At 32.0% G+C, this 72,089-nt stretch overlaps 4 protein-coding genes and 1 long non-coding RNA gene across 5 annotated transcripts; 2 read left to right on the top strand and 3 right to left on the bottom strand.

Moving 5' to 3' along the window:
- Positions 1-3,277: 3,277 nt before the first annotated feature.
- On the top strand, positions 3,278-10,290 carry LOC139494983 (chelonianin-like). The gene is made up of 5 exons (XM_071283102.1): positions 3,278-3,405; positions 4,407-4,434; positions 5,309-5,476; positions 8,022-8,132; positions 10,094-10,290. The coding sequence occupies exons 1-5, from the start codon at positions 3,343-3,345 to the stop codon at positions 10,273-10,275; spliced, it is 552 nt and encodes a 183-aa protein (XP_071139203.1). The 5' UTR covers positions 3,278-3,342; the 3' UTR covers positions 10,276-10,290.
- Positions 10,291-26,180: 15,890 nt separating this feature from the next.
- Positions 26,181-27,158, bottom strand: LOC139494596 (complement C1q tumor necrosis factor-related protein 3-like). Its single transcript, XM_071282756.1, has 2 exons — positions 27,053-27,158; positions 26,181-26,581 (listed from the first exon to the last, which is right to left on the bottom strand). Exons 1-2 carry the CDS (start codon positions 27,156-27,158, stop codon positions 26,181-26,183), a joined length of 507 nt encoding a protein of 168 aa, XP_071138857.1.
- A 15,654-nt stretch (positions 27,159-42,812) lies between these two features.
- Positions 42,813-53,794, bottom strand: LOC139496293 (uncharacterized). Its single transcript, XR_011657592.1, has 3 exons — positions 53,032-53,794; positions 50,623-50,852; positions 42,813-43,228 (listed from the first exon to the last, which is right to left on the bottom strand). It is a non-coding gene; the product is annotated as an uncharacterized lncRNA (long non-coding RNA).
- A 4,911-nt stretch (positions 53,795-58,705) lies between these two features.
- On the bottom strand, positions 58,706-63,135 carry LOC139496292 (heavy metal-binding protein HIP-like). The gene is made up of 2 exons (XM_071284796.1): positions 62,634-63,135; positions 58,706-59,181 (listed from the first exon to the last, which is right to left on the bottom strand). The coding sequence occupies exons 1-2, from the start codon at positions 63,097-63,099 to the stop codon at positions 58,775-58,777; spliced, it is 873 nt and encodes a 290-aa protein (XP_071140897.1). The 5' UTR covers positions 63,100-63,135; the 3' UTR covers positions 58,706-58,774.
- A 2,195-nt stretch (positions 63,136-65,330) lies between these two features.
- Positions 65,331-67,067, top strand: LOC139494595 (uncharacterized). The gene has a single exon (XM_071282755.1). The coding sequence runs from the start codon at positions 65,331-65,333 to the stop codon at positions 67,065-67,067; it is 1,737 nt and encodes a 578-aa protein (XP_071138856.1).
- Positions 67,068-72,089: the final 5,022 nt, after the last annotated feature.

Here is a 72,089-nt window from a genome sequence, read left to right as displayed (position 1 = left end):
AGTAAAGTGTTAATCCAGTTAAGTTCAAGCGAAACTATCTACGTCAATATACGTATATATTAATGTATTTTCAAGAAATTTTTTCTCTGAAACAACTAAGCCACTGTTACTTTGAATAAGGGTATACATTTTATAATTTTTGTCCGCCGTTTCAACCGACCAACAAACGTGGCTAATGTTAATTATGATAGGACATTAAAAAAAACGGGACATACATTCAGTGACCATGACTGTGTGAACATTGTATATGTTTTTCTTCGTTCGTATTGACTTGAAGTACAGCTATATTCTATACATCATGTTGTAAGTTGTTAAACTGGTCTTGCTCTATACTGTTATAGATGGTTTTTACGTACAGATACAGACATCTGTATTTCTATATGTATCATTTGTCATCTACCTTCAATCTTATGATTATTTGATTTGATTTTAAATTTCAGACCCTGAATACATTAATTTCAGTTTTGAAATGAAAAATATTATAGAGTTATTCCTCTTTAAATATCTGACTGGTTTATCTTTTATGTTATTTACATGTGTGAATGACTTGATTTATTGATTGATTGTTGGTTGCTTAGTGTCCAGTGGCAAATATTCAAGGCATGTTCAGGACGAGAACAAATAACAATATAAAAAACAATAGTTGTGTGTGAATGAATGAATGAAAGTACATGTAGTTATATTGTATATATATAATAGAAGATTTGGTATATAGTTATCAAAGGTACCAGGATTATAATTTAGTACGCCAGACGCGCGTTTCGTCTACACAAGACTCATCAGTGACGCTCATATCAAAATATATTGGTATGAGTGCCAATGTGACAACTCTCCATCCAAGTCACAATTTGTTAAAGTTAACTGTTATAGGTAAAAGTACAGCCTTCAACACAGTGCCTTGGCTCACACCTATAACAGCAAGCTATTAAAGGGCCCTAACAGTGACTAGCGTAAAAAAAACATTCAAACATGAAAGCCAATGATATAATCTATATAAAAACGAGAAACATTTATGACCATTAGGTTCTTGACTTAGGACAGGTGGAATCAAATACAACGTAAGAAGATGTGATATAGTTGCCAATAGAACCACTTAAACCAGTTAAAATAAACAATTATAGATGTAGGTTGCCGCACGGCTTTTAACAATGAGGAGAGCACATACCGTACAGAGTGAGACGGCTACAAAAGACCCGTAAATCAAATCAATTCAGAAAACTTATGTCAAAACTTAGATCATGACCTTAACATTTATCCTTGGCCTAATTTTTCTTTAAGTGGACCAAGGATATCTCAAATCAAAACATCGTAGATTGCTGTCAATTATGGTTCACAAGTTACAAATACATATCACTTATTACATACATAAGGGGAAACAACTCTCATATATCTAGTCTTTATAACGTTTTGGTCTAAATGAAACCTAACATTCTGAGGATATAACCAGCAATTTGAACAAAAAAAGTCGCTTTCTTTTATGGTTGGAAAGGAGATATCATAACAAGAAAGACAGTGTTTGGGAGAGGTAACTCTTACAACGAAAAGTGTTCGGCCAAACAGGGTCAGTTTCAAAACCGTGTACACTGTAGCTACATCTTTTGAAACAAAAATATACCGGAGGAAAACACTCAGGCGGAAAAAAAATAATCAGAACAAAACAAATATGTCTTTCCACGGAAAAATTGAAAGACCTAATTAGGTAGACTCGAATGTATATCGTACTTTCTTTGCTGTATTTAAATACAATATATATTAAGATGTATCCACAATACATATCCAGTATCGAGTCATTCAAGCGTATATTGTATTGTGTGTGCAGGATGTACTTGTTTCCACTCACATAATCGTAAAATGAAGATCGTTTTGTGGCTGCTCTTTAATTTGTTATAATAATAGATGCAGAAAGTAAAGCTATTGTCCTAATGCTTGTAGTATAAAGGTTTGGTTGGTCGCTTGTTTTTTTTTTTTTGTATAAATGTTTGCACAATTTTAAGTGAAAATGCAACGCATACATGTACAGTAGAAATAAATCTTCTTACAGTGAAAATGCAAATCTAGCATCATTATTCGACAGTTTACATGAATCTTAATACTAAAACAGTTTTGTGGAACTTGATTCAATATATATAAGCTGTCTTAAGTTATACAACATTAGTATTTATGTTAAAACGTACATTTTCTGCAAATGAAACTCAACTGCTATTTTTTAATCTTTTACACGCTTTGTCGGGAACTATACTTCTTAATATTTATCTATTTGTGTATCAATTTTCGCCTTGATAGCTGTAGACGCGTTGAAAAACTCGTCTACATCTCATACCTACATGTATATCATGAATTTATAAAAACAGTACACATAATATAATATTTCTTTTTTTATTCAAAAATCATGAAATTGTCTTCTGTTTATTTATCATCCTACATCAGAACGGATACAGTAACAATTACATTTCAGGATTCGCACACTGCATATACAAACACTGCTAAACGATGATCCATATTAATTTTTTTTAAATAATAAGTTGATTTATAAAAACAATATATACCTTGCAGTTCATAGAAAATACAAGGGGAACATCTGCAAATGCATTTTTTATTTCTTCGAAAATGTAAAGTTGTCAATATGATACTAAATTATGATCGATATAAGAAAAAAAAAGTAACAAATAGTAAGATAAATAATACAAAAAATTATACTTTATAGTTCAAAGTAAATACAAAAGGAACATCTTAAAATGTATTTTTATTCATTTGAAGTTAAAGTTCAGGTTGTTCAAATTCATAAAAACTAAAATGATAAGAACTAAATGTTTTGTTTATATGAGAGCCATAAAATAATGCCTTAAAAATATTAACCTTCGAAAGATAAATGTACAAAAGTAAATGAGATATGTAAGAAGAACTAGTCATATGAAAGGCCAAAAATGCACAATTATATAACAAAACATAAAACGATTCCAACGACACCAAAAGGCTCTGAAGAGCCTGAATCGCTCACCTGAAACTTTTTGCATGTTGTTGCTCAATTTGACTTATTTTACTACCGATCTCCCTTTTCACAGTTATTTCTTTTGCAACTACTCAAACACCATCCTTATATATGTTAATTAGTAATTAATCATGTACGTTTAACTTTATTTTTGTTTTCTAAATAATTGGTTTCTTTTTCAGGGGAAATATAAAACAAAATTCCCTTTTTTTTTGGAAGATGACCAAAACCATGCATACGTCATATAATCATTTTTCATCCCATATTTATGATATATATTTATACAAAAAAAAATACAACCTATATAAACCTAGCGACAAAATACACCAGGTAAAGTTACTACACCTATCAACATGTTACAATACTTTGTTTATTTCATTCTTCAGATTGTTGTTCTACAAATACACGATATAGAGGTATGTAAACACACATATTAAAACGGAGAAAAGGGGTACGCACAATTCGCAATGTACTTGAATAGCAATTTTTAAATTTTGTAGTTTCTAATGAATAAGTACTTCCATATTGTTTTTTGTTTTCTCTCAAGACATAATATATGAATAAGTATTAAATCAAAGCAATTAGATTATACGAGTTAATAACCTAAATAAACCAGTATGTATCATTTACTTATTATAACAAAAACAAAATTTTCATTGGACTTTTTTTCTTCAATATATGTAGCATTTATCAACATTGACTTCGGCAGAAATTAATAGAGCTATAATTCATAACAAAACTGTCAATTTGAATTCATAACAAAAATATCATTTTACATTCATAACAACAAAAAAGCTGGTAAAAATATTGAAGTATATAATTACTTTGCCTCGTATTCCAAAGTTTTATCAATTTTTCGGATTATTTAGTCATGAGAAAAAAGGGATAGTCATTTAATCTGATGGGAAATTTCTTTCCTCTCGTATGAAGAAGTGAGAAAAAAACACCATACAAAGATATTTAATTTGAATTATTCCTTTTATTACCAAAATTGTTCAATTTGGACATTAACCGCACACAAATATGTATATTGGAAAATTAATGGAGATCAATTACTTATTTTGTTTATTTACATTGATTCTCTAATGTTAATAATGTAAAATTGTTAAGCTGTAAAATATTCAGGTGCGGTTACACGATTCTGAAAGGGGTTGGGTGGGGTGGGGGGGGGGGGGGGAGGTTACTGGGAGGTAAACGTTTGGAGTGAATATTCAGAATGTATATGCATTTATAATATAGAAGATGGGTTGGTTTGTAAATAAAACTATTGTATACGTGATTTCATTTAAACGCAAAAAACAAATTCAAACAAAACAAAAAGTTCGTTTTGCCTGATTGTTTCATACACAAGCAAATCAATTTAATCCACCATTTATAATCTAAAACAGTATAACTTATTATCCTATTTTTACTTCAGGGTCGATCTGAACCTACGCCTGTTTCAGGTAAGTGTATTTGCTTTGTTTACCACCAAACTTTCAAGTTTTTTTTATCCTTTGCAATAATTTTTATTCTTCAAAGCTGCAAACTGTGTCAATTATATTGAAATAAAAACTTACAGACACAGTTAATATTTAGATATATATAACGATGAATCCTACGTCTTCAGTGAAACAACCGGGGGTGGGGGAGGGTGTTACATGTTATATTTTGATCTCTTACATTGGAAATGGAAATTGGGAATATGTCAAAGAGACAACAACTGGACCAAAGTGCAGATAACAGACAAAGGCCACAAATGGGTCTTTTTATATCTCTTAATATAGTTTACATTGGCACTAATATTGATTTTGTCATTAGCAAATTAAAACATAACTTAATTGTATCTTCATTTGAGGCGGGATGCAAAGAGACACACACACGTTAATTTGTATCTCTAAAGAAGTCGCTCCTCACTATCCTACTACATGTAGATACATTATTTTATTTTTGGCATTTCACAAGTCATGTCTTCTCTGAGTGTTCATGACGTTAAAATACTAAATCCCTGGAAAGTTCTTAAGTTGATTTTAATCTCTGATGCATGATTTTTTATTATTAACTGTTTGTGGCTTTTAACTAGCTGTCAGTAACTGCGAGTTCTCTCAAATCGTACCTACTTGTTAATTTGACCTGTTGATACTATTTGTAATGCTTTTTTGTTATTTTATATTAATATGGATCTTGTCTATACATGCTATATACCAGCTTTGGTTATTTGGAATATCTACTATTTTTCACTTCTTTGTACTAAATTTGTATGAACTTCAAGATTATTCTTCTTAAACATGTTAAATCTGTAGAGGGAAGTAGTTCATTATTTACAAAATCTAATTTCAGATCCTTGTTATCTTCCTAAAAAGACTGGGTTCTGTAGGGCAGCTTTTCGACGATATTTTTATAATGCTAATACAGGAAATTGTGAAAGCTTTATCTATGGCGGATGTCGTGGGAATGGAAATAATTTCAAAACAATTAGAGAATGTAAGAGGACCTGCCAAAACAAAGGTATTTATATAGTTTCCATTATTTTTATTTCCTTTAAAGTTGTAAATATGAAACATAGAAAATTATTTCATTAATGTGTTTGCAATTTTCTCATTTTTTGATCGGTGTGAGAAAAAATCTGTTGTCTGCAAATTATTGGTCGAAGTTTGATTGGGACGTTACATTTTCTTGCTTTTTTTTTATTTTCCTATTGTGACTTCATTAGAAAAGGCGACCATGCTCGATGACGTCACTTAAAAAGTACTCAACTTTCTAAAAAACTTTAAAAAAGAAGGGTAAAAATCACTAGAGAAACAGATCCCAGCACTATAACTGGTGTATTACGATATTTCTCCACTCTCAACAGTTAAATTTCATTTTTTTAAAAGCTCGACAATCCTTGCGCTTTAAATATCAAAATTTAACTGTCTCGAGTGGAGAAATATCGTAACACATTTGTTGCAGTTGTGGAACCTATATGTTTCTGTAAATGAGACAACACATCGTATTTAGTATAAGTAATACATTTGATATGAAAATAACAGCTTAAGACAGATAGCAAATGACATAGAGGTCATTACATATCACATTACAATAAATAATCCGAAAATAAACACTATGTGTAAATAAGGAAAATGATACATTAATTTAGCGCATGTCAGTAATAAAGTTGAAGGTCACTTCCTTACTTTCCTAAATGAAAGATAAAAAACATAAAAATTTGGACTACACGGTCAATCCTATATGTTGCAGAAAACAATGAACGAATAAAAATGCAAACAAAACTGCTCACATTTGTTTTTTGTAAGAAATTAAATAAGATATGAGAATAAAACCTAAGGGCAACACTCATGCAACACTAAATATAGAGACAACAATAATAGGACTTGCGTATTTGAATAACTACATGTATATGTTAATTTATCGCCACTTGAACACAAGAATAAGACAGCATATATAGACGATCCAAATTCAAATTGACTTTACAAACGACTGTTTCTGACTCCACAAAGCCAAAACATGATGTCGATAAAAAACAACAGATTGGTATGGATTTAATAACTAATAAAACAAATGTTTCCCCGACATATTTCGTCAGAATTTTAAAGATTTCTTATCACATAAACACGTTAAAAAGGCTGTAAATACACGGACATTATTGAATACAGCATGTGTATTGATTGTAATGAATTCAATATACATGAACCTGTAACATCTGCTGTAATGGTTATCTTTCAAAAATATATAAATCATATTTCCTGGAATTCTAACAAATACGTGACTTTATGTACATTTCGTATCTTGTTCATCGATCTCTATAGTTTTATCTTAACATATATTTTTTTTTATTCAAATTTTTTCCTATGTACATTTCAAAATGTCCTTTATATATATACATTTACAAGAAATGAATAAAATAATACATAACTGTTTGCAAGCAACCTTACACATTGGATGAACTTGTTATTGTAAAATCACATTCATTTATTCTCATATGGTAAATTTTATCTTTTGAATGTTTACAAAACTTTGAATTGTTTGAAATACTTAACGATTTTGCTATCACAGAAATACTTTTCCTTATTTACGTATATACACGTTCGGGATTTTTGGCCCTCAATGGTATTTAACTTCGTACTGTATTTGACCCTTTCACTTCGTTACAATATTCTAGCGAACAAATGATTCGTTTTGTATACGAAACGCGCATCTGGCATACAATATTATAAGGGGTGACCATTGTATGTTCAAGGCAGGGGGGTTTCAAAATGAATATTTTTTTCCAAAACAAGATGGAAATGAATATTTTGCAGCACAAAATGCAGGAAATGTACAACTTGAAAATTTATTTTAACGGATTTATATCAGACAACATAATGTCCCTATGTAGAATACTTTTTAAGCAATTAAATGGGGAAAAGAATAATATCATCAACACAAAATTGAAAGCCGCTGAAAAATTAGCACGCACAGCAACAGATGAAAATATATGAAAATATAATAAAATAACTAAAAAAAAAAAAAAACCAGTAAGCCTGTCTATATTCATTTGTCCTGAATTAGGTCCGTATTTCAACATTCATGGTTTTAACTGTAATATTGTTATCAATAAAATTAACGGTACCAATTTTCTTGCACCAGATGCGCATTTCGACAATACATGTCTCTTCAGTGATGCTCGTGGCCAAAATATTTGAAATCCAAAGCTTAAATAAAAGATGAAGAGCTATAATCCAAAAGGTCCAAAAAGTATAGCCAAATCTGTGAAAGGAATCAGAGCTTTGCATGAGGGAGATACATTCCTTAATTTATAATAATTTCTATTATTTTGTAACAGTAAATTTTAATAACACAAAAAATCCGTATTTTCATGCCAGTACCGAAGTACTGGCTACTGGGGTGGTGATACCCTCGGGGACTAATAGTCCACCAGCAGAGGCATCGACCCAGTGGTAGTAATAAAATTAACGGTACCAATTTTCTTGCACCAGATGCGCATTTCACCTTACACAAAAGCACAATACCTTAACAAATTTAGAAATATTTGTGTTATCTATAATTACAGATATTATTATAGACCCGATTCGTCCTATTACCTGTGGACCAGTTTGTAAGATATTCTGTGAAAATGGGAACGTTATGGACAAACGTGGATGTCCAACATGCAAATGTAGATGTAAGTTTTACATGTAAAAGTATAGTTATAAGGGATATATCATTTAGGTTTGTTTTTTTGGGGGGGAGGGGGAAGGCAGGACAGGAATTTTGAGTAAAACAGGGCAAAATGAGCATCTTTGCAACCAAAAAAGAAAGAAAGAATGACAACGTATGTGGAAAGTAAACAAGCAGCATAAACTCATAAAAAAGGCAAAGCCGAAAACAGTGAAAAATTAAATGGCATGACAGAGATTACAATTTAAAAAAAAAAAGGTAGATCACAATTTTCATCTTCTATCCTGCCCCCTTAATTTCAAATGGGAGCCCTCTAACTTAATACGATACTAAAACTACTTTAATGCAAACATGTTTCATCCTAAGTGTTCATAAATCATACAAGTTACCATAAATCAGGAAATATTGTAATTTAATGACTAAAGGGGCACGCAATACAGCTTAGAAACATCTTCAAATGGGTATGACTAGATCTGTTCTCAGTTTTGTTATATGATTTCAACATGATATTAGCAAACATGTGGAGCATGCAGCGCGGAATATCTTGACCCTGTCAAGATTAATTTAATTGTGTCACTTTCCTCGTTATGTAATATGGTTTTACATCTTTCTGATGAGTTCAGCTTTTTCAACTGATTTTCAGTTTGCTGTTACATCACCTTTCAAGGAGAGGGGGAGAACAGGCGCTCAAAAACATGATGAAACCGGACACATTTAATTTTCCAAGTATGGATCCTGTAGTTCTGTAGTTGTCCGTGGTTCATGTCTGCCTTTTTTTCGTTAGTTGTTTTACAATCAATAAAGCCAGTAGTTTTTCTCAAATGAACTGTTTTATATTGTTCATGTCTGGTCCTTTTATAGTCGACTAACGTAAATATTTACCTCATTGTTAAGCCATACGGTTGCATATAATTGCAAACATCTACATCATTTGTGTTTTTAGTTTTAGTTTTAGTGTTTCATTTGTTCTCATTATGGTAACCGTTATATGATTGAGACTGGGATTCGTTCTTAGCAAATTTGTGGTGAAATCAACGCGGAATATGTTGACCCTGTTGCGAAACATAATCTCGATATGCTTTGACCTAAACAGTAATTCTAGTCTATTTGAAAAGGAAAAAAAAACGGATGTATTACGATACAAATAAAAAAAGAAGATGTGGTATGCTTGCCCATGAGACAACTCTCCAGAAGTTGACACAAAAGTTAACAACTATAGGTCAACGTACGGCCTCCAACATTGAGCAAATCCCATACCGCAAAGTCAGCTTTAAAAGGCCCTGAAATAACAAATTAAATGTATAACAATTCAAACGAAAAAACAAACAGTCTAATTTATATTCAGAAAATTACAAAAAAACAAATATGTAACACTACAACAAACGACAACCACTGAATTACAGGCTCCTGACTTTAGTCAGGCACATACATACATAATGTAGCGGAGTTGAACGTGTTAGCAGGATACCAACCCTCACCTAAACTTGGGCAGTGGTGTAACAGAACAACATAAGAACGAACTAAAGACAACAGTTGAAAAAGGCGGAACTCATCAGATCTACACAAATAGAAATACCACACAGAGTGAACGTGGCCGAGGTATTTGTATAATTTTAACAACAATCAAAGACGAAGTACAGTTATGAGAATACTCGCAGTTACTGACAGCTATTTCCAAGCATATTACAACTAATAAAAACATCATGCCTCTAAAACAACATTACAAATTAGTACACATTCAGCATCCAATGAATTCAGTGTAAAGACGTCATAAACAGTAGATCCATGAATGTGTTAATGTATATAACAAAAATATTTAGTTTTCTTATTGAATTATTGATTTTGTAATCAATATCAATACCAATAAAACAATGTTGTCTACAATTTCTTCGAGTTCCTCTTTTAGGTGTACGTAATAACGAGTGTTCAATCATGTATATTATGTAATGTTTTTTTTATTTATAGCGTCACCACCTGTCATAGGGAGATGTCCAAGAAATTCGAGGTCAAACATAACATGTCCTAAAATAAAGAATCCAGAATGTAACAGGGACCGTGACTGTCCGAGAAGAGGAAGATGCTGTGCCTTTGGATGTAGTAAACGGTGTATCAATTCTAGTTATAAACCACCAATCAGGCTTCATTAAAACATTATTTAAAAATCTTTGTTTGTTTTTGTGTAAAAGTATATGTTAGCATCACAGTTAACAATTCAAACTATTGGTAACAGTAAGTCAAGAGTGCTCAGTCCAAATTATGACCTAGTATCATCGCTGAGCGTTCTGGTGAATGGTCAACAGTTGGTTGATATTTTTCTATTTTTACAAGTCATACTGATAACTGGAAACTCTATAACACACCTCACTATATGTTGACGGGTACTCTCAATGAAACAGAGCGAGGGACCTTCACATTTAGTATTTGTTTTGGTTCGTGTTGTTGCATCCTATTTTCTTCTGTTTATTGCATGGTTTAGGGTTGATTTTTATTGTGTTATCTTTGTTGGTTATTAGCATTGGTATAGTTTATTTCTTCTTCGTTTAAGAAATCAATATCGAGATCGCGCACTGTCGGTTTCAGCTGAAATGTAAAGCTGCTAGAGATTTTTTATGTCTGCTGCACTCCTTGATACTATTTATAAATGTCGCATATGAAATATTTCTCCAGTTAGGTTCCATTATAACCATAGGCAGTAACATATCAGTATATAGAATTGTTGTTCAGACTTCAAAACTTTCTAAAGATATTCTGAATTTTAACAACAAAGAATATGTGCTGTTTAAGTTAACGATATAATAAGGTAACGACTAAATAACGTAACGACTAACAAAAACCAAAAATAAAGGAATATCATGTTACAGTGTATTTATGCATGAGACAATTTATTTACTCTCAATGAGTTTTGTTTGATATGTTAATTTAACTATATGTAAAGGGCTAGCTGGACTACTTACTTTTTCCTAGCGTAAACAAAATCTATATTATTGATTGTATTAACAAAACAATACTAAACATGCGTTTCCCAAATGTCATTGATACGTTAAAATGTCACATATATTTGTAATATGAAAGAAACACGGAATGGTTATAAAAAGAAATGTGTTGGGTTTTGTTTTTACATAATGTTACATGTATGATTGTGTTCAATAAAGAATTAAACATTCCGAACAAATATTTGTCATTGCATCACATCTGGTGTCATGACGATTGAGTCTTAATCTAATATCGATTTTATAAAATAAAATGAATTTTCTATGAAACACATAATTTCATAACATGATTTCAGGGACATTTATATAACTGACTCTGCAGCAGAGCTATTCTCATTGATGAAGATCATACGGGATCTATAATAGTGGTTAATTTCTGTGTCACTCAGTCTATTGTGGAAAGTTGTCTCATTGGCACTCAAACTTCATCTTCTTTTTATATCAACAGATATAAGACATAAGGAACGCGTTATTTCTCATGACCTGGAAATCATTTAACTTGGGATAAAAACGAGATAAAAACGAGATGCGTCCCCCACCGTTAAAAGAGGGACGGAAGATACCAGAGGGACAGACAAACTCATGAATCGAAAATAAACTGACAACGTCTGGCTAAAATGAAAGAAGACAAACAGACAAACAATACAACACATGACACACCATAGAAAACTAAAGAATAAGCAACAAAAACCCGACAGAAAACAAGGGATGATCTCAGGTGCTCCGGAAGGGTAAGCACTGTCATTTGTTGACCGTTGACATTAACATAAGTTGTCTCCTTCAACACTCCTCCATGTTAACTCTGTAAGACCATCTCACGGCTGCAAAAAATAGATATAAACTGAACACTGATTGGAAATTTATTTTTAGGCATGATTTTCACACATTAAGAAACATGAAATCTTGACATTTCATTGTTGAAAGCACTTTCGTATACACATACGATCTGTACCGATGCAAATGCATCGGCTTTGTCAGTCGGTGAATTATAATGTAACTACAGAAGACAAGCCATCACTTCAAATCGTAACAATGAGAATCTTGTAGAACTATAATTCAGAGAGATTACATTGTCTTTATATATCTTTGAGAGACTTGGTTTAAGAGAACAGATAAACAATTCGTTTTAGTGTATAGAAACAACATATTTCAAACAAAAGTAAAAAACTCAAAAATGTACTTGACATTATGTTGACTAGTGGACGTAAAGCTTTAAATAAGCGATTTTTTTTTCTCAGAACAGTGTTACAAACTCATGAATCGAAAATAAACTGACAACGTCTGGCTAAAATGAAAGAAGACAAACAGACAAACAATACAACACATGACACACCATAGAAAACTAAAGAATAAGCAACAAAAACCCGACAGAAAACAAGGGATGATCTCAGGTGCTCCGGAAGGGTAAGCACTGTCATTTGTTGACCGTTGACATTAACATAAGTTGTCTCCTTCAACACTCCTCCATGTTAACTCTGTAAGACCATCTCACGGCTGCAAAAAATAGATATAAACTGAACACTGATTGGAAATTTATTTTTAGGCATGATTTTCACACATTAAGAAACATGAAATCTTGACATTTCATTGTTGAAAGCACTTTCGTATACACATACGATCTGTACCGATGCAAATGCATCGGCTTTGTCAGTCGGTGAATTATAATGTAACTACAGAAGACAAGCCATCACTTCAAATTGTAACAATGAGAATCTTGTAGAACTATAATTCAGAGAGATTACATTGTCTTTATATATCTTTGAGAGACTTGGTTTAAGTGAACAGATAAACAATTCGTTTTAGTGTATAGAAACAACATATTTCAAACAAAAAGTAAAAAACTCAAAAATGTACTTGACATTATGTTGACTAGTGGACGTAAAGCTTTAAATAAGCGATTTTTTTTTCTCAGAACAGCGTTAAAGGTACGGGTTTTTGCTCCTTGTTGAAAGCCGTACGGTGATATATAGTTTTCAAAGGCTTTCAACAATAAGCAAAAATCCGTACCGCATAGTCGGATATAAACTACCCCGAAATGATAAGTGTAAAATTCTTTTTTTAATTACCTGTTTTATGTAAAAAGCTAGGAACGAAATTTTAATATAATAAACAACAAGAATCATAATTATCGATAATTAAAACATTATATTTTAGTACGCCAGACGCGCGTTTCGTCTACATAAGACTCATCAGTGACGCTCATATCAAAATATTTATAAAGCCAAAACAAAGTACAAAGTTGAAGAGCATTGGGATCCAAAATTCAAAAAATTGTATCAAATACGGCAAAGGTAATATATGCCTGGAATAAGAAAATCCATAGATGTTTAAAAAGTCTATGTCATTTGGTCTCTGGTGAGAGTGTCATTCGCAAGTATACCACATCTTCTTATTTTTTCTATTAACTCATCAGACTGATGCAAAAACAACATTCCACAAAATCTTACCGGGACGTGACAGGGTTCTCCTTCATCCCTTACAACAACAGAAACACAAAGTACAGATATAATAGTACCCGCAGTTATTGACAGCTAAATCAACACCTAAACAGCTAATAAAATACCATTTATCTAAGACTAAAAAAGCAATCGGTGTTATTTTTGTCATTTGAACTCTTAAAGATAGTTGTCTCATCGGCAATCTTACTACATCTCAGTTTTTAATACTCAGTTTACAAAATCAGATTACATGTAGCTTCTTACAAATATTCAATACTAGAAACTTACAATGTGAAAACTAATTTTAAATAGCAGTTTGAAAAACGTAGTCTTTATAACCATATGTTATGTTATGCTGTGTTTTTTTTTATAGCAGGGGTATCATTATTTAGGTTCTAAGATTTGATTGTATTCATTTTATAGGATCGTTTGTACTTTTCTGTATTGTAGTGATTGATTTTATCCTTTTTATGTATAATTCAATGTCAGAGACAAATAACCTTTTTTAACTGTTGTGTTTATTTATATTATGCATTGAAGTGACGTAAATTTCAAAAAAATCGATATGTTTTTGCAAAAAAACTTGCTATTAGAGGGAATTGAAATATCCAATAAGCTCTCCATTTGTCATTCTCTCAAATGTTTTCTTTATTCTGTTTTAAAAATGTTTGATTATTTGACCGTTTCAGAGGGAACACTACTATAATTATAACTATTTTGACCTAAGCGTTCATGGTGAGTCTAATTAAAACGAAACGTGCGTCTGGTGTATTGAATTATAAGCCTTGTACCTTTGATAACTATTCAAACCACTAGGTCGCCAGAGTTGTTGGACAATTCGTTCACGGGGGTATCACCAGCCCAGTAGTAAGCACTTCGGTGTTGACTTGGAAATCAATTATATGGTCAGGATTTATAAATTTCCTGTTTACAAAATTATGATTTTTTCGAAAAACTAAGGATGTTCTTTTCCCAGGTATAGATACCCTTATCCGTAGTTGGCATCTTTTTTTTTTAATTTTGGATCCTCAATGCTCTTCAACTATGTACTTGTTTGGCTTTATAACTTTTTTGATCTGAGCGTCACTGATGAATCTTATGTAGACGAAAAGCGCGTCTGGCGTATTAAATTATAAGCCTGGTACCTTATATAACTATTAGGTCATCACTTAAATCAGAACTAGCTTTAGGAGACATATTCAGTATCAGAAATATAAAATCTATTTTGATCTGAGCGTCAATAATGAATCTTATGCGTCTGGCGTATTAAATTATAAGCCTGGTACCTTTGATAACTATATAAACACATATGTCGATTCTTAATCTATTAAAAATGCAAAAACGATTTATGTTAAAGCTTTTAATAATGAAATATTAGAGAAGGTAACCCGTAAAATAGCTCCAATCGCCATGTATAGTTTGCGATCCATAGCCCGGGTAATGCCGCACTTTGACCACATCTCCCTTTTTCATATATATTACAGCGTTCATCGATCCTGCCACTCCTGCACCACTTGCTGCATGCCCTCTTGATATTTCGCTGCTGTTATTAACCATTTGAAGATGGACAGTTGTACCTCCTGTCTGTAGAAATGTACATGCGAACACATATATTCCGTTGAAGGGTGCTGTGAAATGACCCGTGTGTTGGTTATATGCTTTACCAATATTTGTTATCACGTGATCAAAAATAACAGTTTGTGCCGAACCAAGGGTTACAGATGGTTTCAATCTGGCATGAAAGGCAACTTTATTGGAAGGAATCGCTGAACCTGCTATTTAACAAAAAATAGTTGATGGTTGTATCCAATTCTGATGCATATATTTCTTATTCACATTAAGACGAAATTAAAAAATAAAAGATGCATCATTGTAAATGTATTACAATGTAAGTCTCCTTTTATGAATTTAAAAAAATATAAAAATAATGGATTAACGATTTTATTCATTTCTGATGCATACATTTCTTATTCACATCAAGTCTAAATTAAAAAAAGGTGCATACTTGTAAATGTACTTGGATGTAAGTCTTCTTTTTTTTTTTTTTTTTTATATATTTAAGTATCATTGAAACGTATCCTATATCTTAATTTATATTTGGTAATTTAAACAATAGATTATTTTGTTAAACATTATTTAACATGTTTAAAAAAAATCATAATTTAGAAATTTTATTGTAAAAACTTAAACTTGATCAATCTCTCAATAATCACATTCACAACGTGGTTTAGTGACTGAAAACCGTATGCATGTCTATTTTTTTTTAATGTATAACTTACTCTCTCCAAGCAGTCTTTGTTCTCTGCAGAGTATCAATTGCTTCTAATAATGCTGCCTTTGCTTTACCTACAAATTATACAATAAACTCACAATAGATACCAGGAATTATATTTTGAATTTGCGCCAGACACGCGTTTCGTCTACAAAAAAACTCATCATTGCCATTGGTATCAACAAGTCAGAAAGGTCAAATAAAGTATAAAGTTAAAGGGCATTAAGGACCAAAAGTTGCTACAAATTTTGCCAAATTCAACTAAGGTAAGATAGGGAATATATGAAAGGAATTTTTTATCTGTAGTATTTATAATTGAGATCTATTCGAGCAAATTACAATGTTTCAGAGTTATGGCTATTGTAGCAGTATGGAATTCCAATCGAACAGGTTGGTTTAACAAAGTGAAAAATCATTATGTTCAAACAGTAAGTAAATAATTAATCTTTGACGTGACAAAAATATTGCAAAACACATAATTATATAATATGGAAGACTTTCAGATTTATAATTTATAAGTAATAAGTTATGTCCATTGTCGTCATATGGACATGGTAAACCTGTATATCGTTGTATGTAGGGACCTGCCGCTTGAACTACTTACCAATTTTTCGGCTACAGTTCTCTCCAGCGTAAACAGATGCAAAAATTATGCATGTTATGAATAACATACTAATAAATATGTACTTCATTTTTGCTCTCACAGTATTTCCGTATTAACAAACTGGTCGGTATAACATGAATCTTTAACACTTTGGTACTGTGTTATTTCATTACCTTACATATTAACATGAAATTATTAGATACCATAATGATAATATTGCGTGCTAACAAATGAAAATACACATAATACAAAACAAGAGTGCACGCTAGTTTTTTAGATTGCAACATTTGTTGAACAGATTTTGTATGCTGTACATGTCCGATGGTCAAAAGTAAAATCACAAAAATACTGAACTTCGAGGAAAATTCATTAGTTAGTATTACTGGGTTATTATCCAGCGACACAACTAACAATCGTTTGGTGCCCTATATCTGCCATGGAGATAAATCTGCGTTGACAAAATTAATCTTGATAAATCAACAAAAATCAGATATTTTGCAGACTTATCAGGATTCTATCTCCTCAAGTCATGATTTTTTTTCACATTTTATCTAGATAATTTGTAATGATAATCAGTTATCGTATACTTTGATATGCTAAATAAAGAATAGTCGTGAAAAAAAGTTTATTGTATTCCTTGGCTGATATACATCAGGTCGTTTCGATTTCAAATACTTTTTCAATTGCATCTTCATTAAAAGCAGGTGTACCTCAAGGGTCAGTTTTAGGTCCTATATTATTCTTAATATTTATCAATGATGTGCCTTTAAGCAACTCTAATCATAAAACAGATCTTTTTGCTGATGATAGCACTAAGTGGAAAAGCCAAAAGGTATATAAGTCAGACACTCAATGTGGTGTCAGAAAATATTTGTCATTGGGTTGATAGAAACAAAATGTTAGTTAATTTTTTAAAACTAAGACAATATGAATATGTTCAGAACAAAAACTTTCTGTCATGTGCAATGACACATTAAATACATCCATTAATAGCCAACAAATTAATGAAAGTCACTATGAAAAAGGTCTTTGGTATTTTTGTTGATACCACTCTTTTTGGTATGATCAAATTAATCATATAATCAAAAAAGTTAATTCTTCATTATTTAAAAAAAAAAGAATCAAGAAATACTAGTACTTGAATAAGAACGTACGAATTTTATTTTACAATGCGTATATTCTTCCACATGTGGATTACTGTTGTTCAGTATGGGAACAATGTAACAAGATTATAGTTGACAGCTTACTAAATGTGTAAAAAAAGGGCAGCTATAATTATTTAAAACGAATACGATATTCGTAAACCATCTATTGAAATATTTAAGGATTCTAGAACTATTTCCGTTACTAAGAGAATACTTTACCAAAAGTCATTATTAATGTATAAATCAAAACATAAACTGGCACAAACATATTTATCCAATCTGATTGTGCCTACAAATAGTGAACAATCGTACAAAACTCGACTTTCTTCATCGGATAATTTTATTGTCCCTAAATCAAATACAGAAGTATTCAAATCAAGGTTTTTATACACCCGTCTTTTAAACGGGACGTATTATGGTATACCGTTGTCCGTCCGTCCGTCCGTCCGTCGTTCACACTTCGGACAATAACTCAAAAACACTTTCACCAATTTCCATGAAACTTTAGTGAATTGTTTATATCTATTGACGTAAGCTCCCTTTCGTTTTTTTTAATTTCAGTTTTTAAGTTTTGGATGTATGGGGCTTTATTCATAAAAAAGGGGGGATATTCAACACTTCGGACAATAACTCAGAAAGGCGTTCACCAATGTCCATGAAACTTTGGTGAATTGTTTATATCTATTGATATACGCTCCCTTTCAATTTTCATAAATTTCAGATTTTAAGTTTTGGATTTATGGGACTTTATTCATAAAAAAGGGGGATTTTCAACACTTTGGACAATAACTCAAAAAGGCTTTCACCAATGTCCATGAAACTTTGGTGAATTGTTTATATCTATTGATGTAAGCTCCCTTTCAATTTCTATAAATTTCAGATTTTAAGTTTTGGATTTATGGGGCGTTATTCATAAAAAACGGGGATTTTTAACACTTCGGACAATAACTCAAAAAGGATTTCACCAATGTCAATGAAACTTTGGTGAATTGTTTATATCTATTGATGTAACAAATAATACTTAATAAAATCTGATGAAAACATAAAATTTGTAAAATCTTTAGTTCAATTTAAAACATTAAATTTCTTGTAAAAAATAGGTTCCATGAATGTCATACGTTTGTACTATTATTGAATGGTTGCAAGGATGAAAGCACATTAGCAGTACCTGAGATACTAACTGTTCCCTGAGGCATATATCATTTTATGATAACATTTTTACTATTTAAGCTATGTATAAAAATCAAATACTGTTTTTGCATATAGGATGCTTTACTCTTGTTAAAATTGGTTGCAATTGAAATCACAAATGACACCTTAGCATTGCAGCTTTTTTATAGAGTTCGGTTTCGGTGGAAGGGTTGAGCGCAATAAAAAATGTTATAAAACATAACTAGTTTACAATAGCACATAATAAGTGAACAAGTGACAACATGAAAATCCTAACATGTGACTAAATATTCCTTAAATGTTAAAGGGTGTCATTTTATGAAAAAAATAAGGAAATCAAGTCTCCTAAACATTTATCAGTATGATCATCTTGTGAATATTCTATAATCATTATCCACCATATTAAGCACCATATGAACAACTTTTGCATACATCTTTGTATAATTTAGTATGGATTCCTTACTGTGTTCAACAGAATCTAACTATGACCAATATACCCCAAGAAAATTACCTCCTTTCAAACTACTATAAAATTTGGAAATCAGCCATAGAATTACTAAAACCCATAATCATATATCACTTTCCTTATATTGCATTGCAGACTTCTATGGTATATGCCAATGTTAATGATATTTGTTTTTTATGCTAAATATTGAAAAGCTGAACTAGGTTTAATCATCAGTGTCTTATTTACTGACCTCATCATCAGAAACATTCTCATTTTCATTCTCAGAAGAGGCCTCCTCGTCATCAATGAAATCCTCACCTCCATCATCAATGAAATCTTTATCTTCATCATCAATGAAATCCTTACTTTCATCACCTACTTCCTCATTTAGATCATAACTTTCAGTAGAGTCACTTTCACCTTCTTCACTTTCCCTGTTATCTTCTTGCTGCTCCTCATTGTCATTGTAGTCTTTTTTGCCATTTTTATACGCCCGTCGTCTTTCAAACAACGGGCGTATCATGCGCTAAAGCGCAGCCCTTTATTCTTTTAGTGGTCCAAAAGTGTAGAATTCACTATCCAGTGAAATTAAAGAATCAAAAAGTAAATCTGCATTCAAATATTCTTACAAATCAATTAAAAGTGTGAAATTTATAAGTTAAGCCACTATGTATACTATAGGTGTTTTTAGTTGCTGTTATGTTTTGTTTATATACATCTATTCTTTACATGTGTGTAATAGTAGATTAATTATGTTGTATTCATATGGTTGATATTGTATGTAGAGAGTCTTATAGAAAATTGGTTTAATCCAAATTTGTTTTCTTATTATTAATATTATTAGAATTATTAAAGCGATACGGTTATTTCGAGAAATAGGATAACATATCATGAGTTGTTGAGATTTATCTCGAGTTTTTTCTCGAAAATTGAATTCAAGGTCGTTCTGTTTGTTTAAAAACATGAAACTTCAATCATGACTATTATTTCTGACGAAAAAACACGATAATTCGATTGTTATCTTGACCAGTTAGAAATCATTTCTAGAACAATTTTGAAAATAGTCCTGACTTGTAGAGATAAAACAACAGAAGTTGTCAAAATACCAATCCTGTGTTAACCCATCGAGATAAATTATGTTAGCCAAATATTATCTCGATGGCAGAAATTGACTTCCATAACAATCATATTGTGGCTTTGAAAAAACATTGAATCACGCAGCACTCCTCAATCGTGTGTATTTTCGCATGTTAGCCCAAACACATTGTGTAATATAAAATGTACTGTGCAGTAAATTCATGTTGGATAGCTAAAAATGTATATAGCCTTGAAAATGGGTTTAAATGAATATCCTTATTGTTCAACATATGTATTATGGGCTGTTTCTGTATTGCAGTCTGCTTTTTCATATCCATACAAGACATTGATGGCCGTACGGTAACCTAACCATGTTAACTTCCATGTCATGTGGTTCCTGATAGATAGTTGGCTAATTGGCAATTACAAATCATCTTCTGTTTTTATATTGATATTACATGATATGGTTTCGTATTGACTTATTACAGTTTTGTCATTACTTGAAATATTAGGAAATAACTAAACCACATCATGTAATGAAACAACTACATTACATTATGTCACAAACACTTCAAGCAATGTTTGAACCACATCATGCACATTGCCTAATGACATAACCACATTTAATAATGGTGAAACCACATCGAGTAATGGCAGAACCATATTAAGTAATGACACAATTATATCAAGTCAATACGAAACCATATCATGTAATATCATGTAATATCGAAATATCATTATGTAATGACTATTCCATGTTGAGTTATATCAAAATATCAATTCGCAAAGTCAAAATCATATTATGTAAAGACAAACTATCATCAAGTAATAATAGAGCAACATAACATCAGAGTTCCACATAAGACAGCTGTGGCGTTCCATACACGTGTTTGTCCAACATGCCGATGAAGATGTAAGTTATATATGTTAGTAAAAAAAGGTTTCTCTTACAAATCACGATGTATTGATTAATGTGTGCATGTCATGCTTTTTTAAGGGCCTTTGATTTGAATAGTAAATCTAAAATTGCAACATTTTTGCACTAGTATGGCATTCACCCTCAGCAAATATGCGGTGCATGCAGAGCAGACATATTTTGCCCCCGTTTAGGTTGCATTTCTGTAAATATTGTCAATGCAATTTCCCATAGGACCTCCTTTAACGGCTAAAACTGTACCACTTTTACTATGAAGTTTTGAAAAAAATCTTATCCTAGAATTGAAAGTTCATATGCACCACAATTGTTTTCAAAGGTCAAAATAAAGGGCTGTGCGGCATATTTTCAACGTTTATATGCCCTGAACTTCTCAGAGTTTAAACTTACATTAATTTTCTTAACTACCCCTACCTCGAATGAAAGGTTACCACAGATTTCAATGTAAACAATATGCACGTGTTTATTTACTGGTAACATTCCCAAGTTCTGTCTCTGCGATATGGAACACAGAGAGCATAACTGGGAACCAGTATGTAAACAAAATTAATTTTCTATGAATATTCAATTACTCCCCAAAAGAGGTGTGTTTTGAGAAACAGCTGTATTTGCAAAGTGCAACCTATAACCATTAGTTTTCTCAATTGTATCGTTTTATACATGTTTTTTCTCATGTCAGGGCCTTTTATAACCAATTAAAGGTATGCGTTTTCCCAATGGTTGAAAGCAGTATGGTGATCGTACATTTGTACATCTGCTTCATTAGAGCTATAGTGGGCAGTCGTCTCATTGCCAATCATACCACATCTTCTTATTTTTATATTGAAACATGTATTTTTAGAATGTCATTTGTTATTACTATTACTATGGTTGCATGTATATGCGTGAGATTCGCCTCAATATTTTTTGGTAATTGGTGAAAATGGGTATGTTAAAAGTATAATTCGCCTCATCATTTATTGTGATATGGTTGAAATGTATATTTCATAGAGTGTCTTTCGCCTCAATATATGTTGAAAATCATTATATGTTTGTTTTAGCGTAATATGTTTTTCTTATTATGACAATATATCATGAATGTGGTTATAACGTGTAAGTTTATACGTACGTCATTTTTCTCATTATGTAACTAATATGGTCGGAACGTGTATGTCAAAGTGTGTCATTCGCCTTATTAGTTATGATAATATGGTTTGAAACGTGCATACCATACTGTTTCATTCGCCTCATTATTGTAGTTTGGTCCAGACGTGTATGTTTTAGTGTGTCATTTGTTCTCATTATTGTTATATGGGTGATCGTAAGTGTATAAATGTGGCATTTATTCTTAGCAAACATGTGGTGAATGAAGCTGCACTGAATATCTTTGCCCTTTCAAGAAACATGATCTCAATATAATTTCACCTAATTTGTATTACTATTGGATTGAAATATGAAAAACCCGCATGCATAACGATGCAATAAATACAGATTGACATGACCATATCTTCTTAGAGCCCCTCTATCAGGTGTACGCAATTGCGAATATTCCTCCGTTGTGTAAGCTTATATTCTTCAATGTTTTTTTTTATTATTAACAGCGCCTCCACTTGGAGTACGGAGATGTCCAAGACATTTGAGGTCAAACATAGGATGTCCTATAATGAAAAATCCAGAATGTGATAGGGATCGTGACTGTTCGAGAACAGAACGATGTTGTACTGTTGGGTGTAGTAAATGGTGTATCAATTATAATTGTAAACCACCAATCAGGCTTCATTTAAAAAAGACATAATTTCAAAATCTTTTTTGTTTTTATTGTAAAGTAAATGTTAGCATCAATGTTAAAAATTTAAACTATAGAGAATGGTTGTAAGTCAAGGGTGTTCAGTCTTTATTTAAATATCACCACTGAACATTTCATGTGCATGATGTAGTGTGTCAGTTTCTTGTCGACTTTTGATTATTAGCCTTGGAATATTTTATTTCTTCTCCTTTTGTTTAAGAAACTGATATCGAGATCAGAATGTCGGTGTCAGCTGGAATGTGAAGCTGCTAAAGGTTACCTAACGATAGTTTCTATGTGTGCAGCACTCCTTGATACTATCGATTATTGTCGCATATGAAATATCTCTCTGAATCAGCACCATTATTATATAAACATCGGTACATTTTAAAAACATATTTGCATATCTGTGATCAAACTTCACAAATGTCAATAGATTTTTTGAATATTAACAAACAAAAAAGGAAATATGCTGTTCAGTTACCGATATAACAACGTAACGACAAATAAATTCCACACACCTAAATTTGTCGTAACCTATTGTTTGATTCCCATTTTTGGACGCTGCTTTTCCTCATAGTACTTTTTGCGGTCTAGCTTGTTTGAGGTAAGGTTTCCATAGAAGAAAAACATTTAGGCAAACTTTTAATAAATTCTTTTAAACGGACACAAGCAGTCATATTTATGTTCACCGATTTGACTTAAATTATAAAATTTGTTTTACTAAAATGTATAATATTTTTCAAAATTATAAAAAGTATAAAACAAACAATGTACAGGGCATGACCCGGATAATAAGTAGGTTCCTTTCGTGTGTATAAAAAGTAAAATCACAAAAATACTGAACTCCAAGGAAAATTCCAAAAGGAAAGTCCCCAATCAAATGGCAAAATCAAAAGTTCAAACACATCAAACGAAAGGATAACAACTGTTATATTCCTGACTTGGTACAGGCATTTTCTTGTGTAGAACATGGTGGATTGAACCTGGTTTTAGTATTTTAGTATCTGTATAAGAATATTTTTGAGGACTGAACTAGCATGTTTCAATTGCAATGTTGACATTCCTTTCCTTTAAATAACTATACACTCAAAATTCATGCGTTATCAATCTCAAGCTAGGGGTAACTCAAAGTGCACATGAATACGGATTTAATGAGGTTGAGTTTTTCACTTGCAAGTGAATAAAACATTAACAATGTTTCTATAAGTAAACTGGCTGCTAAAAGCGATAATTACTTCACTATTTCATTTTTATTATTGATTGAACTTAAAAAAAATCATAGTTTATATATTTTTAATTATCTCGTAGCTAGTGACCCTTAAAAGATACACATATTTGATAAGTTTTTAGTTTTACTGTAGAATTCCTATCGAAAACAGGATATCACATTATAAATGTTACAGTGATGTGGTCCAAACTTGAAATTGAGATACCATCAATGTAAATAAAGGTAACAGTAGTGTACCCCTGTTCGAAACTCATAAATCGACAGAAAATAACAAATCCGTGTTACAAACTAAACTAAAACTGAGGGGAACGCATTAAAGTTCGTTGATCTTTTAAATAAACTTATTGTTAAAGTAAAGTAATAACACCGTAGTAAAAATGTGTGATTTTTTTTAATCATTTCAAACACTTATTTCGCTTTTGATAGATTAAAACATAACGGAACATATATTACTTTATATGTTCATTTATTGATAATTATCATTTGACACCATGCCAAAACTGTTTACGTGTATTTTGACATTTTATAACTTCATGTGTCTCTCAGTATGTTTTGATACTAAATCCGAAAGATGTGTACTGATTGATTCTATAATCTTAATTGGATGGTATACATTAGATCGTTTGTTTTTCTCGTTTGAATTATTTCACATTTTTTTGTTGAATTACGTTATAGCTGACGTAACGGTATGTTGTTGTTTTTTGTATATTGATGAACTATATATGAAACAATGTAGTAAGGAGATGAGATATGATTGCAAACAAGATAACTATCTACAAAAGGTATAATAAAGTGAATGCAAGCAATCAAAGGCAACCCTAAAGCCTTCAGCAATCGAAAAAAAAACGCATACCGTACACATGGTATACTCGGCAAGAAAAGGCCCCGTTATGAAAATTTGAAACAATTCTATTGGAAAAAACAAACGGTCTCATTTATAACAAAACAATTCACGGAAAACAAATATGCCAGCAAAAATCCGCATACATGATGTGCAGTTAAACATATTTGAAGCGCTATTTCTCACGAAAACTGCCAAAGTGTGATAACAATTAAACATAAGAACAAACTATCAAAATCAGTTTAAAATGGCTTAAATCATCAGATCGATGCAAAGTGGGGAAAAATACAAAAACTACCCATGCATTGCTGTTCGGTGTGAGACTTGGCTCTGTGTTGAAGATATATTTTTTTTTACCTGCACTTGTTATTTTTGTTTAACACATTTTGACTTAGATGGAGAGTTGTCTCGTTGGCATTATTCTACAGACCAGACATGGTAGGGTATTTAAACATCCCTCCAAACAACAAAAACACTTATAACATATCTGATAGCACTCGCAGATACGGACCGCTAGTTCAAGGCAAATGACAACTAAAAAAAATGATTTATCTACATGTAAGACTAACACATCCAACATGATTCTTTATTTGTTTGTCTTTTTAAATTATTTTTAAAGGATAGTTGTCTTATCAGCAAGTCTACCTCTTCTCATATTTTGAATACCCGATTAACAGTCAACAAAATCATATTAGTGTCTTAAAATTACTCGATAACTGAAATAAACAATGTAAAAACAAATCTTAAACCACAGTTTAAAAAAAAGTCTTTATAACAATGTGTTTTCTATAACTGATGTATCATGATTTAGTTTCTAAGATATGATTTCATTAGTTTCATATTGAGGTTCTTAATTTTACCTTTTTTATGTTTCATTCAACATGTTCAAAGTCAATCAGTTCTTGTATTCAACCGTCGTGTTTATAGATATGCTTTCTAATGAGGTACGTATACAGTTTTTAAAAACGATATGATCTCGCCAGAAAACTTTGTGTTTCGAGGAAATGAAAAGATTCATCAAGCTGTGAAGCTCTCAAATGTTTTTATTTTCAAGGAGTGTTTCTAAGAATTCTTTGGATTCTATTTATATAAAATACGCAAAAAATATTTTAAATACAAACTTTTAATAATAAAATATTAGAGAAGATAACCCGTAAAGAAACTCCAATCGCCATGTATAGTTTGCGATCCTCTGCCTGGGTAATGACGCACTTTGACAACATCTCCCTTGTGCAGATATATTACGGCATTCATCGATCCTGCAATTCCTCCACCGCTTGGTGCATGCCCTTTCGATATTTCGCTGCTGTTTTGTACAATTTGAAGATGTAAAGACTTACTTCCACTTTGTAGAAATGTACAGGCAAAGACGTATACTCCATTTAAGGGTGCAGTGAAATGACCAGTATGCTTGTTATATGCTTTACCAATATTGGTTATAACGTGGTCAAAAATAACAGTCTGTGTCGATCCAAGGTTTACATATGCTGTTGATTTTGCGTGGAACGCAATTTTACTGGAAGGGATCGGAGAGCCTGCTGTTAAAAAAAACCAGTCAATAAACAATTGTATTTACCTCTATTGAATAACTTACTTATTTGGATCAAGTTTTAATCAGGTAAGGTATATCATTTGTCATAAAATGAGCAACACGACGAGTGTTACATCTGCTAAAATTCTGTAGCAGCCTTTTTTTCTGGTTGGGTTCTTGCTGCTCAATATAAAGTGGTCTTTGTTGTGTTTTGTATATACTATTATTTGTTATATCCACATTTTCCTTTTTGTATACCATGTTTTCACATATTTCTATTTAATTGCTATCCTATATTTCCAATAACGTTAGCTAAATTAAACAATAAATTCTGTTGAAAAAACATATGAATAAAATTCTACTGAGAAATATTATTTGAAAAACTGTAAGTCTCTCAAAGACAAATCTTTATATTGGTTAATCACTTTAAACAGTGTGTACATTTATTTCTTTAAAAAATCTTCATGTTACAACTTACTGTCGCCAAGAAGTTTGTTGGTATTCTGCAGAATATCAATCGCTTCTAGTAATGCCGCCTTAGCTTTACCTAAAATATGGTTATTGTGAGTCTTAAAATGTCGCATTTAAAATTTAGACACACTACAAGAAAATATACAATGTTTCAGAGCTAGCAAAGACAAGTGCTGTAGCAGTTATAAATGCAATCATACAAATCATCGCAGTAGAAAAGCACGATGTCCAAACATTAAGTAAAACAAAACAAAACAAAAACAACATTTGACGTGATGAATTACTTGCATAACCAGTAATATTATAAAAAAAAGCTTTGTTTTTGTACAAGAACACGTACGTGTGGAACATATAAAATATCGTGCGAATCGACATTACAAACACGCATAACGTTATACTGTGTAGTGACGGGAACCATATAAACAACTTACCGATTTTTTGGCAGCAGTCATTTCCACCGTGAACAAATGGAATAGTAATGAACAATATGCTGATAAATACATTTTTCATTTTACCCTTTCAAAGTATTTCTGTATAATCAAAGTTAAAGCTTAAACAAAATATGCAATGTGTTTATTTTTGTACCTTATAATATACACAATACCAGGAAGTCATTTGATATCGTAATGATCATATTGCGTGCTTAAAAAAGCACTAAATAAAATACAAATACAAAAGTGTACACCAGTTTGATCGTTTATCAATCCATAAAAAAAGATTTCGCATTTCAGATTGAAGGACTAACATTATTTATTCCAGCGGCAAACATAACACTTATATATTTTTAATGAGAAACTATGAATGTCATTTGAATAATTCACTCCAAAGTTAGGTTATGCCTTTAATGCCCTATGATTTTTTTTCAAATATAAAAACTGTAAAATCACAAAAATAATGAACTCCAAGGAAAATGCAAAACGGAAAGTCCCTAACAAATTATAAAATCAAAAGCGCAAACACATCATAAGAATAGATAACAACTATCATATTCCTGACTTGGTACATGCATTTTCATATGTAGAAAATGGTGGATTGAACCTGTTTTATAGCTAGCTAAACCTCTCACTTCTTTTTGTGCATTACAACGTTTTTGGATAGCTGAAGATAACATAGACTTCAACTTTGCTATATAAAATCATCAATACTGTGGAATGTGTTTATTTTTTATTTTTATTCTGAACAAACGTTCGCATTTTCTTATCCATATATGACAGTGGTCCAGAAATAATGTGGTCTATCTTTTACTCGCATAAACTATGAATTAATTTTATAAAAAAAATGAGACAAAAGCCACCCAATTTATATATGACCATTTGATAGTTAAATCTTATTTACATTATCACTACAATGATTAAACGCTACCTTTTGTAAATAGTTTGGGGAATATGTGACATGTTATGCCCCTCCTTGCAATTAAAAATTGCAGAACGTTGCCATGTATACACAATAATGAAATAATACTTCACCATTTAAACTACTTAACATTTAATATATGGAAGATAGTGATTACACATTCATGTATATAATCATGTATGAAATACACAGCTAGCATGATTAAAATACCAGGAACAGCAGACGATTAAACATTTTGTACTCAAATTAAATGGTGACTTTTTAAAACTTTGTAGAGCTTTTTGACTGTTGCCGTGATTAATAGTTCTTTCATTGTTTTTATTTGAGTGTTCCTGTGGAATCTTTATTTGTTTTACAGATTGTGCTAGACGAAATATTGACATAGCTAGGTAATATAATTAATTATCTAATTACTAACACAATTCAAACAACATAAGTACAAACCTTATCTTGAATTATTTCAATTTGTTTTAAATTAACATGTGACGTCACTTTTGCTGCGTTGATCAAGTCGTGTGACAGACAGTGTGGGGTTCTGTTGTGATGTTTTTGCAAGCTGTCTGTCTTAGGTTTTTATTCTGTGGTTAGCATGTTGAAATGTACTAATGTACGAAACTATTGTATCGTTTATTTGTGTATTTATCTGTCCTGAAAGTTTTTGCATTTATTTAGACTGTATTCATGTCATGTAATTTTGTCATTTAAGTGTTATATGGGTCATTTTCAAAAAATGTGGATATTTCAGTTGTGAAATAACAATACAAAAAAATATTCAATTTTCAACTTTAATATATGAAATTGAATAGTTTAACAACAATACAACCTGAAATAAAAATATGCAATCTTAAATGTTACTACAAAAATATTTTAAAAAATAACATAGAAACAAGTATGGGACATATGTCAACTACATAACGGATTTAGTTTCGGTTCCTAATTTTTTTTTAATAATATTTACATTTTGCTTGATATATATTTCCATACAAATCATCACACTTTTTTCAAAACAGTTAACATGGTTAAATTAACACTTTTTAGAAACATATTTTAAAGTGAATTTAATTCAGCATTGTCAACTACATAACGCTTTTTGTCAACTACATAACGATTCACTGCGTTATGTAGTTGACCGTTATGTAGTTGACCTATTTGTGGTTTTTGGATGTTTTTCTTGACCCTAATACTACCAGATAAATGGTTTTTATTGAATTAGAGTCAGTATTATAGACTTTGAATGATTTATGTAAAAAAAAATATTTATGCCAAAATTTATCTATGTTTTTGCCGTTACAAAGTTGACATAGAATAAAATTACGGAGTAATTTGTACTCACCAAAACTAATCTATAATGAAATGAGTCAATGATGTCATCCTGTAACTTTAAGCACGTCATCAGAGGATGAAGAGTAAGTAGAGAACACTTCCTTAGTTACAAGGGATATAATCAGTTGTTTATTGGCAACATTATTTCATTTGTGTTATGTAGTTGACATTTTTTTAAGTACGAAATGAAAAGTAAAAAAAAATGCTAATAAAATCTAATAATTCCCTGTATTTGTGTATACATACCTTCAGTGATACCTATATATTTATAATAACAAAGAGAAAAATATTAATTTCCGCTGGGTATTAAAACCAGCATTTAAAAAAGACTAGTTTTTCAATTTCGTACAAGCACTTTTGGGGTTTTTGGACCCTTTGAAACCCACTGGAAGCAATTTCTGTAGCTAAATTTCATATTGAATTTGCTGGAACTTGTTACACACACCAAAAACTAAATGGTGTATCTAAAAATTGGATAAAAATATTTACACTTTTTTAGAAATATTGATTGTACAAGAAAATCCACATTTTTTGAAAAAGGCCCGTATATAACATTGCCATTACAATGCGAGGTTTGGCTCGTCACAAAAGCTGATTCAACCCACAATTTGTTTTCTTAAACTTTCCTGTACCAAGTCAGGAAAATGGCAGTTGTTATCTTATAGTTCGTTTCTGTGTGTGTAGCATTGTCGTTTGTTTTTTGTAACATTTCAGTGTTTCCGGATTCTTCGTTGTTTTCCTATCGAAAAAAAGTAAAATCACAAAAATACTGAACTCAGAGGAAAATCTAATCGAAAATAAATAATCACATGGCAAAATCAAATGACAGAACACATAAAAAACGAATGGACAAGAACTGTCATATTTCTGACTTGGTACAGGCATTTTCAAATGTAGAAAATGGTGGATTAAACCTGGTTTTATAGCGTTAAACCTCTCACTTTGTTGACAGTCTCATTCATCAAATTCCGTTACAATGATCGACCCATCCTTTGAAATATTTGCTCAATACATGTACCAAATATGCCTTGTCTTAGATTGTTATTAAATGTCCATGTCGTCTGGTCTGCTAAGTACCGAACGTGCCCTATGTTAATGTGTATTGCTATACAATAACTAAACGGAAACACATATTGTACAAAAAAGACTAAAGATTGAATGACACACATCAACAGCAGCACTGGAAGACTACAACATGTTTTGGCTTTTTACACATGACATATCCAAAGTTGGTATAGATTTAATGGGGATAAGTATAAATAACTATAACCAAGTCACTCTATGTTGTCAATACATTGCCAATTATAATACGAATTCGCTTTCAGTTATATGTTTGTTATTATGATTCAAGGATGCATTACTATATTATAGTCAAATCAAAGACCACACGAAAACGGCTAAAAATAGTAAAATTCGAATGAAGTAACTGACTCCAAAATTCCTTGGAGTAAGTCCAGGTCCCCTCGTAAGAAGGACTTTACCATAACATGGATTTAGTCATATGAATATGACATGAACACATGGTAGGCATGATTTCTTTTATTAGTTGTAAGTGGCTTTGAACTAGCTGTTAGTAACTGCCACTACACTTAGATCTCTACTTGATGTCTTTTTGTTGTTGCGATATACAAGTACCCGGACACGTCCACTCTGTATAATATATCTAGTTGTATCCATCTGATTAGTTGAGCTCTTTTCAACTGATTTTAACAGTTTGTTTTTATGTTTAACTGTAACACCACTTTCCAGGGTTAGGGGAGTGTTGGGATCCCGCTAACATGTTAAACCCGCAACATTATGTTTGTTTGTACCTGTCCCATGCCAGAAGCCTGTAATTCAGTGACTGTCGTTTGTTGATACAGTTTGTTGCATATTTGTTTTAAATTCTTGTTATGCCCCATTTATGGGCATCATGTTTTCAGGTCTGTGCGTCCGTTTGTCCGTCCGTTTGTTCGTCCATTCGTTCGTCCGTCCGTTTGTTCGTCCGTCTGTTCATCCGTTCATCTGTCCCGCTTCAGGTTAAACATTTGGCTAAAGTTTTTGGTCGAGGTAGTTTTTTATGAAGTTGAAGTCCAATCAACTTTAAACTTAGTAAGCATATTTCCTATGATATGATCTTTCTAATTTAATGCCAAATTAGGGATTTTATCTCATTTTCTCGGTCCAGTAAACATAGAAAATGATAGTGCTGAGGGGGCATCCTTGTACTTTGGACCTATTTTTGTTTGTCCATAAATTAGGCCGTTAGTTTTCTTGTTTTCTTGTTTTCTTGTTTTATATTTGTCATTTCGGGGTCTTTCATATCTGACTGTGCGGTAATTATATAATGATATAATGTAATAGCAGATACAAATCATGCAGAACTAAAACTTTCTACACAAATTTTAACAAAGGTCAGTCACTATAGATTACTCGCGGAACGAAGTAAGGTCTGAATGATCTCTGTTCCGTTTTTCTAATTTACATTACATTTTCTTGAATTGATCATAATTGTTGATTCCTTTTATTTACCATAATAAATGAGTTTTAATACAAACAATTTATTCAATCGACTTAGGTGATTTATAATTCATTTTGTTTTTATCTTAGGTATCATGTGTAACATATGTTCTACTTTAACGATCCACACATGTGTAACTAACAGCAACCATAAACATTTTAACTGTTTTACAATTTATGCAGAACGTATCATTTTTGATACTTTGTGAAAGCATTTGCAAGTGTGCGTCCCTTTCAGAGGAAAGACGTTTATAAATGATTGAAATAATTTATTTTTTCCGAGCCATTAACCTGGTAAAATGAAACCTGATGACATTTGAATCAGTGTGTAGCAGTAAGAAGATTTATTAAGGAACGTTACATGGCTTATAGTAGAAACCTGAGAAATATGTGTAAACGAGCATTGTTATATCAACATTTTAATACAAATGACATATGTGTGTATGATTACACAGGATAATACGTATCATTTGGTTTTCTGACATAACTTTTCCAGTTTAATGTTGATTGGGGTTCATCATAATATTATTAATTGATGTTAATACGTATTTAACTAAAACGTCTCCTACGATAACCGACATTATCTTTTGTCTTTTTGAAACTAGTATGAGGACATTGGTATTCTACTTTTGATTTTCCTTGTCTACAAGTGTAATCCCTAGTATGGACATATTATTATATATTTGAGTTTATATGCTCACATTGTATTAAACATTTGTGAAACCTGGAGAAACGTAGATTATCACAGAACGAAATGTGCAAAATGTGTTGTATTTATGGTCTGTTTGGTGCATGTGAAGGGTATTGTACATATTGTTGTAGTACATCATAAATATATCACTAAATCTGTAAAACACAAAAAAAAAACACCTGACAATGATGTGTGCATCTTTTTCAGTGCATATACTATCCTTATATTCTTTTGCAGGATAGTAAGTGGCTAAAATATATATGTCTGTTGAAATTGTAACTACATTCATGTTTTCCAATGAAAAAAGAAAAAACACATGTGCATCAGATCATTATATCTGCAAACAAAGTTGAATGCAAGAGTTCTCTTATTATGACATCTGAGCATAGAAATGAACAAAAAGTAAAAACAAAATTTTTATAGCGTCTTCAAGCATTTGTCATATGTATATATTTAATACTGACTTAAATAGTTTTCAGTCTAATATGTCCTAGAGGGACAGTATATAACATTCCAATTTTGTTAAAACAATTCATTTATATGTGATGCCTTCTCATATATTTTATGATGGTATGATATTTAACCCCGAACAGGAAGGATTGCGCTGGTTGTGTATATGATGAAGACGTTATATGTCAATCCGTGTAATTGAGGTCTGGAGCTTGTATGTCAGTAGCTGTTTGTATTCCTTTGTTAATGTATGTATCATTGTCATTTTGCTTAGTTTCTTTTGTTAAATACTCTGTCATCGGATTCGAACTTCTTTTAAACTGAGTTTTACTGTACGTATTGATGGGTGTTCCTTTATTCTACATTCGCTAGATGTATAGAGGGGGTGATTGATATATCACAAAACATGTTTTACCCCGCCTCATGTTTGCGCCTGTCCCAAATCAGGTGCCTTCGGTTTTGTATGTTTTTATTTTTATTTATATCCTGTGGAATTGTGTATGACATTTATTTTCACTGAACTAAAACTCATTTTTATTTAGGGGTCACCTCAGGATGCGGGATGTTTTCAACGGAGGCTTTTGGTTGTTATATGCTGTGTAGTTTGGTTGTTGTCCCTTCGACGTATTTCTCATTTCCAATCTCAATTTTATTGTTGTTTGTCTGTTTGTCTGTTGATCTTTTTTAGTTTTTTTAGCCATGGCTATTTTCTACTTACAATCACTTGATGACTTCCAATCAGTCATCAACTTTGGAAGGAAGATTTTGATAATTATTTAAGTAATGAGTCTCTAGCATTACATTTCCTAGACATGAAATCTATTTGATAAAAATAAAGAAAAATAGATGAATATTGCCAATGTATTCAATTTCGGTTTGAGATAAATTATATACTCATGTTCTGTATCACACGCTTCAGAAATCCTAGGAAAAGAGCCAGTGGAAGAACTTAGTTTCTAGCTTTGTAGATATTGTTTTTTACTCTGGAGTTTGTTTTTTTTCGTTTTCTTGTTGTTGTCTTTTTGTCATGTGTTCGTTCGTCTGGCTGTTCATGCATTCTTATCAGGAGAGGCTTAATTCCCCATCTTATTCATGTGGTTATCTCATTTTTTTATCTAAACGCGCATGTTTTATATTTATTTATGAATACTTATAAATTACTGTTTCCTATTGGTGACATTTGTTTAGATTTGCACATTTATTTCATTGGTATTAGTCTTATATCACTGATTTTCACCATTTTGATCTTGAGCTTTCCCGAAAAAGAAAGATCCACACTACGCATGTACAGAACTTGAGAAGGACATACAGTTTTACTTCATTCACAGTTAGCAGTTTTAAACACAAAATATGCATATGCGTAGAGTTCACTACACTTTAACATGTGATAAAAGATCGAAGAGTACAACAGTATACAATTGTCAATAGGAAAACTATTCACATTTCGATTTTCGAATTAAAACTTTTTAGGTTCTTAAAAGGAATATATAAGAATGATAAAATTTAATCTTTCACACTATAATTATTATCTCACGTTCATTTGGGATTTATTATACCTTTTTTTTAATAACACCTGAGTAAGTTCGGTAAGTGCCATATTTGGCCCCAATTGTAAAGTTCATGGTTACAAGACAATAATTGTTTTAAGTTGCCTTAAAGACATGTGAGAAAGTTAAACAGGGCTGTTTTTGTCAAAGTTTAATTCTAACACGTTGATTTTTAAATCCCAAAAAGGTCCAGATAAGGGATTTTGGTGAAATTTGACAAAATCAGCTGGATTTCAACCAAATAAAGGACCAGGAAACATAGAGCGCAGGTGTCGACAAGCTTAATATTCGAATAAGACATGTTAAATGTCTTCACAAACATTATTTTAAAAGATCTTTGTTGTCTACGTATGCGCTCTATGTTTCCTGTCAAATAATCTTTGGAAATTTACCCATTTTCATTGATTTTTTCGTGAAAAATCAATATGCGTACAACTGAGACGTCATAATGAAACGCAGAAACGTAAAATTTTCAACAGAATGGCTTATATCCTATCTAGTCAATGTATTAGCTATAATTTATCGTGATATTGGTCAATAAATCCGAATATGAAATTTACGCTAAAAAAGGGGGCCATTTTAGGACCTTATCGAACATACTCCTTACCAAAATTAGCATATTTATATTTGATTAACGAAAGTACTCTCTAAAACAACTATTTGATAACTGTCTGATAGTTTGCTACATATGTGGCACTATAAAACTTATGGCTAAAGAGGAACTAATTTTTATTCAGTGCCTAGTAACAATCGGAACTGTCTTGTTAGGTAAAGTTCTTTTATACAACTACGAACGTGACTGTAATTTAGAAAGAATTTTGTTTATGATAGGCACTTACTTTTAGGAAGCATATAGCCACAAATAAAATGGTTCTAAATAGTGACCATTACTTTTGGTCCCATATACTTAACGTTAGGTTAATTATAGCCAAACTATTAAGGTATAATTAACTGGCCACAACACGATGACCACATGTTGCTGAATGAAAAAGCAATTGTCATAAACTTGAACATCCCTACAGCCAAAGCATGTACATATATAAAGTCACGTTTGTAGTTTAACAATAATACATACTAATACTATTATAAACTTTACAAATTATATTTAATAATTTCAATTCTTTCGATCACTGCAGTGTTACATACCCCCCCTATGTTCTAGAAATATAGCACTACAGGATCGAAAGATACCTAAAATAAAGAATCAATACACAAAACCTGAAATAAAACATAAATATATATATACAAATTATATAAAACAATCAATTGATAAATTTTACATAATTATCAAATGTTCTGTGCTATCACTCTCCATCTACCATTTTCGTCTACCATTTTTCGTCTACCACTTTTCGTCTACCATTTTCTGTCTACCATTTTTCGTCTACCATTTCTCCGTCCGCCATATCTCCGACATCTTTACTCCGACATCCATTACTCCGACATCCTCAATCCGACATCCATAACTCCGACATTCTTACTCCGACATCCTTACTCCGACATTTATTACTCTGACATCCATAACTCCGACTTCCATAACTCCGACATCCTTACTCCGACATCCCATCCTTACTCCGACATCCATAACTCCGTCATCCTTACTCTATCATCCATACTCCGACATCCATAACTCTGACATCCTTACTCCATCATCCATACTCCAACATCCATAACTGCGACATCCTTACACCATCATCCATACTCCGTCATTTGTATATACAATGTATAAAGAACAGTTAGTTGTCATGTTTGTATATAATGAATAAATTAAAAGTAAGTATTTGTGATCGTATAGTGTTTTTAAAACATTATTCGTAATAATCGAATAGTACTTCAGTATTTACACGTTGTGCGTTGTGCTATTACTTCAATTTATATACGCACTGTTTGTTTTGCCAATTTTAGCAGTGGATATAAATTATTAGCTACTTCTTCCTTTGAGTTGTATAACATTGGTGCAGAGTGAACATCTCTGGAGGTGTTAACATCACCCTCAGTTTTAGCCGACACCAGTTTACTCACACTGTCATACTTAGGGGCGATATTCTGCATCTTGCAACCACTTCCTCGTCTGACTGAACAAGGTAACTTTTTTCTATATTTACATAATATGAAAATGATATACCTAACAAAAGAGAGATTACTAGATAAATTACGTTATAAATCCAATTTGGAAAACTTGAATCTTCTTGCATGGTTTGTAAATTTTTCAATTGGTAAATCAGATTATCCATTGGGATTTCTTCAATATTTTTCAACTCTTTTGGTAGCTCAGTCAAGTTAAACTTCGATAAGGAGTCATGGAATGGCTACCAAAGTTTTCGCATTGTTAAATTATAATTTTGAATAACTTTAGTAAATGGATCATCCTCAAGAGTATATGTAGATTATCTACTATAAAACGGTAAAAGCGTAAGATAGTCATTAATCGCAGTTTATGTCTCATTTAATGCTAAAATATTCAAAGAAGGGTTAATTATCTTCGTAAACGTTGACTTTTGCTTATATTTTTCCCAAACAATGGCAAAACGTAAGGGTGAATTAGTGGTAACTAACCATGAACCAGGCGATATATAACTTGCTATTGGAAGAACTGAGTTTGGTTCTGCTACAACACGACAATATTTATCAATACCATTTCGTTTCTTCAGGAACAAGGAAGTTATGCAATTTTTACTTAAATTAATAGGATAAACAGGACTTATAATCTTACAAAATTTTGTAAGTGTGTGTTCATGATTGTATTTCTTGCTGTTTAAGCAATACATATTTTGACCTTCCTGCATTAACTGCAAAGTATTCTACATCCAAATCATATTTTGCAACCATACCTATACTTGTATGATTCTTTTGCACGGGCATTGGTAAATTAAATCCCTGATAAATTCCAAATTTATTATTTGAATCGAGAAGATGAATTGAAATGACAACTAATATTCTACTGTCATACAGGATAGTGGAACATGTCAAGAACCTATAAAAGAACCACAGGTTTTCTTTTGGATCTTTAGTCAATTCTAAATATTTTGAAAGTTTATCTTTTATTTCAAGAAGAATACCTTGTAAATTATTTGGCGTAGTTTTACTTGGTGAAAGATGGCCCAGTGAAAGCATGCTCAACTGATCTTTTATATGTTCTAAATAGAAAAATCCTCTTTGGATTAATTGTTTTAAATCACCAGTTATTAAATCTAATTGAATATTTATTTGCACAAAGTTTTCCAAATCTATTATTTGTTTTTCAATAGCCTCAGTTATATTGACGAAACGGATGTCTAAATATTGCAACCCCCTTGATAATTTATTAATGGCGTCTCTATCTTAAGATACCTCTAGCCTAGTTATGTTTAGAATTGATAAATTCTCAGTCAAAATGTGTGAAATTTTCTTTTGATTTTGTGCTAATGTTCGAAAGTTGCTCTTAATTAAATTAATATCGTCTTCTGTTAATGTACCAAACAAAAAACTCATTGCACTACCTATAAACGACAAAACAGAACGTCGGTGTCGATGTAAAGTTTTGAAATCGTTGAAAGTATCAGTTATTGAACGATGCATGTCCATTAATAGGTTAAACTCGTGTTCCAAATTTGAAAAAGTGCTATAAAAATGTTCCTTTCCAGGTTGTTCATACCGTCTCAAAACAGTTTGTGCTAATGCGGAGAATTTGACCATGTCATGGGATATTCTGTTCAACAATCCTTCAAAAGGTTTTAAATCAATTATGAAGGTTACCAACCATTTCGACCTCGTGGTGGTAACAGTATTAACTTTGTCAAATACTATATTGTCAGAAATGAAAGCCATCTCGCCAAAACCAAAAAGAAGTGTTAGAATAATAAGTCCAGCCGTCCGTCCCATGTCCTACAATTAACCAAAATCTACTTATCATGTCTCATTATAAAACCTTAAAATAATTTTAAATAGTTGCGTCTTGTGCTGAGCACACTTACTCTCACGGTACAACCACAAAGGATCGTTATTATTACTCTGTCTACATACAAGTTTTACTTTCACAGAATTTACTGACACATTTTCTCCATCTGAAAAATTGTCGGTAACATCCGAGTCGTCGCGCGCATCAGAATTTAATGTCCGTTTAAATTCTGATAAAGATATTTTATCATCCTCATCAGTCTCACTACTTAAAACTTCTTTACTATTTAAATTTTTATTACAAATATTTATTCGCTTTTTTAATTCCATTAAAGGAATCTCATGTTCATCCGAAAATGTGTTTCGCTCATATGTTTATTCTTTCTGTTTAACCGATTTTGAAATGAGGTCCTATTTTCGACTGTCTCATTTGCTTCATTGTCGACCTCTATTTCATTTACGCTAGATTCCGGTGGAACAACGAATCTGCTTTTTCTTAACTTTTTAATTTCATTTGATTTTGGATTATCCCACGTTTCAATGGGTGCAGGTTTAAGATGTTGTGCATGTACTTTAGAAAGTCTTGAAATACCTTATATATGAATACCTTCCTCTAAATTAGCATAAACATCTCCTACTCTCAACATTCCTAAATCAAACTAAAGCCTTCCTCCATTTTTATAACACCAGTCACGACCTAGTATTAAATTTCTGTTCATGTCCGAAACCACATAAAATAATTGTGACATTTTTGTACTTGTTATATAAAAGTCTATTTCTATCCATCCTAAAACGTTAAAAGAATTTCCATTTACTGATTTGAATTGAACTGTCTTTTCATTTAATTTTGATAATTTAGCTAAAGATTTATAAACATTTAAATGCATCAAAGACACTTCCGCTCCAGAATCAACTAATGATCTAAACTTTTTTCCATTAATATTTATGATGCAACTATTACGATTTTCTGATAAATTTATTGTATAAGTTTTTGTCGTTACTGATTTGTTAATTCTCTCTTTGTCGGCTCCGAAACAAAGAGAGCGTCCTAGTTTCCATGATATCTATTTTCTTCTTTTACATTTCCAGCATTCTATTACTTTGTTTAACTTTGGAGTTTGGTCAAAAGCATTTACTTGTTTTCTTGTCTTACAATCCTTAGATATAAGTATAAAATCGCTTACCGAGCTTGTGTCTGACTGATAGGCTACTAGTTTTTTATCATTTGGTTCTAAGTTTGTCAGCATAACATATTTTTCAATTGATTTCATCCAATTTTTAAACTCATAGTGATCTCCCGCAAATGTAGGAATAATTTGATTTAGTCCTTCAGCCCCTAACTCTGTCGATAAGCATTGTAATTGGTACGAAAAATTTTGAAGTGCTGCCCCAAATTGTTGTCCCTCTTGCTCAGCCATGGTGAGAAAGTAACAGTAAAAAAACGCTATTATATCAGTATGTTAACTGCCCTATAAATAAGTCTTCTTATACAGAAACAAGACTAAAAGAATTCAGTTTTAAGTCAGTCAAAAGAAATAACAAAATAATAATAAAGAAAACAAATCCTAAATGCTTCATTATTAATGGTAAGAAAGATAACTCACCATGCTACTGTGTGAAATTTAAAATATCCAACTATAAACCATGAAAAACTATTTGCATATTTGTACGGTCAATGCTAATGGCCTACAGCAACCTGAAAAAATAAATAAAATGGTAAGTCGGGCAAATCAACAAAAATGTGATATAATTTTTATACAGGAAACTCATTTTACTAAACAAATGCAAGATACTTTGTCTAAAGAACTTGGTAAAACATTTTCAGAAGTGATGGTACAAGTTATTCACGCGGAGTAGCAATATGGATAAAAGATAGAATAAATTGTAAAATTATTGATGAGCACAAAGATTCTGATGGTAGATTTATTTTGATTAATATTGAAATAAATGAAAATATTTTCACGCTAGTAAATATCTGCTCCAAATAGATCAAGAGAAAGAAATAGTTTTTTCAAAACAGTTAAATCATATATAAATAAATATGGATTAGGTCAAACAATTCTTGGGGGAGATTTTAACGAAATCTGGTCATTAATTGATACAAAAAATAAAACTAAATCCTTCAAAAAATTTGATAAACCAGTTACAGGTTTAAAAGGGCTTATAAAATCGTGTAAATTAATAGACATTTGGAGAAGTAGAAATAAAAACCTAAGGCAATGTACTTGGTGTAGGAAAGATAGATCAGAAGCCACCAGAATTGATTACTTTCTGATTTCAAAAGAAGTACAAAAAAATTGTAAAAGCTGCGATAGTAAACCTTTAGTACAGAAACTAACTGACCATAATGCAGTATCCTTAAAAATTAATACTGAAAGAGGAAATAAGGGGCGTGGCTACTGAAAATTAAACTCAAGTGTGTTAAATAATGATGACTATGTAAATGAAATAAATAAATTAATAAACAAATATGAAAATGAATCAAGTAACTGTGATGATTTACCACATGGTAGATTTCTTGTCTTACAATCCTTAGATATAAGTATAAAATCGCTTACCGAGCTTGTGCCTGACTGATAGGCTACTAGTTTTTTATCATTTGGTTCTAAGTTTGTCAGCATAACATATTTTTCAATTGATTTCATCCAATTGTTAAACTCATAGTGATCTCCCGCAAATGTAGGAATAATTTGATTTAGTCCTTCAGCCCCTAACTCTGTCGATAAGCATTGTAATTGGTACGAAAAATTTTGAAGTGCTGCCCCAAATTGTTGTCCCTCTTGCTCAGCCATGGTGAGAAAGTAACAGTAAAAAAACGCTATTATATCAGTATGTTAACTGCCCTATAAATAAGTCTTCTTATACAGAAACAAGACTAAAAGAATTCAGTTTTAAGTCAGTCAAAAGAAATAACAAAATAATAATAAAGAAAACAAATCCTAAATGCTTCATTATTAATGGTAAGAAAGATAACTCACCATGCTACTGTGTGAAATTTAAAATATCCAACTATAAACCATGAAAAACTATTTGCATATTTGTACGGTCAATGCTAATGGCCTACAGCAACCTGAAAAAATAAATAAAATGGTAAGTCGGGCAAATCAACAAAAATGTGATATAATTTTTATACAGGAAACTCATTTTACTAAACAAATGCAAGATACTTTGTCTAAAGAACTTGGTAAAACATTTTCAGAAGTGATGGTACAAGTTATTCACGCGGAGTAGCAATATGGATAAAAGATAGAATAAATTGTAAAATTATTGATGAGCACAAAGATTATGATGGTAGATTTATTTTGATTAATATTGAAATAAATGAAAATATTTTCACGCTAGTAAATATCTGCTCCAAATAGATCAAGAGAAAGAAATAGTTTTTTCAAAACAGTTAAATCATATATAAATAAATATGGATTAGGTCAAACAATTCTTGGGGGAGATTTTAACGAAATCTGGTCATTAATTGATACAAAAAATAAAACTAAATCCTTCAAAAAATTTGATAAACCAGTTACAGGTTTAAAAGGGCTTATAAAATCGTGTAAATTAATAGACATTTGGAGAAGTAGAAATAAAAACCTAAGGCAATGTACTTGGTGTAGGAAAGATAGATCAGAAGCCACCAGAATTGATTACTTTCTGATTTCAAAAGAAGTACAAAAAAATTGTAAAAGCTGCGATAGTAAACCTTTAGTACAGAAACTAACTGACCATAATGCAGTATCCTTAAAAATTAATACTGAAAGAGGAAATAAGGGGCGTGGCTACTGAAAATTAAACTCAAGTGTGTTAAATAATGATGACTATGTAAATGAAATAAATAAATTAATAAACAAATATGAAAATGAATCAAGTAACTGTGATGATTTACCACATGGTAGATTTCTTGTCTTACAATCCTTAGATATAAGTATAAAATCGCTTACCGAGCTTGTGCCTGACTGATAGGCTACTAGTTTTTTATCATTTGGTTCTAAGTTTGTCAGCATAACATATTTTTCAATTGATTTCATCCAATTTTTAAACTCATAGTGATCTCCCGCAAATGTAGGAATAATTTGATTTAGTCCTTCAGCCCCTAACTCTGTCGATAAGCATTGTAATTGGTACGAAAAATTTTGAAGTGCTGCCCCAAATTGTTGTCCCTCTTGCTCAGCCATGGTGAGAAAGTAACAGTAAAAAAACGCTATTATATCAGTATGTTAACTGCCCTATAAATAAGTCTTCTTATACAGAAACAAGACTAAAAGAATTCAGTTTTAAGTCAGTCAAAAGAAATAACAAAATAATAATAAAGAAAACAAATCCTAAATGCTTCATTATTAATGGTAAGAAAGATAACTCACCATGCTACTGTGTGAAATTTAAAATATCCAACTATAAACCATGAAAAACTATTTGCATATTTGTACGGTCAATGCTAATGGCCTACAGCAACCTGAAAAAATAAATAAAATGGTAAGTCGGGCAAATCAACAAAAATGTGATATAATTTTTATACAGGAAACTCATTTTACTAAACAAATGCAAGATACTTTGTCTAAAGAACTTGGTAAAACATTTTCAGAAGTGATGGTACAAGTAATTCACGCGGAGTAGCAATATGGATAAAAGATAGAATAAATTGTAAAATTATTGATGAGCACAAAGATTCTGATGGTAGATTTATTTTGATTAATATTGAAATAAATGAAAATATTTTCACGCTAGTAAATATCTGCTCCAAATAGATCAAGAGAAAGAAATAGTTTTTTCAAAACAGTTAAATCATATATAAATAAATATGGATTAGGTCAAACAATTCTTGGGGGAGATTTTAACGAAATCTGGTCATTAATTGATACAAAAAATAAAACTAAATCCTTCAAAAAATTTGATAAACCAGTTACAGGTTTAAAAGGGCTTATAAAATCGTGTAAATTAATAGACATTTGGAGAAGTAGAAATAAAAACCTAAGGCAATGTACTTGGTGTAGGAAAGATAGATCAGAAGCCACCAGAATTGATTACTTTCTGATTTCAAAAGAAGTACAAAAAAATTGTAAAAGCTGCGATAGTAAACCTTTAGTACAGAAACTAACTGACCATAATGCAGTATCCTTAAAAATTAATACTGAAAGAGGAAATAAGGGGCGTGGCTACTGAAAATTAAACTCAAGTGTGTTAAATAATGATGACTATGTAAATGAAATAAATAAATTAATAAACAAATATGAAAATGAATCAAGTAACTGTGATGATTTACCACATGGTAGATTGTGGTTTGTCAATATGTCTTCTAATCTTTTAATTACCAAACGTGACTTATTCCCGATTGTTACTGTTTTGTTGAGTGTGAATTCGCATTACTATAAGACGTATTACGGTACTTGTCTATCCCAAATTCATGTATTTAGTTTAAATGTTTAATGTTATATTTGTAATTCTCATCGGATTTTGTCAAATGTGTTGACGTCTTTTCTATTATATTTATGTGTTATGGAAACAAAAAATAATCACCGCCGTCATTTGTTAGATTTAATTATGGTCAACATAATCTGTACGATAATTTACGTTTGAAGTTGGATTCATAACAAACTGCACATATATATATTATAGTTAATTGCTATTAATAAGTATTGCAATATGCATTGTGTTTTAATGCAATATCAGTATTTAGTTCTATTTTAATCTTTAATCAATCCTAATTCTATCTTACTTTTGAGATATAGTTTTTCATATGTGACGTAATTTTTCTGCTGTTTCAGAAATTTCATATATTCAAATGTGACGTAATTTTTAATGCCTTTCGCCATCGTATGTGACGTAATTTTTAATGCCTTTTGACCATCGTATGTGACGTCATTTTCATAATTACTGCGTTGATGCCTGGACTGAGTCGGGTGTATCTATTATGTGTTGGTCATTCATTATGTATTCGTGTTTGTTTTATGTAATGCGTAAATACTTCAGTTGCATTATGTATATACATGTATGTTATATTCATTTGATAAAATTTACTGTTTGCAATAGCATTAATTGTTCTAAATAATAAGGATGTTCTTATCCCAAGCATAAAAACTTTGCCGTATTTGACACAACCTTTTTCAACTTTTGATCTTCAGTGCTGTACAACTTTGTACTTTTTTTCGCTTTCGATCTTTTATATCTGGGCGTCACTGGTGAGTCTTGTGTGGACGAGGCGCGTTTTTTGGCGTATTAAATTTTAAACCTGATGCTTTTTGTTATTCATTAATCATGTGTTTCTTTGTCTAATACGTTTTTCCTATTTATTCATGTTATTTGTATTGTAGTCCAGTAATATTATGTTGTCATTCCTATGTTACATTTAACATTGCCATTAAAGTACGAGGTTTGGCATGCCACAAAACCAGGTTCAACCCACCATTTTTTCTTTTAAAAATGTCCTGTTCCAAGTCAGGAATATGGCCATTGTTATATTATAGTTCGTTTCTGTGTGTGTTACAATTTAACGTTGCGTCGTTTGTTTTCTCTTATTGTTTAGTGTAAATTGACATTGCGATAAGACGTGTCACGGTACTTGTCTATCATAAATTCATGTATTTGGTTTTGATGTTATATTTGTTATTCTCGTGGGATTTTGTCTGATGCTTGGTCCGTTTCTGTGTGTTAGTTACATTGTAGTGTTGTGTCTTTGATCTCCTCTTATATTTATGCGTTTCCCTCAGTTTTAGTTTGTTACCCCGATTTTGTTTTTTGTCCATGGATTTATGAGTTTGAACAGCGGTATACTACTGTTGCCTTTATTTAGGGATACTATGGGACAATTTGAAAATAGAGGTAAGAGATGCATGTTTAGACTATTGTAAAAGAAAAGCCAAATATAAAAAAGATAAAATAAATATCCTAGAAAAACAGCTAAATGATCTCAATAATAAAGCAAATAATAGTACAGATGTAAATCATAAATTACAAAAAGAAATTGAGAATGTGGAAAATGATCTAGAGAGTTTATATAAAGACAAAATTAAAGAACAAACAATAAGATCAAGGGTAAAATGGTTTGAAGAAGGGGAAAAAATAGTGCATACTTCTTGGGACTATAAAAGAATCGTCAAACAAACAAGATCATAACTGAACTATATGATGAAAATTGGCTCGCAACAACTGATCAAGATAAAATTCTAAATCTACAATTGAAGTATTACAAAAAACTTTATGAGTCAACTAATCCTTATGATAATGAAGTTAAAACATATATTAAAGAAACAAAATTAACAAAAACGCTTAAAGATTCAGATAGTAATCAATGTGTAGGGGAAGTAATAGAAATTGAATGCACTGATGCAATTTTTAAAACGAAGCTTAATAAATCCCCTGGTCTTGATGGGCTGACACTGGAATTTTATAGGCAATTTTGGACGAGCCTAAAAAATATTGTTGAAAAAAAAGAACTTACAAACTCAAAAAAAAAAGGTGCAATTTCACTAATTTTTAAAAAGAATGATAATTATCGTCCCATAACTTTATTGAATATTGATACTACACTATTAGCTTATGTTTTAGCTCAGAGACTTAAAAAAAGTAATACCATCTAGTATTAGTCTAGATCAAACAGGATATGTTAAAAATAGATATATCGGTTTTAACACCAGACAAATTCAAGATATAATAGATTATTCTGAGAAATTTAATATAGAAGGAGCAATCCTTTTCTTAGATTTTAGTTAAGCTTTTGATTCACTAGAATGGACTTTCATGACTGAAACACTGAAACGGTTTGGATTTAAAAGTAGCTTTATCAGATGGGTGGAAACTATGTATAACGACATTAAGGGATGTATCTTAAATAATGGGTAGGTCTCAGGTCCGTTCAAAATATATCGAGGAATACGACAAGGGTGTCCGATTTCAGCTGTACTTTTTATTATTACAGTAGAATTAATGGCAATAAGACTTAGACGTAATAAAGATTTTAAAGGTATAAAAATTACGTTAGATGGAAAATCTTGTAATTTAAAAATTTGTCAATTAGCTGACGATACAACACTTTTTCTTCAGTCAAGGAAAGAAATAAGTTTAGCTCTCTGTATAATTGAAACATTTGGAAGTTTTTCAGGACGTAAGCTTAATAGAAATAAAACGGAAGGGGTATGGTTAGGAAGACTAAAAAGTTCAAGGGATAAATATGAAAATATAAATTGGACCGACAAACCAATCAAAAGCCTTGGAATATATTTTGGGTATGACAAAAAAGAGTGTCAAACATTAAATATTGAAAAAGTAATGGACAAATTAACGAAACTTGTAGAAAGATGGGCAAAAAGAAAGTGAACACTACTTGGACAAATATTAGTAGTAAAAGCTCTTCTGCTACCAAATATAACCTACATTGCTACTAACAGTATCATTACTAAAGAAAATCTAAAAAATATAAATAAAATCTTATATAAATTCCTTTGGAACGGAGGAAAGATAAAATAAAAGGGTCAATAATAACAAAAAACTTCACAGAAGGGGGGTTAAAATGATAGATATAGAATCCTATATAAAATCTATACATTTAAAATGGATTATAAAAATATTAGAATCAGAAAATGCAAATTGGTCTGTATTATCAAAATTATACCTTAATAAATTCGGAAAACTTCTAATTTTCAAGATGAATGTAAATAACACATAAGTGCTAGATAAAAACATATGGAACACTACACTAACCTTCTATTAGGAGATGATAAAACATGGATAAATGTAAATAATTGTGAAAACAATCATCATGATCAGATCAATAATTATTTATTAATCAGAAAACAAGTTACATGGGGAAACAAATTCATAAAATTTCCAGGAAAATGTTTGTTCTTTGATAACTGGATTGACAGTAACATACTATATATAAATGACATAATAAATAAAAAGAGGAAATATATCAGAAGAAATGATTACTTCAAAATTAAGAAATAAAAGGAATTGGATTTCTGAATACTCAAAACTAAAAAAATCTATACCAAAGCAATGGACAGACACATTAAAATCAGAAGAATCATTCAAAACAAAATTCCATATCAACCGAACAAAAACTAAACTTAGAGATTGTAATGATGTTCTAACTATTAATACTAAAAATATATACAAATTAATATTAAGTGTGTCAAAAACAGAAATACCAGTAGGATTTTTGAAATGGGAAAGAGAGACTAATAAATGAATTTAAAGACTCTATTAAATTTAATTTTGAATATCTTAAAGATAATAAAATAAAAATGTTTAGGTGGAAATTAATGCACTTTATTTTGCCAAATGAGGTGCTGCTTTTTAAGTGGAAAATTTCACAAAACAATTTATGTTCATATTGCAATGAAATAGATAATTATAATCATTTTTTCAGTACATGTTCATATCATAAAACATTCTGGAAATCAATGAAAGTTTTACTTTAAAAAAAAAAGTCTTCATAGGCGAATATGTAATAAGTCTTCATTCGTTGGTTATAGGATACAAAATTCACGACGATGCATACTATGCGCTAAATCATCTGCTTAGCTTAATGTTCTTTTCAGTCTATAAAACACATTATGTTTCTAATAAACAAAACAAAGCAGTAGACACAATAAGAATTTTTGAATATGAGGTAGAAAATACTATAGAAGTATGACCAATATAGAGATCAGCAGATTATTAACAAAGGTGTTGAATATTTTGAAGTTAACATTTTATAGTTAACTTAAGCTACATGTATAGTAAAAAACCAGATGCTATAGATCTAAATTATGTGTGATTGTATGCGATTTTTTTCCTTTATTATTTATGTACTATGCAAGTAATTATATGTAAGTGCTATGCCTAAGGTATGCGTATGTGTGAAAGTTATGGAAAGAAATTTGTTTGTAAAATGTATCATGTGACACTGAACAAGTATGCCTGTATGTGCAGAAGTTTGTTTGTACAATAATTATTACTATGAATGTTGATGTGGGTAATTCAGATACAATGTATATTAGTAAATGTAGGTGTGTGTGTGTGTGTCTTTGTCAATATATAGGTACTTCGACACTTGTACGCTACATTTCTGTACATTGTTTGATAAAGATTGAAAGTGCAAATATGAAAAATATATTTACACTCCAACTTACCTTTTCGCAATATTATTCCAAGCTTTCAAAACCACATCGAAATTAATAATCCAAATTTTCGAAACACTTCAAAAAATATTGTCCAAACACGAGGAACAGAAAAGTCGTGTGAGGTCACTTGACCGCAATTCGTTTCTGATTAGGTAATAATAGAACCCCAAAAGTCATTCCGGATGAATGATCAATTTCCGTAAAAAAAATATTGTGTAGATATTTTTTATGAATATATCTAAAAATACTTTTTGTAAAGTAGCAAAGACTATTTGTAACAACAATAATAATAGTTTAATGCGTGAATTAAACCAATGTATTTTATTAGTTAATTTTACTGAATATTATCCCTGGGTATTCAGTGGTAATTTAACAGGGAAACTTGATGAAATGCTGTACACCAAGTTTAATTGTTAAACAGCAATATGTGTAATAAAGAATCATTTAGAGTGTTAAAAAAAAAGAGAAGGCAACAGTTTTAAAATGTGAAAAATGTCTAACCTATTCTGACAGAATAAAGATCCATGGATCACGGCAACCAAAACCACCCTATATGTGGCACTATAAAACCACTGGCTAAAGAGGAACTAATTTTTATTCAGTGCCTAGTTACAATCTGAACTGTCTTGTTAGGGACAGTTCTTTTATACAACTACGAACGTGACTGTAATTTAGAAAGAATTTTGTTTATGATAGGTACTTACTTTTAGAAAGCCTATAGCATGTATAGCCACAAATAAAATGGTTCTAAATAGTGACCATTACTTTTGGTCCCATATACTTAACGTTAGGTTAATTATAGCCAAACTGTTGAAGTCTAATTAATTGGCCACAACACGATGACCACATGTTGCTGAATAAAAATGCAATTGTCATAAACTTGAACATCCCTACAGCCAAAGCATGTACATATAGAAAGTCACGTTTGTAGTTTAACAATAGTACATACTAATATAAACTTTTCAAATTATATTTAATAATTTCAATTCTTTCGATCACTGCATAGTGTTACACATACAGTGAGGGAAAATGCATTGTGTTCGATACATTTAATTCCCTTTTTTTTTTTAGATAAAACAAAACAAAGTAAAAATGGTCAACGGTTGGCGGTTAAACTAGCTATAATACCAGGTTCAATCCACTAAGTGTAGTGTAATAAGTCAGGAACATGACAGTTGTAATCCATTCGTTTGATGTGTTTGAGCGTTTGATTTTGCCATTTGATCAGGGATTTTCATTTTTGAATTTTCCTAAGATTCCAGTATGTTTGCGTTTTTACATTTTTTAGACAAACGGACACATAAAAAATGAAAGACTTAATATTAAAAACCCTTCCCAGACATTTTCAAATTCGAAATCACCTAGACACTGGAGTGAACTTGAATGATTGGTTAAACTTTTAACAAAATAAAGTGTATTATAATTTCAGAAATGATCTAGTGGAAATTCTTTCCAATACTTTGAAAACGGTCCTCTCCGTGATGTTTACACGTAACGTGTTAATATACTTACACTAATCCTCGGGATTGAAAACAAAACTCCCGAAAAGATAAGCTCTTCACAAATAATAATGATAAATTACAATATTTTGTTACATTGTTCTATGCGTATGGATTCTATAATTATATTCTATAGGATATGATACTTTGTCACAACCGAATAATCTGTACATGACAGAGTCCTAAATACTGATATTGTATTGATTACATAGGTAAGACAAACCGCCGGATTTTACATGCTGAAGTACCTTCATAAGCGCAAAGATCGTCGGCCTTTCACTTTGTGTTTTCCACATGTGCAATACAGATGCAAGCTGGCTGTACATGTCTTTTGGATAATTGTACATGGCTGCCTCTATCTCTTCCACAATAAGGTCTAATTCTATTCCAAGGTGTATAACACAATTGCCGATATATTTTGGTAGATCTGCCAAAACATCATCATCAATAAGCTTTTGCAGACGTCCTTCAGATACATCTAAAAATCACTAAGTAAAATTATTTTGCAAGTGCTTGATACAAACATCCAATCGATCCATTCAATACTTTTGTCATATTTAATATTGTGAACATGTAAATGTAAAGTCTAATTATCCTGTGAAAAAGGACGATGTCTATGATTTTTCTTTAATTCAAACATATCTTAATTTCAAAACGGAAATACCGTAACCTTTCCGATTTTGGTTCTGCTATCAGGGATTTCAGTTGTGACGTTGTTAAAGTTATGACGTCATATGCAATGTAAACAAAAAAAAAGCTATCATTGGGTAACGTTTTTTCATATCAAAGTTATTAAAAATGAAATTGATATTGCGTTCCTTCCTATTTTATACTAGACTGATAAATATAAATTTTACTCAAAATTTCATGCAAACGAGACCGGAAAATGGAAGTACATTTTAGATTTCTGCGCAGATGCGGGAATTCAAAACATGACATAACAAAATTGAACGTTTTTGAGTTCATTAACACAATGAAAATATCGGGAAAATTTTCCCGATATTTTTTTTTTTCTTATTGAATTTTCTACTGTTATTGGGGACTTCGTCCCCATAATAACTACAGTAACAATTTATATTTTAACTAAGTTATTTCGCTTTGAAAAGAAATTCAGGATATATCTGTACTTAGTAGTAACTCAGAGATGTACATATTAATGGCTGCTACAATTTACAATTTACGTTAATATACATTGTCGTGTACCATAACATAATTGCAAGAACATATTTTGAAATCGCGGTGTTTCAAATTGAAAAAGAGAAGAAACGATTGTTTTTCTATTTCAATCTTAGCAAAATAATAAATGCGTAAGAACTTGCAAAAACAAACAACTTCAAATAAGATAAAACTGTCGACAATACATGAACGATCTTAGCGCATTTACTTAATGCCGTTAAATGATGGTCATTACGTAAGATATACGCTCCAAATTTGTTGAAATCGCAGTAAATAAACTCATCATAGATACCAGAATTTAAATTTTAGATATACGCCAGACGCGCGTTTCGTCTAACAACGACTCATCAGTGACGCTCGATTCAAAAAATGTTTAAAAGGCCAAATAAAGTACGCAAATGAAGAGCATTGAGGACCGAAAATTCCTAACAGTTTTGTCAACTACAGCTAGGGTAATCTATGCCTGGGGTAGAAAAGCCTTAGTATTTCAGTAAACAACAGTTGAGTCCGTAAAGTTTTATTTTCTATTAATTTATTATATTCGCAGATAAATTTTACTAAGTTTAATAAAACACTTTCGAGTTCATCCGTCACCGAAAAAAAACTCGTCAGTTATGCGCGCCTTTATGACGTCAGTTACCAGATAGAGGGGAACGCCTGCATTCCTGCACTATTAAAGTTCATCAAGCGTCTTAGTCATCGTCATTGTGCAGGATAAACTAGCAATAATATTAGTTCCGTAGGTACTTAATAACGTTTCCCTAAGTGATGAATGTCAATTATGATAATGCAATTTGCAGAATAATTCGTGTCATATGATATTAAAGTTTTCCGACCACTACCTTAAAATGACGAGGCCGCTAAACGCACAAGTGATGTTCACTAAAACCAGAGTTTTTGATGGAAATACATCGAACTCGAAAGTTGTCTATTACGATATGTTAACTGTGGATTTGATCACAACCAAAGATTCCCAATAAAGACAGAGAGGTGAAATAATAATAATAATATAAAGGAAAGACAATGTCATCTTACATGAAGTTTGTAATATTTGTAGCATTGGAGACGAATGTTTTTATCTGCTAGAATGTCTATTTTTTTAACGTTTGTATGTGAGCTGTTTTGTTTCTCGTACCGATCTCTTGATTTAAGCCAAATGCAACTAATATTTACAGTGTGTTCCTTATGGTGTGCTGTTACACCACTATCCAAGGTAAGAGGTCGATTTTAGCGCTCACAAACATGTTTAATCCCGTTACATTCTGTATATACCTGCCACAAGTCAGGATTCTTTAGTTCAGTGGTTGTCGTTGGTTCATGTCTGTTACGTTAGTACTCTTCCTTGAATACACCCACTTCATTTGAACTCTGGAGGATAGTTGTCTCATTGGCAACCATACCAGATCTCCTTAATTTCATATAAGATATAGAAAAACTAAAGTGATAACATGTTTTGTTAACATTGTCCGTTTTACATTTACCTATACCAAAGGGGAGGTTTCCATTCTTCTGTGGGGTTGTCTATCTGTCAGGATCGAATTCATTAGGATGATTCCATAGTTTAGGGTCAATCTCTGGATCATTTAAATTAAACAGTATGATGGACTTAGCTGGAATAGTATATTTCTCTACTTTTATTTCCCGCGGGTTGGTTCTCTATATGGCAGTACAACTAAAACGAGGAACAAAAATCATATCAGGAAAGGAAAAATATTCAACTAGCCAGCTTGTGATATATAAGGGCATACGATATAGTAGCAATCACAAATAAATATGCATTCATATTGAACGCGTCGTTTCGAAACACATTGTATATTTAACCACATTGAATATACCGTGGAGCATACATTGAATGCTTCGTTTTTTGCAACACTGCTAATGATAAGAGATAAGCATCCACAATTCGCTGAAAAATCACTTAATAGGTCACTGCATTGGTTATGTGATTTTGAAGAACTTGCATACGAACATATTGTATATTTTAGCATGTGCAATCTCCTGTGGGCATACAATGTGAGGAAAATGAAGACTTAATACCGTTCTATCGTCAATAAATTCGTATACGAAAGTAATTTGTATATAAATTTGATAAACAGTGGGAATAACTGCATTATAATTTAGTTACAAAAAGAGAAATGGGATCTCAGCGTGAAAACAACTATGTTTTCTCTTTCTAGCAAAAAAAGGAACACACGGATCTTTGTTTTTCTTTCACAATGGACTAGTTTACTTATGGTTTATCCAAAGTGTAAGAAAAAAATCAACGGTAAAATTTGTTATTATACATTTCTATTGACAAGAAAATGTATATAATAGCTTTGTATTTTCAATAATTGTATGATTAAACAAATTGTTTACCACAATCGGTCTTCATATCAGTAGTTTCTTAAAGTCTTACAAATTAAGGAACTTTTTTGCTAAATATATCTCTCTTTCCGTTTCAAAGTTATTTCGAAGTTCATAAGTGTTATTTTTCGATTTTACATGAACCACGTGACATGAACCATGTAAATTTTAAACTGAAATATCTCAAAAGGTAAGTCATGAAGGTATAATTTCTTTGCATATTGCAATAATGCATATCAAAATTAACTCTGTGTCAATATTTTTAGGAAAAATCAACGAAATATTTTTTTCTGTATCGTATGCCCTTATCATATCAGTTCCAAAAACATTTGAAGAGTGAACATTGTTACAAATTTATGTGCATGCTTTGCCCGGAAATCCCGTCAAAAGGGTTACATTTTCAAATAAAGTTCAAACTTATATATGTATTAAAAGTTCCGATTGGGTTCATGTCAATGATACAATACACAAACACAACAATAAACCAACTGTCGCAAAATACAAGAAGTGCAACCAAATGATTTATTTTTCAAAAACATAAATAGAAATAAATATAGAATGTGTACCTGGGACATATATGATGCCCCCGCTTATATATAACGTTATAACGGGACATAACTCAAGATCCTGCTAGTCTAATGCGTTTTGTTAAAATATATTTTTTCACTCTTTTGGTCTTTTGGAAAATGTTGTTTGTGCTGTATTTAGACCCCTCTACAACGAAATTTATATTTATATAACGCTATAAAGGGACATAACTCAAGAATGGTAAAAGTGACACAACCCAAATTCATACTTGATCTGTGTTGTGTGGTAATGAACCTTGTGTATAAGTTTCTCAATTTTTGGAAGAGGCAAATACAAGTTAGAAAGTGGAAACTAATTTTGGGACGGATGGACGGACAAGGATAACACTTAATACTTCCTACGCAGCGGATGCTGTTTTTGGTCATAATAGAATAGCACAGGAGAATCTTCTGAAAAATGAAGATGAAACAACAATGTATACCTTGCAACTGCAAGAATACTATTAAACATGTCTTAATTAATTGTATTGACTTTGCTGATATTCGTAGGAAGCATTTCAATGTACATAATATGTATGATTTATTTGATAGTGTTCTAATTACAAATATTGTTTCATTCGTAAAAGAAGTTGTAATATATTATAAAATAAATAAATTTGGTGTATTTACTGTCTTCTGATTGGTTAAAATTATTAGTTTTATTTTCAATGTTGTCAATTTTGATGGCGACACGCCCACTCTGACGTTGTGTATTCATACGCCAACATGTGTGTACGTTGTTATTGTTAATATAAATAATATAAAAAGTTCTTTGAGCCTTATTTTTTATAGAAATTTATTTATAATGAATGGCAATAATTTATTTTGATTTTATTGAACCATAAAACTAATTTTTGACTCTTCACATTTTACATAATCCGCTTCGCGAATTATTCAATGTGAAGAGTCAAAAATTAGTTTTATGGTTCAATAAATTCAAAATAGATAATATCCATTCATTAAATATAAAAATGTTGTAAAAATTTAAAATGATTTTAATTTTGTCACCGGATATTATGTATCCATTTTGTTCCATTTATTAAACATATTATGTTATTTGTGTTTTCAGTGTTATGTTTCACATTCATATTATATTCATATTTCATATTCATGTTTTTTGACGATTGACGACAAATAGTTTTGCGCTGCGTATTTTGAAACAAACTATAGCTTTGTACGCTATGTTTGGCTTTACATACTGAATATTTAAATTAGTACGATAGAAAGTTACTGCGATTCTTTATTATTATTTAAATGATATATATTTATGTTCAAATGGCATGAGTTATGCATGAACTCAAAGCACGACAATACTAACCATATATATACACTAATATAAGCACTTTTCGAGTTAGTCACTGGTCAATATATTATCAGGAAGGGCGGATGACGAGAGTCGCCGCTACAGGTACTTGTAACTTTATTTATTCTTTTGTCCATATTTAAATGTTTCAATTAAAGCAAAGATATTGTTAAGTATTTCAATTATAGAATTCAGTTTGGCTTGATGGCCGCATTTTGGTAAATTAGTAAATATAAGAATATAAAAGCTTCTTTATTTCAGTTATACATATTGTTCATATTTATTGGAACACATTGTAAACTTGGTTTACAATTTGTATATTTACAGATTCATAATAAAGTATTATAATTGGACGACTCATGTCATGCAGAAAATGGCGCTTAATTATTACCACACCCAAAGTCTTTGTGGTTTCTGGTGAATTAATCTTCACCTAGGTTGGCGATATATTGGTGTCCCATTTTTCCTGCGCCATTTTTTATCACGTTTTCTTAGTGTTGAATTCTATTTGTAAATTAGCAATTTTGCTTAGACTTGAGTTTTAGTATATTGAAGGACCTTTTGTCTGATTTAAAAAAAAATATATTTTAAATTGTAAAATATTTGAATAAGATCTCGCCGCGATATAGCCTTTTTGCGCTAAGGCGGCGTAAAACAAACACCAATCAATCAATCTTCCGCAGCGGCGTGGTCATGAACAGACTAGTAAATGCACAAGATAGTGAAATGAGGCGCAACGAAGTGAATTTCCTCTAATCTTTACATTCTGAATAAAAAATACTTTGGCACACTGCAAAAGTGTCCGAATGTAATCTGGTTTAGCAATACGTAGTACTTCTTTAATAGTTGATTCCACGTAACGTAGTTTATCTCTGTCTTCGATCGTTACAGCAAGGTTTCCTCTGCATACCTTAAAAAACATAATAAGACATGAATAGTCGGCAAACAAATAAGTCACTATTTGCTTTGTCTATAGATTCACCCATATAATTTAATGTGTATGATAGTGTACCGGTATAAATGTTGACAATTTCATATCTTATAACAGTACGACCAAATGGGGATAATAGTGATGATAGGAAAATGAAGGATAAGGCAGGCTTTCTAATTAATTTGCAATTACCCAAAAAATTCAAATGATAAAGATGTGAACAGTTATAAGGAGTTTTTGTACTAGGTTTCCCTTGTCATAAAATTCAAGGAAACTAATTAAGAAATAATGCATGGAAGCTATAGATTTGTTGGACATTTACACATGGCCTGGGCCGTGATATTTAAATTCTATCCTGAGCGTTAGCGAGGAATAAAATTAACGAATATCACGACCCAGGCCATGTATAAATGTCCAACAAATCAACGGCTTCCATGAATTATTTCGATTCTAATAAGACAAATACGGTAATTTAAAAAAAAAAACTGAAGCGAAGGCAAGATTGCGTGTGCATGGCTATTATTGTCGAGCCTTCGACTTTAGTCGAAAAAGCGAGACTAAGCGATCCTACATTCCGTCGTCGTCGGTGTCGTCGTCGTCGGCGGCGTCCACAAATATTCACTCTGTGGTTAAAGTTTTTGAAATTTTAATAACTTTATTAAACCATACTGGATTTCTACCAAACTTGGACAGAAGCTTGTTTATGATCATAAGATAGTATCCAGAAGTAAAATTTGTGAAAATAAAATTCCATTTTTTCCGTATTTTACTTATAAATGGACTTAATTTTTCTGCGGGAAAACATTACATTCACTCTGTGGTTAAAGTTTTTAAAATTTTAATAACTTTCTTAAACTATCCTTGGTTTGTACCAAACTTGGACAGAAGCTTGTTTATGATCATAAGATAGTATCCAGAAGTAAAGTTTGTAAAACGATAAATCCATTTTTTTCCGTATTCTACTTTAAATGGACTTAGATTTTCTGCCAGCAACACATTCACTCTGTGGTTAAATTTTTAAAAATTTTGATAACTTTCTTAATATACTATTTTTAATTTGTACCAAACTTGGACAGAAGTTTATGATCAAAAGCTAGTATCTAGAAGAAAATTTTGTTAATATTTTGTACCTGTGTATCTGTATTTTACTTATAAATGGACTTAGTTTTTCTTCGAGTTAACATTACATCCAGTCTGCAGTTAAAGTTTTTAAAACATTTATTAGATTCATAAACTATCCTGGATTTTTACCAAACTTGGACAGAAGCTTCTTACAATAAAAAGATAGTATCAAGCGGAATATTTTTATTGATTTTTTCCCTCAATTTTGTTGAGCCTGCAATTTACAGCAAAAGTAGGCGAGACACTGGGTTCCGCGGAACCCTTACAAATTTTTAGGTATCTTGGTGTAATCAGGGGTGTACAGAATTTTACACAGTTTGTTGTATGAATTTTCAACAACGGTGTAAAATTCCGTACACCCCTGATTACACCAAGATAACGAATGTATTTCTTATGAACAATTATATTCCTCATTTTTAAACCAGGATGTAATAATTGAAAAATGGTAATGAAAAATTTCCAGTTTAACAATATTTCAATGGCGAACTTGCTGTACATTGTCAACTACTTTATTTCTCTATTTTAGGGAAAATTCCGATTTTTTTTTGTTCTTTTGAATTGTTGGGGGGGGGGAAAAAAACAAGGGTGGGGTGTTATTTACACCGGAATAGTCAACCAATCAGATTGCTGTATTTTTGCTGCATGAGAAATAAGTTGTTTTATTTATTAGACGAGTGATATGGGAAGACAATGTTCGTTTTATCGAGCATCACAATGTGGCGGCAGATCGAGAACATTGTAGTTAAGTCACTGGCTCGGAATTAATCATGAGTGCCAATGAGACAACTCTCCATCCATGTCACAATTTATAAAAGTAAACCATTATAGGTCAAAGTACGGTCTTCAACAAGGAGCCTTTGCTCAAACCGCACAGTAAGCTCACAGCAAACGTTTTAACTTCATTTATTATTAAATATACAAAAGAGATTTATGTTGAAAGATTTAATAGTAAAATATTAGAAACGGTAACCCGTAAAAAAGCTCCAATCGCCATGTATTATTTCTGATCCTACTCCAGGGTAATGACGCACTTTCACAACATCTCCCGTGTGCATATAAACAACTGCATTCATCGACCCAGCCTGCGATCCTCCACCTGATGCCGCATGTCCACGTGATATTTCGGTGCTGTTTTGAACCATTTGAAGATGTAATTGAGTTGCAGTAGGTGGTCTGAGAAATGTGCAGGCAAAAAAATAAATTCCATCGTTGGGTGCTGTGAAAATACCCGTATGTGGGTTATATGCTTGACCAATATTTGTAATCACCTGATCAAAAACAACAATCTGTGAAGAACCAAGGGTGACATACGGTTTCAATCTGGCATGAAAGGCAACTTCAGTTGACGAGATTGAAGAACAAGCTAGTAAATAAAAATCAATAGTTGTATTTATTTACATATTGCCTCAAATGATTATTTACACTTTGTTTTACTATATTTAGTTTGAGCTGCCTTCGTATCTATATATTCTTTGTGAAATGTATTTAAAATTTCTTTAGTCATTACTGATTTCCATTTACGTATGATAACTATTTTAATGGTTAACTAGTCTATATGCTTGTTATGAAATTTGGAATAAGTATAGATATGTATGAAGAGTTATAATTTCATGCTACTCTTACTCTGACGAAACACCGGGTCTCGTTCCTTTTGGCGATTTAATTCATAATTGCATTACTGAAAAACAAAATCATTGGAAAAATATCAAAGTGATCCTTCAATCAATGTTATCTCTATTTTTCTGATATCTTTAATCTTAGCATATTGCTGCGCAGCGACATTAAGGTGATTTTCCCGCAAAACCGAATAAAAAATAGTGCAGGAGTTATTTCCCCTATCTGGATCAAAATGTTTAATGGCGGGCGACTTTTGACGTTGCAGACACAGTACTAATGTAGCAATAGGTAAGCTACGCGTATCGCATAAATGATGAACTATATCGCATATGGTGTCTTTTTTCATATTATAATGTATTTTCACACCAAATAATGGAAATAATTTGAGTGAAAGCTGTATTTAGCAAAAGAAAGATCGCAAGCGGAGTTTAAGCTCCGCCCACTTTTTACCTTATTTGGAAATTCAATGTAGTCGTGAAGCTTGCAGTTTGCAAGTTTGTTAATTGAAGATAATTGAAGCAGCCGTGCACTTGTCAGTTGAGATTAAAACGACCTGGTTGAAGAAACTGATGAGAATAAATGGAAAATTTATTCAATATGATCCATTGTCAGGGCAAAACATGATTATGAAGGATAATCATGGTGTAATTTATCGCTTTCAGGTATTATAATCTAGAGATATGCTAAAATTATGCAGACGGCATGAATGGCTTGTGCATCGGATAGATCAGATATAACTACGTGTTGCAATATTTAATTTCAACCATGGCTAGTATCTATCATTTTTATACGAAAGACACCGAAACACAGGGGTTCTTCTTCACAGGTGTTTGTTAATCCTATGGTCCACACAAATTATGAACGTTCATCTTGTGTCAGATAATTTAGGAAAATGAAGAAATAAAATAAAAAACATGTGCCTGTGCCTCTTATCGCCTTTTTAATAATAATATGCATTAACTATTATAAAGGGGAAATACATGTATTTCAATTGCATGATGCCACAGGGGCGGATCCTGCCATTTTATAAAGGAGGGGTTCCCAACCCAGGACAAAGGGGGGTTCCCATTCAAATGCATTGGTCGGCCTAAACAAAAAGGGGGGTTCCAACCCTTGGATCCGCCAATGTGCCATCAGTTATGTATACATTGTACTTATTTACATCATGCCATTCGTCTAAAGTAAAAAAAATATTCCTGCAGGACACATCAAATAAAAAAACTTATTTGCCGGGGCTAATTATTCTTCATCAAAACTACTCCAAATAAATATGACGTGTTGAAAGGCTATTATATTTTTTTACTTTCGAAGTAAGGCGTCAAAGAAGAAAAAGAAAATAGCCTTTCAAGATCGAAAGTAAGGCCTCAAAGAAAAAATAATAAACTAGCATTTCAAGACGTCATAATTATTTGGACTACATCAAAACCACCTTTAAATAAATATTTCAATTCATCATCCCTAACAAACATTTTTTTGTTGGTCTGTAATTGGTAATAGTCCAAATAATTAAGACGTCTGGCAAGACTATTTTTATTTTTATATCTGAGACGGCCAGTAGGAAGCTTAAGGTGTCCAAGAAAAAAAATTGAATAGCCTTGCCAGACATCATAATTATTTGGACTAGGTCTGTAATTTAGCAGTTCATGTTCATCTTTGGTTACATCTTCTGACGTCAGACTCGGACTTCTCTTGAACTGAATTTTAATGTGCGTATTGTTATGCGTTTACTTTTCTACATTGGTTAGAGGTATAGGGGGAGGGTTGAGATCTCACAAACATGTTTAACCCCGCCGCATTTTTGCGCCTGTCCCAAGTCAGGAGCCTCTGGCCTTTGTTAGTCTTGTATTATTTTGATTTTAGTTTCTTGTGTACAATTTGGAAATTAGTATGGCGTTCATTATCACTGAACTAGTATATATTTGTTTAGGGGCCAGCTGAAGGACGCCTCCGGGTGCGGGAATTTCTCGCTACATTGAAGACCTATTGGTGACCCTCTGCTGTTGTTTTTTATTTGGTCGGGTTGTTGTCTCTTTGACACATTCCCCATTTCCATTCTCAATTTTATCAGATATAATTGTAACCTCTTCCGAGGCTACATGAATATTGGCCTCCCCACACGATCATTTAACGGGCGTTGATTTCTTTAATATTGAAGTGAACATTATAGTAAAATTTACGACAATAATCTGAAATCTAAATAAGGCCAGTTTTTTACTATATACATGTATAATAAGACTCTTAAGAACTCGGTGACAGTGCAAAATCTTAATCTATGAACATTTTAATAAGGAATTTCAAATTTATTTTTATATCAAAACAACTTTGATTTCTTGTTGATTTTTGTTTGTAGAATTTGTCTAACAGTTCTGACTTATATATGGACAATTGGTTGAGTTCATTCTCCTGAACATATTTTTCCATTTCAGATTTCCTCTATTTAAAACGCTTCTAAAAATCATAGACAAAACTTGCTTTTTACCTCTATGTTTCTAATTTAAGCGATGTCAGTTGGTAGGCAGGGTTATCTGACGTTTTTACCTAGATATCTTAATGATGATTGTGGACAAGTTAATTTATTTGTCTCAATAGTTTCAGAAAAGATTTTTGTAAAAGATAACAAAATTTTACAAAAATTTCCATAATTAACTCCGAAGGACAATAACTCTTACAGGAGTCATTTGACTTATTTTGAGATCTGACTTTGCTTAACAACTTTACTGTTTACAATTTTTGTCTATTTTTTCATGATATTCAAGGTAATAACCCGAAAAAGTTAAATTTCCCTAAACTTATCAATTCTTAGACAGCAACCCATCAACAGGTTGTCTGGTGCGTCTGAAAATTCCAGGGCAGATATGTCTTTACCTAATGAACATTTTCATCCCGTCAGTTTTGCTTTAAATGCTAAATATTTTCAGAGCTAAAAGCCAAATAGTGCATTTTATCCAATGTTCTATTTTTAGCTATGGCGGTAATCTTCGATGATTGGCGGGGTTATCGGATATATTTTTTAAAACTAGATACCGTAAGGATGATTTAGGCCAAGTTTGGTTAAATTTGGCCAAGTTGTTCCAGAGGAGAAGATTTTTCTAAAAGTTTACGGATGGCGAAGGACGCTGGACGAGTACGGACGATGGACATTTACCAATACTGGTATCATGGTATAGCTGAAATATGCTCATGGCTTGGTTTATTTACCTGTTTTAATCTTATCCAATTCTGCTTTCACTTGTTTAACTTCCTTTTTCGTCGTATCTAATTCTACTTTCACTTGTTTAACTTCGTTTTTCTTCGATTCCAATTCTACATTCACTTGTTTCAGTTCTTTTCTTGTCGATCCCAATTCTAGTTCCACTTGTTTAACTTCGTTTTTGGTCGATTCTAATTCTACTTTCACCTTTGTAACTTCCTTTTTCGTTGATTCCAATTCTTCATTTACTTCTTTATGTTCGTTTCTCGTCGATTCCAAATCTACTTTCACTTCTGTAAGTTCCGTATGCATTGCCTTCAATTCAACTTTTAATTGTTCTACTTCCTTTATTTCTTTTTCATGTTTAAGTAAATCGTTTTTTATTTGGAATATTTTTTGCTCAACAGTGTATCCATAAAATGCACCAATCAAAATAACTACAGACAATAGCAAAACAACCAAATGATTCTCCATTACCACTGTGTTTCAAAACATCATATGTCCTTATTAGTGACATTCACGGATGACTGACGTTTTAACAAAGAAGTTTAAAGTCCACGAGGGTCTGGCTGGTGGGTTCTTCAGTTCTTTATTCTTTAAATGTTAATAATTTTTTTCTCTTTTCTTTATTCTTTAAATGTTAATTAGTTTTTTCTCTTTTCTTTATTCTTTAAATGTTAATAATTTTTTTCTCTTTTCTTTATTTTTTACAATTATTTGTTTGTATGTTTGATCATCCCATTATTCTTTATTTTATATGTTCCCCTAATTTGAAATATTCTACAACTATTAATTCATTATTCTGTTTTGTGTAAACCACATCCACATCTTTTCATGGTATGGGTAATATACCTGTAGTATGTGAAAAGATAGGCTTATTCAGTTCCGCCAGTGATTTTCTTTTTAGATTTTGTGTTAAGGTATTTATTGATTTTGGGAACAAAGAATGGTTAAAAAAATTAAGGTAACCGACTTCGTAATGTCACTATAACAACCCCAGTTTCGTATTTCACAACAAATAAACAATATTTGGTTGTTTAATATTTAGTCTATGGAAGAAGCGATTCGATAAAAACTTTTCTTATATCAACGAGCGATATTGTCTTATATCAACGAGTTGCATTGTGGGAAATTTCAGACGAATGCTAGCATTTGTACGAAGAAAGGCAGATTTCTCGGCATAAAGTAATGACTCTTATCTTAAAACATGGTGACATTTAACACGACATACGTCTAGTGTATAATTTCCGTGAATTATTTTATGTAATAACACGCAAGGTGTATTTAAACGAGAAAATTGAATTGTTGAATAAATGAAACATAAATGCACGATTTATCATTTGTAGACATTCTATAAATATCATGTAGCAAATTCAGTGGAATGCAACTGAGATGAATTCAATTGTTTGCTAAGCCAAAATCACCTATAAGTCAAAGATACTGCTATATTTTAGTATATCAATGCGATATTTGTCTTATATCATAGCGATTGTTCTGGAACTTATTCATCATTTATTCTTCATTTGATCATCATTTTATATTGTTAACGTTTCATTGCGTACATCGCTTTATAATGTAATAATGTATGTACTGAGATTCCGCCAATTAAGACGCACCCCTTGATTGACTGCAAGGGTACAGCGGATCCATGTACACTCCCTAAGGATTAATGGAGATGTGTCCTTTACAATATTATCCCACCACCAGAACAATCCCCACCCAACACCACCCAAGGGAGCGTGTAGGACACCGGGAAGTCTGTTATTATGGTGGAGGAAGCCGAAGTACTCGGAGAGAACCACCGGGCCACTCGGTGGAAACAGACAAACCAGAGAGATATCAAAAGATTGATCTCCAGGTCAAAGTAGGGGACAACTTTGACCAACCGAGGCCCCCAAAGTACCCATTCTAGTTTAAACTTCGGTCTGGGTACCAGAGATGTGTGTGAGAGGGTGAAAAATACCCTTCTGATGTACTGAAATTTTTAGCACCCAGAGTGAATATCGAACTCGGGACCTTCAGCACTGTAGCCATCGGTCTTAACCACTAGACCACGAACTCACATGTGCGCCAGTTTTAGGAGTTTTATACAGGACAGTGTAGGAATCCGTGTTACTTTCCCCTCTCTTCTGAGTGACGTAAAACAAACGAGTCGTGTGCATAACTACAAGGAACAATCATCGAACACGTTGTCCAAAGGACCAATTCGTGGCTAACCACAGCGTGAGTTACATTTAAAACATTACAAATCATGTCTTTACATTAGCGATGAACTGTTTTAATATATTTCCCTATGTTATAAAGAAACTATGAACATTTTACCGTCCAAACTGTTCGTATCTGCGATTACACGATTTAATTCAAGACAGAACCCGACGTGTGCAAGAATATTCATCTTTTTATTATTATAAAGAACATTAACAGCTTTATATATCTACGAACTGTTTATCTGTCTTTTTAATGGACTTTAATTATCATTGAACACATTGTGTGTGCACATGCGCGAAGGAAACAACTACCTTGAAGAGCTCCGAGAAAAATTGCATCAAAAACAGATTTTGAAGTGTAACAAAACCACAAAACTCATCAGACCTTACATATTTATAATTTATATATATTTATTCGTTTGAAAATTCCAACGATGTTCTTTTAAACGTCAAAACACAGTGGGGTTGGTTGCCAGGTAATCGTAAACAAAACAAAAGATGGCGGCAATCTTGAAAATCGTAATCGTCTCTATATGTTTATCAGTCTTCAAAATTAATGAATTGAACTCTCAATATTCCTATCCATTTGTGAGATATTCCTTACGAACACAATGTTCAACACTTATGATCAGCTATGTCCTCAAACAAAACTCCAATCTAAATCATGGTATTGAAATGTTACCTAAATCACCGTGTTCTGCGTGGACAAACTTTACACTTATATGTATCCTACTTGCGGGAGATGTCCAATTGAACCCAGGCCCGTCCATATATCCATGTGGATATTGTGAAGTGCCAGTTACTTGGGAACACAAACATGCAATATGTTGTGATGAGTGTAGCATTTGGTATCACTCAGACTGTCTGGAACTTAGTGCCTCTAAACTACGTAACATACAAAATATTAATGTGTCTTGGATATGCTGTAAAGGTAGTACCCAAAATGTGGGGAGCTTCACATACCATTCTTATGAACTAGAAACATCAAATCAATTTAGCATACTCAGTTCAGTATCATCATTACTGTCCACAGACTCTATGTCAACAATACCATCAATTGACTCTTCATTCAGTCCATCAGTATTTAGTAGTACAAAACCAAGAATACTTAGTAGCACAACTGAAGAATCACCATCAAGAGCCTCAAAATCAAAATCAATCAGTGGCCTAGAACATAAACAGCAAAACCTCAGAATCCTTATGATAAACTGCCAAAGTATCAGAAATAAATTATCAGAACTAAACGAAAGCGTTGAATACATAAAACCTGATGTCATCATAGGGTGCGAATCTTGGTTAGCAAACGAACACCGAACTGCAGAAATCTTTCCAAATGGGTACAACAAAAATGTTTTTCGCAAGGACAGAAATAAAAACGGGGGAGGTGTATTCATTGCAGTCCATGATAAATTCACTACTTCCGCAGTTGAAAACAGTGAAAACGATTGTGAACTACAATGGGCAGAAATACAAACAAAGACCAAATCAGTCATAATTGGTTCCTACTACCGTCCACCAAATGCAAGCATAGACGCACTGCATAACCTCAAAACATCAGTACAAAATGTGAGTGAAAACAGCAAAGATAAACCTATTATACTTGCAGGAGACTTTAATCTTCCGCATATTGACTGGAACAACAACACAGTCAAAACTGGAAAAGCACAAGTAAAACATCACCAAGAACTACTTGAATTTATTGAAGAGTTTAGTATGGAACAACTACAACTAAAACCAAGCCGGGAAAACAACATCCTTGACCTATTTCTCACAAACCATCCAAGTCTTGTAAAGTCATGTAACACACTACCTGGAATATCAGACCACAACATGATTGTTCTTGATACTGACCTAAAACCGCAGTATAATAAACCAAAACCAAGAGAAATCTATGTTTATAAGAAAGCAAAATGGGAGGAGATCAAAGCTGACATTATAAAATTTGGCGCTGATATCATCAATAGTAACACCTCTGTTGAAGATAAGTGGACCAACCTTAAAAACGGTATAGAAACAACACTCAACCTTAATGTACCAAGGAAATTAACAAATAAGAGACATAGTCTACCTTGGCTATCAAACAGCGTAAAAAAGAAAATTAGGAGAAAACACAAACTATTTCAGAAAGCTAAACACACAGGAAGCCAGACGATTGGGCAAAATTCAAACAACATAAAAGAGCTACACAAAAAGCTCTACGACAAGCTCACTGGCAGTATGTCAACACAATCCTAGATGCAGCTTTGGCGGAAGGTAATAGTAAACCTTTTTAGCGATACGTAAAGTCCAAACGTACTGACAATATAGGTGTAGCTGGAATTAAAAAAAAATGGAATTTTACATCAGGACAGCAAATCCAAGGCAGAATTACTAAACGACCAATTTAAGTCGGTCTTCACCAAGAAAAACGCATCAGATCAACTACCACAGACCCATGAATCAAAATACCCAAATATGAAAAACATCAACATCGAAGTACAAGGAGTAGAAAAACTATTGAGAAACTTAAACATCAGCAAAGCTAGTGGACCAGACGGCATCGCAAATAAAGTATTAAAACTGTGCTCAATTGAATTAGCACCAGTAATGAGTCACATATTCCAGCTCAGCCTAGACTCAGGTACTCTTCCATCTGACTGGAGAAATGCTAACATCAGTCCAATATTTAAAAAAGGAGATAGACATACAGCGGCAAATTACCGACCTGTATCACTTACCTGTGTTTGCTGCAAACTCCTTGAACACATAGTTTGCAGGCACATCCTGAAACACCTGGAAGCACATAATATACTTACCTCACTTCAACATGGTTTCCGTAGTGGCCATTCCTGCGAAAGCCAACTTCTAATTACTATGCATGACATCATGAAATCCTTTGATGCCAAGAAGCAAATTGATTTAACCATACTGGACTTTAGTAAGGCATTTGACACTGTGCCTCATCGAAAACTCTTACACAAATTAAAGAACTATGGAATTGATGGTAATACAAATGCATGGATTAAATCATTCCTAATGCAACGCCAACAGCAAGTTATCGTCGAAGGAGAATTTTCTTCATCTTGTTCCGTCGACTCAGGGGTGCCCCAAGGAACTGTCCTCGGTCCCCTTCTTTTTCTATGTCATATTAATGACTTGCCGCTATGTGTAAAATCACAAGTACGTCTGTTTGCCGACGACTGCCTCCTGTATAATACCATCGAGACACCACAGGACCAACTCCAAATACAGAAAGATCTAGATTCACTTGACAACTGGGCAAAGGACTGGGGTATGCGTTTTAATGCCAGTAAATGCTATGTCATGTCAATTCACCGTAGCCGGTCCCCGCTCACATACAGTTATACACTAAGTAACCACATATTAGAGCAGGTCAATGAAAATCCATACTTAGGTATAATTATTAGCGATAATTTGAAATGGTCATCACACATAAACAAATTCTGCAACAAAGCCAATTCTACACTTGGATTCATCAGACGGAACCTTAAACACTGCAACAAACATTTTAAGGAAACTGCCTACATCTCGCTAGTTCGATCAGTCTTAGATTACTCAGGCACTGCATGGGACCCATACAAAAAGACATATATCGCATAGAGAACATACAAAGAAGAGCAGCTAGATTTGTTTTCAAAGACTATAGACGTACTAGTAGTGTCACCTCCATGATGAAAGACCTTGGTTGGAAACCTCTTGTGGAACGAAGACGAGAACAACGACTGGTACTACTGTATAAAATAGTGAACGACCTGGTAGCCATCCCCACTGAACATCACATAGAATTTAATACTAGACCATCCACAACTTCTAACGTCAAACAAATAAAACTTTTATCAGCAAATACTGACATTTATAAACATTCTTTTTTTCCACAAACTATCATTGATTGGAACTTACTACCAAATGCTGCCGTGAACTGTAAAACTGTGGAAAGTTTTAAGGCAGTTATATCGCGCGACTAGACATCAGTGGCGCACACACATTTCCTGGATAAGTTTTACTCAGTATTTTGAGTTCATTTCCAGTACTATACAGATACAGACAGATACAGATTGTAAAATTGTATTTATATTTGTATTTTCAGTTTTTCACCATTTGGATTGGTAGTGAAATAAAAGTCAGCTCCTGATTGTTTTATCTTCACTTAAACCCAGTCGTCTTGGTTACACTCACTGGTCCGGCCATTACAGTGAAAAAACTTGCCTGTTGTTTTTCTTGGATAACGTACGCCACTCCACGACAGTCAACAGACCAACAACGTAGTTTCCAGGAGAACGTTTCGTGCTAGTAAATTGACAACAACTTGTTTACACATCTCCTGAACAGGAAATACAACGGAGCATCGTTCGTAGCTGTTACCTTGACACTACGCAACAACACAGCTTGTGCGTAATAGGCAGCAAACCAACAACGTTGAACAAACATTCATTTGCCTACAAATAGTTGATTTACATCATGGATCCCAGTCATGTGGAACAACAAGAAGAGATACAGCCCCCAGAGGGAAATGTCCTAGATCTAGAACTATTACACAATCCGTCTCAAACAACAAATTTAGATAAAAATGCCGAGACTAGGCGAGTGCGTGAACTTACCGAAAAGGGACAGGGAGTCTTTATAGAAAAACGTGACAAGTTTTATCACGACTTAGAGGCCCTATGGTCAAACCTAGAATCTCGGTTATTAGAAACGAACAAGCCTCCTAAAGACCTCCAGCAATTGTTAACAGCACAAGATTAAATTGTACAAGCCTGTACTAATTATCAGAGGCTCACAGACGAGTACTTGACATTTCTGAAAAATATAAAAACATTAGACAGCCTTCAAGACATTGATACGTGCAAATTTTCAACGGATATCCGAATGTCTAAAGTCAACCTAGCAATTGAAACTTTGCACGAGCATCGCCTTACCTTGACAAAGGCTAAATCAACAAAAACGAGGACATCTAAGGGCAAGACCGCCTCGCACAGTGGGAGCTCACACGTCTCTGACATGTCGAGCCTAGCAAGGAGAAAGCGTGCCAAGGCAGAGTCCGCAGCGACATTAATGTGATTTCCCCGCAAAACCGTTGCCAGGCCTCCCTAACTTCCGGATAGGCGCCATATTAGAAAAAACTGATGTTACTCAAAGAGGTAAGTCGTCAATTTGAAATGTTGAATTAAGAAAATCGAGCAAACCAATTTTATATTGGATTAGTTTATATTGTACTGTGAGTTAAAAATTTTGATGTTATCATATTTTTATAAACAAAATTATTATGGTTATTGAGAAAAAGTTCAGCATTGCCAAGAATGTTGCGAAAACACATGTCTGATAAAACCAAGTCTTGGTTTTATGAAATTTTCACAATTGCTCGTTTTTGGATAAGAAATTCCTTTAAATTAAAGGTCCGATAGAAGTTTAATAGGTTTTTGAATGTTTATAACAACATCATTGCAGATCGAAAGCAAATTTTGCATTTTGACGCACATGTTATGCCGCTTCATTGTTATTCAAATGAGCGACCATTACCGGTTGTTTGTGTACTTTAACACACATGATGTATCATTGAAAAAGTGTAGGCATTGTATGGTATGAATATTTCTATATATCTGTAATTTAAACTATAATTGCTAACTTCAATACATTAATTGTTGCATGTACTTTGACAGAGAGTTGTCTCATTGACAATCATATATACATGTATATATGCCATCTTTATCTTCTTATTTATATTTTTAATACACACATATATACATGTTTAATGATTTGAATTCAAACAAGTATCAGTTTCAATTCAAACAAGTATCAGGTGTTGTTCAGTTTCATTTCAATGGACTTGAGTTGGGAGGACACAAATTTTTTAAGAACAATTACTCTCGAGGGGGGGGGGGGGCACTTCCTATACACAAGGTGAAATGTGCAACTGGAATAGGTCATCTTTTCAAGCTTGAAAATATGTGGATAGGTCAGGAAAACTATAAAAAATTTGTGATTATATTAATAAACTTCCAATAACTTCTTTGTCTCTCATCCTTCTTGGTGTGACATAAGCTGTTTTTATCAATCTTTATATACATTGGTATTACACTATTTTATTGCAGAGCATTAATAGCCACATGAAACCCAAACATTATATAGGTAAAGGTAACATTTTCACCTATCTCTATTTGCAATGTATCATGTTGCAAAACAATATATATATCCATCATTTGTGAAGTTATTTCACTCTATATATGTGTCTTTTAGCTACCCTTCACCATGTTCACTATAATATTTGTTTATGCTTTGAATGATCCAGTACTTTATAGTCATGTCCATATATTTGTTAAAAGGCTATTTTTTGTATTATTTTTGTAATAGACATTACAAGAACTTTAACTGTGACACCTGCTAACCGTTAAATAGTAATATTTTCTTAGCATCTGAATGAATTTTATAGAACTGTCGCAATTAATTAGTGCTATTTATCTATGGTCGTAAAGTCGCCACTGAAGAACACTTAAAGTTTCTGGTTATTCTAACATGTTTAACATTCAAAGATAAAAACAGAGTTAATGTATTTTCTGGTCAGTTTTAAGGTTGTTGCTCGATGTAAAAAGCTGGTTACATGTTTGCAATATATAAATATTGTATTAGAACTCGATGTTGTCTTTTTAATTCATATTGAGGTGTAACAATATTCATATTATGTCTTTGTATAATTTCAGTCAGTGAAAATACATAGAATCAACATCCTAGCTGATTTTGCTATTTTTCATACAGACTATGAAAACACTGCTGTAGTTCTTTGATTCTTTAATAAGTTGTACATGTTGTTGTGATGTAACAAATTACTTTTCATAAACTGCATGTACAAAATGAATGAAAGAAGGTAAGATATTAAAGTTAGTCTCAAATAGTTATTTTTACTTGTTAGAAAGTTGCATGTAATATTTCATAGAAAAAGATTCTTCTTGTTATTGACTTACAAATATAACTCAGTCTCAAATGAAATGAAAGTTCAAAGATTTAAGAATACAAACAAGTACACATGTGCATACACAAACGTTGACATATTATTGACTATATTAACATTGCCATGCAAGATATCAAAATATTTTTATAGTATACAGCTATTGACCATTTTTACAACACAGACTACAAATTTTGTGGATTTTTCCATCTTTCCTACATGTAGGTGTAATTAAGATTGAGCCAAACTGCATTGAAAAATGTGCTGGAACAGTTTACATTTAAAATATTGATGTACTTTGTAATGAGCACCATAGG

This window comes from Mytilus edulis, chromosome 11, assembly GCF_963676685.1.
Source record: "Mytilus edulis chromosome 11, xbMytEdul2.2, whole genome shotgun sequence".
In the NCBI taxonomy this organism is placed as follows: Eukaryota; Metazoa; Mollusca; class Bivalvia; order Mytilida; family Mytilidae; genus Mytilus; species Mytilus edulis.
This window is presented reverse-complemented; position numbering and strand designations above follow the sequence as displayed.

Coding starts and splice junctions, on each gene's coding strand:
- LOC139494983 (XM_071283102.1), top strand. CDS start 3,343: ATGTTACAATACTTTGTTTATTTCATTCTTCAGATTGTTGTTCTACAA. Junction 3,406..4,406: donor TACAAATACACGATATAGAG/GTATGTAAACAC, acceptor TTTTTACTTCAG/GGTCGATCTGAACCTACGCC. Junction 8,133..10,093: donor TCCAACATGCAAATGTAGAT/GTAAGTTTTACA, acceptor TTTTATTTATAG/CGTCACCACCTGTCATAGGG.
- LOC139494596 (XM_071282756.1), bottom strand. CDS start 27,158: ATGCGACATTTTAAGACTCACAATAACCATATTTTAGGTAAAGCTAAG. Junction 26,582..27,052: donor CAACAAACTTCTTGGCGACA/GTAAGTTGTAAC, acceptor TTTTTTTAACAG/CAGGCTCTCCGATCCCTTCC.
- LOC139496292 (XM_071284796.1), bottom strand. CDS start 63,099: ATGGAGAATCATTTGGTTGTTTTGCTATTGTCTGTAGTTATTTTGATT. Junction 59,182..62,633: donor ATTGGATAAGATTAAAACAG/GTAAATAAACCA, acceptor TTTATTTACTAG/CTTGTTCTTCAATCTCGTCA.
- LOC139494595 (XM_071282755.1), top strand. CDS start 65,331: ATGGCGGCAATCTTGAAAATCGTAATCGTCTCTATATGTTTATCAGTC.